The 72,089-nt window shown below is 43.1% G+C and overlaps 1 protein-coding gene across 1 annotated transcript; it reads left to right on the top strand.

The window, feature by feature from the left end:
* The first annotated feature begins 24,159 nt into the window (after positions 1–24,159).
* On the top strand, positions 24,160–61,846 carry LOC147436523 (double-stranded DNA-binding family protein). The gene is made up of 7 exons (XM_086489397.1): positions 24,160–24,278; positions 24,737–24,808; positions 24,889–24,938; positions 60,006–60,070; positions 60,650–60,741; positions 60,811–60,882; positions 61,502–61,846. Exons 1-7 carry the CDS (start codon positions 24,276–24,278, stop codon positions 61,538–61,540), a joined length of 393 nt encoding a protein of 130 aa, XP_086345523.1. The 5' UTR covers positions 24,160–24,275; the 3' UTR covers positions 61,541–61,846.
* The last annotated feature ends 10,243 nt before the right edge of the window (positions 61,847–72,089 follow it).

Below are 72,089 nucleotides of genomic sequence, written 5' to 3'. Positions count from 1 at the left end.
CTAACCAACCAACATAATAGGTGTGACATGTGTATAGGTCAGTTAGAGTCTCCGTTTGTAGTTCATACTCCCAGTTCTCATTTAGAAACGCTCCATCTAGGATTGAGGTGCTAGGGGTGTCCTTTGAGCTAGATGCAATGTGGCTCTCTATGGGTTGGCCCTTAGTGGTTGCTAAGTCAGGAGCACTCGATTGCTCGACTAGCATGGTTGGTGACATAAGGACCTTTGCCTTAAGTTCTCTCCATTGCTCCGACTTGCGTAAGCTCTCGATTTCTTTTTCCCTCGCAGCAAGGATATACCGCTCAACCTCTTGCACTTCCGCAAGGCTTCTACCATCAGGTAATATAACCTCAGAGGGGAATAGCTCTGAAGAGTCAGGGGGTGCAATGAATGGAGTATTCACGTGCACACTCTCCAAGAGCATGGGATCTATGTTGGTCATGAATGGCGAATTTACTTCCCCACCCCCCTCATTTACATCGTTAGCTCCATGTTCGGAAGCGAGTGGCTGTACTAAAGGTTTTCTTCAAGCGGCTAAGCACGCTTGGCCCGGACCGTGGGCCCATGGCATGCATGTCTTGGCTTGAGCTATCAGGATTAGGCATTGGGTAACCCTCCATGATGTCATAGTCAGAGGAAGAGTCACTAGACGCAATATGCAGGTCCTGAGTGGTACTACCTTGGGTTCCTGTCGAGGGCCCGGAACCTAAGGTAGGTGGGTATTGAGAACCCGCGTAAGTCGAAGTGCTCGCTAGTTGCTCGGCCTCTAGCACACGATTAGAGCACAGATGCATGTGCCTTTGGCATCCTACAAGCGTCGGTGAATACCCTCGAAGGTTAACCGCTTGATTTTTTTGGACGTTTTGCATCCCATTTTCATTCGTTTTTTAATGTTTTTCAAAGTCTTTTTAGGATCGATTTTTGGATTAGAGCGTGTGATAGCTCGAAACGAGCGTATCGCTTAGGGGGGTCGTGGTGTGCTTTACAGCGCAGCGTTCAGCTACCCGAAGCTCTGTTGGTCCTCAAAAGGGTCGATTTTTACTTAGGCGTGAGGCTAAAATAAGTAATTCTAAAGGGTGACTGAGGCCTTAGCCAGAGCCTGAGCGTGGGCTTGGGTTTGGGCTTGGGCTTGGGCCTAGGGAATATTCTTGATCCCGGTCCTACCTTTAAACATGTTTTTTTTTTATAAGATCGCCGCGATCGCGTCGTGCGCGCGAGTACACACACACACACACACACCTAACCTACATACTTGCAACTAACATAGCTATTGTTACATACTAACACACTACAACAACTAATTAACTAACAAATCTACTTATTGTACCTTACAAATCTAACATTATAGATCTAATACCTTAAAGCTAACACCTTATCAACAAAAAATCGTACCTTACAACAAAAAAGGTAACACCTTATCAACAGAAAACGGTACACTGAAGCAAAAACAAAGGTCACAAATCCTTCTCAACAAGCCACACACCTTCTTTCTCTACCTTTCCTACATTTCCTAATGCACCACAAAGAAGCATAAAGTGCTATTTGAGCTTAGTGTAGGGCATTTCCCCGGCAACAGCGCCAAAAATGTACACATCTGTCGCACATGTCAAAGCAAGGGACTTGCCGTACACTATGTGCGAGCCACAAATGGTTGCAAGCACACAACCAGACTAATGCTCAAGAGAGCAAGGGTGTGTCACTCACCGCCCTACGCTCACCTTCATGGAGGATTCCTCGCCGCGAAGAAGAGGGAGCTACCGCCATGCCGCGCTCAATCGAATCACTGTTGCCATGCCATCTCAATTCTCTCTCTTTCTCTCTCTCTCTCTCTCTCTCTCTCTCTCTCGCACACACACACACACACACACACACACACACACACACACACACAAGGAGATGAAGAAAAGGATGGAGATGGAGCAAGAGCACTCTTCAATTGCACAACTGAGAGAATGAGTGATTTTTAGGTTTAGGTGACTTTTATATGAGCTCGCCCATTCACACTTGGGTGCCCATGCTTAGCCAACTAACCCTTAAATGTTCCAGTTAGAGTGCGCCTCTCATCAGCAATCACTCTTACCCTTTTCGTATTGGACCGACAAGCCCGGCCCATGACTACTAGAAGTGGACACTGGTGGTTAACAATGACACAGATGCTCCTACATTGAAAGCCTTTGGGCTTAGTGAGCCTATAAAGGACTAGAAAAGAGGAATGAAATTTCCTTTATAGGAGTTCACTCAAACCCCAACCTCTTCTATGTTTGACCCTCTAACAAAAGCAAAGCTCACTGCTTCTATGTCTAATTAACTATCCTTCAATAAGCTTCCTCAAGGATGGCCACAAGAAGCATATGCATCTAGATTTCAATATTGATCAAACACTAGCTGATGATGTCTCTATGATCAAAGAAGTGAAAACCTCTTCACTTGGGTGACTCTGACAACCCCCAACCCGTTCTTTTGGCCACATGGATGTGGGATCACTCGGTGCTGCTAGATGAGGTTTCTACAGCACCTAGGCGAATGCCAAGTAGACAATCATATTTGTCATGGCGTATGTCCTAGAAGAGAAGATTCACCTCTTTTGAATTGACTAAAGAGTCAAGCATTGATGATTTTGATAGAGATTGGATGGTAAACCTTTTAGTAAGACCAGTGATTGTAGAGCTCAATGATCCTCCTATCTAGAACCTGCGTGGGGAGTTTCTTGCAAGGGCCATAGAGAGCATGTTTCTTCCAAATCCTGGGATAGGTTAGCTTAAGCTTCATCCACCACATCCATTGTCAACATATATATTTCCCTTCTTGAGGATAGTTGTGTAGATTTATATGTGATCTCTATAGAAACAAGGCCAGACCTAACAATTTTGGCACTATTGCCTTACTATATGAGGATTTGGAATTTGATAGCTCCACTATCTAGCTTTCTCCTATGGAAGAATTGACACTATTGCAAATTAGAAGCTCTACAGAATTCAAGCTGTAGGAAGAATATTAAGATATTGCTGCTAACATCTGGTGTGCCTTTTCACAATTTGGAAAGTTTGTGGATAAGTACAAAGCAAGTCAAAATATCTCACCTACAAAAGAAAACAACCACAATACTTGCAAGCTCATCTTTAGCAACTATTTTGACTAGTGGATAAGTGAGCTCAATGGCTTGCAGTGTCCAATGTGTGGGTGGAAGTTTGACAACAAAGGCTTTTTATCCCCTAGTTAACCTTACCCTATCGCCCCTTGGTCTCCTCTCCCTTTCCCCTACCGTCCCTCTTTTCACCCCTATCCTACTTATCACCCCTATTGTAGGACAAGGGAGGGAAAGACTCTAACTAATCCCTCTTCTTGCCCCTTTCCTACCTATCATGCCTACAGTAGGACGAGGGAGGGCAAGGCCCTAAACTACTCATGCATGTCAAGGGGTCTCTTGTAGGAGGGCCAAGGGCCTATAAAAGGAGTAGGACCCTAAGCCTTTAACTGGTATCCATGTACGGTTATGAACCAAGTTTGGATCCGTGTGAGTGCCACGTGCACGATCATAGTTTTTAGGCTGTTTTTCATAAAACTTGTCGTGGAGGTGTACTCACAATCTTGAGATATTTTCCATTAGATGTCCTGAAGTATAATCCCCCTTTTTGAAGTTTTTCGTGCCCTCAAAAGTGCATTTTGAGCTGCCTAAAGGAAAGTACTTTGCGGATGCCCCAAGATCTACCAGGTGTGTTTCTGCTTATGACAAGAGCTTCTTTCACAGCTCTACATGTCCGACATCCTTTGGTTTTCATGTAGTGTGTGTTTTTCTTGAGGCAAAACAAGCATAAGAATGCTTTCTTGTTTTCATAAGGCATGCGTGTGTATGTTCTTCTCTCATAGAGAGTTTTTGCAAAGCTACATGCCCACACATTGCATGCACATAGTTTGTTCACATTTTTCTAAGCTTTATGGAAACTTGGAATAAGGTGCTAGATTTGTGTCCGTTTTCATTTACACCTTTTTATGTATGCATGTTATGCTCATTGTGTGCATGGAAACAATGTTTTCTACACATCGCTATCTATATGATTCATCCAGTCAAAGTTGAAGCAATTAAAGTTTCCATGTTGCATTGATCAAGCTTTATGATGCTAATTGTAATGGCAATGGCCTATGAACTTTGAGAATAGCGGAATTAAGAGAATTACAGAGAACATTTTTTTTGAGATTACTTTGAGAACATAGATGGTGAACTTAATTGATGGTAGCAACATAAACATAATTCTTAATTAACTTGGCATGAACAATACTTTTGCAAGAGAGAGAGTATTGAAGAACATGACAATAATTGAGGATCGGATTTACTGGGAGCCGGTCCCCCCTCCAAAAGTCGTTTGTATTATAGATCCTACCATCAAGAGAGACTTGGTACAATACAATCTTTGTGTTCCTTGTGACCTAGGTGATGCAATGAAGATGGAAAGCTTCATGCGTCACGAGCATAACATAAACTTTGAAAAAAGCATTAACTATCCCAAGCCTCAGTGCCAAGGCCTTAAACACCTTCGAAGGTGAAGAGAGGTAGCGGGGAATGAGGGTAGGAAGAGGAAGAAGAACCATTCATGGGAGAAAGAAATAGTTTCTCACTTATCATCACTCTTCTTGCTTAGCAAAGCATAATAGCATAGTAATGAAGATGAAGAAGATGGCAAGATTAAGAATTGAAGCATGGATCTTGGTTGGATTTGCATTCTATAGCCAAGAGTGTTGGTATAAGCTCTCCACTTCTCAACAAGCTTGGAGAAGGAGATGGAGCTCTTGCACTTTCCACTTCACACAATGAGAGAGAGTGTGTGTGTTAGACAGTATACCCCCTCTCTCTCTCTCTCTCTCTCTCTCTCTCTCTCTTATTATTTAATTATATCATTTGGACGCCTGTCCTCTTTTTCCTCTTTGAGAGCAAGAGCTTAATTATTTATTTTTATGCATCTAAATTCTCATTGGACTCCTTTAAATCCTATCCAATAGGATTCAAGCACATCATGAGAGCCACATGTGGAGGATCTTGACATGTTTCTTTTATGTTTCTTAAGATATCATGTTTGAATTGAACATTTCAAGCACCTAGTCAATTAAGCATGGAAACCGTTTATGCCTCTTAAGAGACCATTTTTTATTTGAACATTTCAAGCACCTTATTGATTTAAGCATGAGAAGCACCTCAAGCTTGGGCAAGGTTCCCACAAACACCTTAGCACCTCATGCTTGGGTAGGATTCCCACCTCAAGGTCAGCCCTAGCTTGCCTAAGGTCAACGGACTTTTTAACATTGACTTCTGGAGGTCTTTAACGAAGCTAACCCTAAGGGTCTTTTAAGCTCCATTAGATGCACGTTGCTCTTTGATAGACTACCTCCTTTTGGACCCCTATTGAGATGTAACCATCTCTCCTCTTGGTCCCTTGCTGAGGTAAATATAGAAGCACTTATTGCACATTGCTCTTGTTGATAGACCGTCTCCTTTTGGACCCCTATTGAGATACAACCATTTCTCCTTTTGGTCCCCTGTTGAGATAGGTCTAGAAGCACATATCTATATCTTAACTCTTGTTCCCCTTTTATCTTCCCATATTAAATGATCAATTTAATATGAGAAAATCATTTCGTAAAGTTAGATATTATATTTTATGACATTAATGGTATGTACATTTAGTTCATTGATGATAAAGGCCTATCAAGGCATTTGTTTAGTTCTTATGCAAACCACCCAAAATGATCATAACGCAATCACACAACGGTAATTAAGGGGAAGCTCTTCCAAGGATTGGCCACTCGAAATGGGAAGATTTTCTAATCGGAGTAAGCTTTCCAATCGGGCATGATTCCTATTATGCATATTCTATGATTCTATGGCCAAGGAGCCAATTAGAACCCATTATGTCATCAAGGTCCTATAATGAATATCATGTGCATCTGCTCTCAGCATTGGCCAATCTTGAGTGCATTTTTGTCATTGCAATTATGAAATGCATTAATTGTGGGTACTTTTTATGCTTTTACTACTCCATACGACTCGACAAGGTTGATTATTTGTCAATGATGGACAATTTCAATTTTATTTTTGAGACTATGTATCATGCATGGCATGTGAATGTCTACAGAAGCATCAAATGGCTATGAGCGTAGAAACTTGGCAAAGTTTTTAACATGTCATTATGTGTAGCAAGGCTTCAATTTTATGCATATCGCATGGTAGCTTCCAAAGTTTGAGATATGATATCAGCATATGAACTTGGGGGGACTTTGCAATGTATCTGAATGATCTCTCACTAGGGCCAACAGGAACCAAGCGAAGAGGGATTACATGGTACATATGACAACTCTCAATCTATCAAATTCCATGGCTATTAGCCAAACTTAAGTGAGGACAAAAAAATCTGATCAAAATTCACTCTCAACCGATCATGTGCCTTCGGATTTTGAGACAAGTGACCATAGATGGTAGATGGTTAGACAATTTTAAGTACGTCTTATATTTTTGTGTTTTTAACCTTTAATTTGGAAGGATCTCTTGTTGTGAAAATGAAAGTGCTTTGAAGAACATAACGAGAAGCAAGGCTTCTACCCCATGACAACGTACTACTCATTAACTCAGGAGCAAAGGGCAATGGCACACAAGTTTGGGGAATTGGCATTATTGTATGACAAGGTCAACTTGTGCTTGAACGTCAAATTTAGTTTTGGATATTGCAAGGCACTTAAACGTATTGGCTCAAACCATTGATTCCATCATTGTTGCCAAGTGCTTATCACTCTATTTTTCCAAGTTGCATGCGCGGTGTGCCAGTAAGGTGGAGTTAATTCCACTCAATCAATGTTTATGCTTTCGCTATAACACCAGATACTTTGTCAAGGACAACATTATTATCTAATGGTCAAGGTGGATGAAATTCAACATGGTCTCCACATGAATTCAAATCCCACCCTTCTTTAAGATGAGGTAAGATCTTGTTTGTTTCGAGTGATGGTTTATTGATAATTCTTCCATTTAAACTGTTGCAACGGTTAATCATAATAACCTTCTACTCAATAGAAATTGAGGATGGTATATTTGCTTTTGTTCATTGCATATGATTGAAGCACTCTATATCATTGGCTATATGCACAAGGTGCATGCAATACATGTGCTAATTTTTCTTCTGTATGATAGGCACAGCCTGGTTATCAAGGAACTAGTTCGTGTGCTACATGACTCTTCTACAAGAGCCTCAAGGCAGGTAATTTCTTGTTTAAATTACACTACGCAAAACATATCTTCAACAAAACCAAAGAATACACAATATGACTACCTTCTTTGGGTCTTGCAAATCTTTCTCTTGTTTCGATGGGGAAATATGATTGTTTCAAAGATTCAACTGTGAATATGATTCCAACTTGAGAGGATCTCTTATTTTGTCTATAGCAATGGGTGTGTCTATAGAAGCACAACCATCAATCATAGGCAAAGAACCACCAATGGAAGAATTGTCTGTAAAATATTGGGTTTTGTCTGACCGCTACCAAAAAAGTATTCATGCATTTAGTGGAAGAAGATTGCTATCTCCATTGGCTATGCTATCAAGGTCAAGTGACCCTTACGTGTCCAATTGCTCATCACCTTTGGTTGATATTCAGAGATTACCTGGTTGGTTCAATAAGTTTTGGTTTGCAATTTATTGCAATGGTCATGTGAGGTTCCTTTATCATCTCCAACGCTATGATGTGGCTAGAAGGGCATTGTTTGTATCCCCCGCTACAATTGACTATATCTCAGAAGGCATATGATCATGTTACAAAGGCAGCAATGGAGCATGCTCACAAGCCTTGCAAACTTGTTTCTTTGCAAATGGCATCATTAGTACAAGGAACATCTTGTGCAATCTCTTTCTATAAGGGCTTCAATCCAACAATAGTACCTATAATTGCAGTTCATTCAGTTCTTACCATAAATGTGTAGAATGGTTGGAAAAATTAGGTGCTAGAGGTTCACTCACTGGGATGATCAGTGATCGTATGGAACCTGTATCAGGGCTACAATGTCACCACTCACTAGACATGCAGTTATAGTTGGCCTTGGGATCACACAGGGTGGACTCTCACCTGGGAAGTGACATGTGGTAGACACAGGGAGTGGTAGTCTAGAGGACATGATGGCTACCTCACTGCCACCACAATTTGGAGATAGGTGTAGCTGGACTATCATAGATATTTTGTGTTAGCCGTTGGCTGACCTTTAGGGTTGCATATATGCTTAGTTGGTTATGGTATGCTTTCTAGATGTTCTATGAGTCTAGAGTCTTGAGTCACGTGTTCAGTCTAGCACCACACATTTGCACTTGACAATTAGAGCCTTGACACCCCCCATTGTACGTGTGAGTCCTCGGCTTGGAGCTAAGTGTGCTGCTAGCCAGAGTCTATACTAGGTTCATGAGTTAGTCGAGTTCCATTGAGTTTGGAGTTTATTGTTGTGTCTTTGAGTTTGCTTGGTTCCATTGCTCTATTCTGTTGGAGTGAGGTTTCTTGCACATTGCAATGAGGAGAACCCACAATGGATAGCATGACATACTTTCCTTGCTACAACACCAAGCATGAAGACTTTGCTGAGAAGAAGCTGAGATGCTTCTCCTTGGTGATTCAGAAGTCTCCTTAGAGAAATTTCTCCCTCTTCTTTGTCAATCCTTTTGTGAATCAAAAACGTAATCTTCCTGATTAGCTTGAGCCTTTGGGCTAGTCATAGGTTCTTTGTAACATAGAAATCAAACTATAAGAATCTATTCATGCATAGATGACTACTGTTTATTTTAATTATTCCATGCTTCTTGCAATCAACGTGCAAGGTATCTAAATATTGCATGCATTACTTTTGCAAAAATATCATCCTCATTAATAAAAAAACATAACAAGGTCAATTTTTGGTGCTCATGTCTTGAATATTAGACATCATGAATTCCCCTTGTGATTCAAAAAGAGTCCTCATGGCACCCACAAACGTGGCTTAAGTTCTATTAATTAATCAAAATAGAGAGGAGAGTGATATCATTGCCCACTTTAAATCAACAATTCCTTTTAGGTTTAATAGTGGTAGTCTACTATTAACAATATAGTTCCCACAGTGTTCAATGATATTCTTGGTAGGTTAATACATCTTTGTCTTCTTTAAATTGGTTAATTAACATGATCAACCTTTCATGGTTTTCCCTTGAGCCGACCTCTCTTCAAGAAGAAAGAAAGACAAGAAGTGTTGCTAACAATGTAATAAATTATAACTTGCAAATAATAAATCTCGTAACTATTGCACTAATGAATTATGATAATTAATTGTTATAGACATTCAAATCAAGCAAAAAAAAAAAAAGACATAGTGTAGAGGGTCAGATTTTCTGAGGCAGACCCCCCCCCCAAAGGGATTTTCCATTATGAGGAGAAATTACAAGTACATGCCAATAAGTACTAATCTATTGAGATCCTTGCTAACTACGAAGGCTTAGAACTTCACAAACCACATAATTAGTATCTTTATTTTCCCATATGGCACATACAATACTAGCCTCCCTCTCAAAGGCATCCAATTACATGAATCGTGTAGCCATGCAAAGAGGGAGAGAGGTTAGATGTGGAAGATAAGTACATAATCATGAGTATGAAACTTAAACAACAAAATTTTAGAATTAACAAAATCCCCCCCATGTCGTGATAGATTATTGCTAAATAATTGTAAGAACATACGAGAGAGAGAGAGAGAGAGAGAGAGAGAAAGAGAGAGAGAGAGATTTCCAATGAGTCTAAGCATTCTCTAAGAGCTCGTGTATGCTCTTCACACACACACACACACACACACACACACTCCAACAAGAGAAATGGTGCCCTTAGAAAGAAATGGTATCTGCTAAAATTAGTAGAGACCATGCACGCCAAGGGAGACTCCTTGCTTTTTGGCACTTTTCCTAGTTGTATGGGTTGATCTCCCATTTTTAGGCTACATACAAGCTATAGATCATAAGCACATTGGGCACTTATCATGAGCTCCCCCTTCCCCATGCAATTCTTATACTGCTCTCTAAACATCAAAATCAAGGTTCGAGAGTCATTTTGATCTAGTTTTGATCCTAGAAAATTATGATGGGATTCTTGAATGACTTCCCATATCATAATGGATTTTTTTGGAGCTTTTGACACCTTATGCCCAGTCCCCCATTTCACAGAGGCTTCTTGCACATTAAAAATGTTGTTTCAAAGTCATTTTTAGATCATTTTGTTCCCAAAAATCCATCGAAATTCCTAAACCAAAACCTAGTAGCTTGGGAATGTTATAAGGCTCTTTTAATGCTTTAGCCTAAGTCCCATTGTCCCAGCTTACTTCATTTCCCATTTTATGTCAAATACGAATATTTCTCCCTCTAAGCTAGAGTGAAAAATTTACTCGTCCAACCTTAGAGTTTTAGTTTGATTGTTCTAACACATTTTTAGGTGATCAAAATGCATTTTCATCACTTCAGAGTATTTAAGACTTACAAAACTTAAATTTAGTGACAATTGTGCTTTATGTTGACAATATGCTACTCACTTGACCAAGGACATATTCCTGATGTTAAGGCTGATATGCTGCTCACTTGACCACATGAGGTACATATTGTTGATGTTAAGGCTGATTAGAATGCCTCTTTTGAAATGTCAGATTTTGAAGCTTTTGCATCATCATGTGGGCACACAATTTAAGTAGGTTGATGGATTTCTTTGTGTTAGACAAAGTATATTGAAACATTGTTGCATACATTCGGCCCTTGAAGATTGCAAGCCTATTCCTACTTCTATAAAAACAGATTCCATGCTCACACAAAGCACATCGAGGTGTGGTATCACTATGTCAAGGAGAGACTCTTTGTTGCATAAGAGGCCATCTTGGCTTATCTAAGACAAGAGGGGACTGGACCATGCAACTCCCCACCCAGCCTCGCTATATATAGGCTCGTAGTCGTCCAAGCATAGCACCACTTGATAGCATGTCTATCATGGCCCTTGGCCTACGACCTGGTCTTACCCTAGGCATGGCATTATTGCCCCTTGGAGAAGCATTTTTGTCCTCGAAAATAGAAGTGGTGATATCGTAATAAGAACACTAATGTTTTCCAAAGTGGCATCCTTCATGGATCTAGGTGTCCATTTGACCGGAACACGGTTTAATAGGAGGTTCAATGAAATCACGGAGATAATCTTGATTTTCCATATTGTTGTCCCTTTGCAACCGTCTTGTATAACCAATCACCCTAGTGGATACACTCCATTTAGAACTCACTTGAGTGTGCTAAACGAGTTATTGTAACTAAGGTGTATCTAAAAGAGTACCTCTTTTCACTTTCCATGAAAGTAAGTGACTGAAGTAACTCATCAGCAAAGTGTAAGTCATTGACTTAATATCATTATTCATCAATAAACAACCCCACCATAACCGGTGTTCAAGATTGAGAACTTGATTTAAACATAAAGAGGCTAAATTTAGTCTCACAACATACTTTGATTCATGGTAAGAAAACTCCAACTAGAGAGATAACCTTTCCAACTGGATTGCTTGGTGCTAACGTACGCGCTTAGCATATTCTCTAGCACAAGATTAGCACTTGTAAAATACCTTTCCTCTCTAGATAACTGACAGTTTTGAGGCGTGTCTCCCCATCGTTTATAGACAATCCTACAAAATGACTGGTAAATAGGGATCACAAATCCTTGCATTATTGCTTATTAAAATCAATAATTTTAGGAACAACCATCTTGGTTAATTGTAGTGAGTTTATCTACAAGCACCCAAACCAAGCCATGACCTCTATTCGTGATTGATAGATCTAAAATTAATCTCATAGAGGTATTTCACATAGAGTGTGAAATGCTTTACAAGCTACTAATGTCATGAATGTGCTACCACTCCAAATCATTCATTGTTGAACACTAGTGCCCATAACACCTAGTGTGCATGCATTCTTCAAAAACAGATTCGAACCCGCATAACCATAACCATACTTACCAATGATTATGGCTCATGTATGTTCAAAGCCCACCAGAAAGAACTAAATAGTGTCCCCTACAATTACGTGAAAGCCGTGCTAACTTAGTTGGACCATATTAGAATGTGAGAATCCATCACATCTAGGTACCAAATGAACTAGTTCATTTGGTATGAACTAGTTCATTAAGAGAACATAACTTTTCTATGTGTATAAACAACCATCCATTAAAGTTGTTTAACAATACTTGTAACCAGTCTTACTAAGTATCCGACAATTTTTTGCCACTGAAATTTTCCTGATACAATGTGCTCAAAATGGTCTACTAAACGGATTTGACCAATACCTAGGGACTTTGACGTGATACATAATTCAAATGACGGACGCCAGTGTCAGTCCTAGAGACTCATATTCTCCACATGTGAAATGTGTCTCAGATAAGGATAACCAAAAAAAGAACATTCTACAAGTACGAGATGTACTTGTGTGTGGAGGTAACTATAAACACTCTGCGACATGAGTGAGAGAGACATCCTTGCTCCACACTAGCTTAAACCAAATTCCATGAGTTCCTAGACCATGTTACTCCTCTTGTGACAGCATGTGTCAAATAAAACTCTATCATGTAGGTCCTTAACTACATAATGCAGAAATGTAGATAGGACACTACATCCCAAAAGTTTGTGCTCCTACATGACCTTGTCATGTCTCTGAAGATTAAAGCGGATGAAAGCATTGAAGCTTATACATCCTACTTGGAAAAATCAATCAAAGCATATTTGAAAATGAAATAAATCCATATCAGAGCGTTCACTTACCCGTAATCATGCACATGACCAAATCTTCCACCTGCAAAGGCCAAGTAACACTAATTGAAAGATTAGTGAAAATCAAGTAGTATTGCACTAGTAACCGTGGGTGTTGCCTTTGCAATCCAAACCCCTTGGTTAGAATCATATTGTCAAACCCCTTAGTTAGACTCTATATGGAAAATGCTCAAAATAGCAGTAGTCAACGGTGACCAACATAGTCTACCGTGTCTGATAGTGATTGAATTTAGCTTTGGAAGCTGAGCTTGTCCACTATCCCTTGGCAGAGTGTGGACTTCCTTCCTTGAAAAAACAACTATGACGAGATCAAACTGTGAATTTCAACAACGATGAAGTGATTGTGTACTAGCTAGGTGATACCTCCAAAAATACCACTTCTAGAGACATAATCATTGCTAGAACTAAGCAACCGCTCTTTTGAAGTTGGAATTTCATTCGCAACTGAGTCTCAAAATAATCATATCTCTCCATGAATAGAAGAGAAAAATTCCTAACACCCCAAAGAAATTAGTCATACTATATTAGTCATACTATATTGTCTTGGGTTTGCAATAAGAGATTACATACTGGGAGGCTCTTTTAATCTATTCATGTCATCCATGAATTATTTGCTTAATAGCGAGGCCATGCCTACTTGCTATCCACTTAAAGCATCATCTATATTGTCAGCACCTTGTGCACTGAAATTGCCTCTTGTTGCAGTCATATACAATGATCACAAGCAAATATACCAACCTCAACTCTTTCTGAACAGAATAGCTGATGTTATATCGGAAGCGTAAATCATGCTTTAGTGGAACGAGTCCACAATACTGGAAATCCATGTATGCATATCAAAAAAATACTATGATAAGCCCTTGGCATTAATGACGGTTTCAATAGTTTGAGTCGATAGCATACGTGCATTGCACGATTTGTAATGGCATGGATACATCACAGTTTGTTGTTGTCAAACATAACTGTGAACTTATATCCTGGTATTTCTGATTTGTGAAACCTGTGTGCCATTATCCTTGATCCTAAGTCAATGGATAATACTTGGCACCAAATGGAAGCCGTGCTTCTCATTAAAACCTTCAAAGCACTTGCTTTGTACAACCAAAAACCTTCAAAGCACTTGCTTTGTGCTTCTCATTAAAACCTTCAAAGCACTTGCTTTGTACAACCAAAAAAGCATGTCTAATTTAAAGGTTAAACACAAAAAACAAGAAGAACTTGAAATTGGCTAACCTTGTTACCCCTTTGAGAGCAGTTGCCATCGTTTGGAGTTGTAGAGCCATATATGTTGAGAAATTTAGAGTTGTGGGTACCTTGGTGGATGCCCGTGTGGTTTGGTTTACACCGACCTCTAATAAAAAACAGGTAGTTCATATGCTAATAGCATATTCCAAACTTTAGAAGCTTACATGTAATATGCCCTTAAGTGAAGCCTTGCTTTGCATAAGTTCATTGACAAGGTGCTCATAGCTAACAAGTGCTCTTGTTGATAGACTAACGTCAAAGCAAAAGAGAATCGACCTCGTCGAATCGTGCAGTGTTAGACAAGGGGAACTAGAACCTAGGACTCCACCACCGAACCACCCACTATATAGCATAGCCCCTGGCCCTTTGCCCTAGTTGGACTCCCTTTCCACACTACCTAGCCCGGCCCTGCCTTTGTCTAGTCTGGCCTTGCCGGTGTCCTGGCATTACTCCCCCCTTAAGAAGAGTTTTCTTCCTCGAAAACAAAAGTAGGGAACTTCTTCTTAAGAACACTAATGTTTTCCCAAGTGGCACCTTCCTCCGATCGGTCTTTCCACTTGATTAAGTCTTGTTGACGTACATGATGACGTGTATGCAACTCATGATAATCGAGAACACGTTCAGGTTCATGCGGTAAGGTAGGAGGTTCAATGAAATCTACCAAAATCTATTGGTCAATGACATTGTCGTCCCCATGTAACCGCTTACGTAAACGACTTACATGAAACACCGGATGAATACGAGAATGTGAAGGTAGCAATAATTTGTAGTCACGATCACCTACTCGCTTGAGTATTTTGAAAGGCCCATAATATGGGGGAGATAATTTAGGTGTTGGCCCAGTTTTCAAACTTTCTGAATGTTCTGGCATACGTAAAAATACTTCCTCCCCTTCTTCGAAGGTAACTTGTCGACGTTTCTGATCAGCGTACTTCTTATAGCGATCCTGCGCTTGTCGGACATTCTCACGAGCAAGTTTCAGCATATCCATGTGGTCTTGGAGAAAATCCTTAACCTGTTGGAGTTTTTCGGTTGCCAACCCCACCGTAACCGGTGACCTAGGTTGAAACCCATACTTGAGCATGAAAGGACTAAAACCTGTTGTGACATGCTTAGCACTGTTGTAGGCAAACTCAAGAATAGGTAAGTATTCTTCCCAGTCTGACTGTTTTTTGCTGACGTATGCTCTTAGCATATCCTCTAGCACCTGGTTAACTCGTTCAGTCTGACCATCTGTTTCTGGATGATCAGATGTACTGAGGTTTAGTTGTGTACCCAATTGTTTAAACACAACTCTCCAAAAGTGAGTGTTAAACTTGGGATCACGGTCATCACTGACAATGTTACTTGGCAAACCATACAATTTGTATAGATTGTCCACAAATAACTTGGCTAGTTCTGGTGTCTTAACCGTTAATTTGGTTGGAATAAACTTACATATTTTAGTCAACCGGTCTACGACCACCCATACCGAGTCATGACCTAGTACAATGGTTGGTAAACCCACAATAAAGTCCATAGAGATGCTTTCCCGTTTTCCATTGGGGATCTCCAAAGGATGTAAGAGTCCTCCTGCTTTCAAGCGCTCCGCTTTGTTAACTTGACATTTTTGGCAATGTAAGAATAAGCTTGAACAAAGCCATGTATACCTGGCCAGTAAAACTGTCGTCGTACGAGAGCATAAGTTTTTCTAATCCTCGGGTGCCCTGCACTTGGACTATCATGACATTCATAAAGAATTTGGCACCGAATGTCTGTGTTCGTCAGTACACAAACTCTCCCCTTATGGAGTAGGTACCCATTGTCGATGGTGAAATGCTTCCATCACTGTAGTTCATCACTCGATAAAGGAGAACTAGGTGTGGAGGTTAACTGTACACTACCGTCATTGGAGTGAGAAGGATCCCTCTTTTGAACATGGATCCACACTTTGGAATATGCTTCATCATGCTCATATTTGCCTTTGAGAGAATCTAAAAGTTCACTACGAAGTTCTGTGAACAAGAGACAATTGATCTCTGGCATTCTACTTAGAGCGTCCGCCACTACATTGTACCGGCCTTTGTGATACCTTAGCTTGGCGTCATATTCCTAAAGAATCTTGGCCCACCTGACTTTTCAACCCTTCAAATCCGTTTGTTGTGTAAACCAGTTGATGCTTTCATGGTCAAACACAATCTCAAACTAAGCACCATACAGATAATGCCGCCATGTTTTTAAGGCAGACACTATTGCATAGAGTTCGCGTTCGTAAGCATAGTAGTTCTGTTGAGTTGCATCAATCTTCTTGCTTTTAAATGCAATCGGCCGTCCGTCTTGTAACAGGACTGCTCCAATAGCACGGTCACTGGCATTCGTTTCCAAAACGAATGGTTTCAAAGGATCTACAATAGCGAGTGTAGGAGCTATAGCTAATGCATCCTTGAGCGTATCAAAACTGAGTTGTTGAGCGGATCCCCACTGAAAAGCTTTGCCTTTGCCTTTTAGTTGATCCGTCATGGGAACAACAATATTAGCATAGTTTTTAATGAACCTTCGGTAAAAACCTGCAAATCCCAAAAAATCTGTAATTCTTCCAGATTTTTAGGAGAAGGCCATTTCTGGATGGTATCCACTTTGGATTGATCCATATATAGCCCATTAGCTGAAATAACATGCCCTAAATAATGAATTTCGTCTTTTAGAAAATCACATTTAGATTCCTTGGCATATAATTTGTTTGTGCGTAACAACTCAAACACCTGCCTGAGATGTTGTAAGTGTTCTTCTTCAGAAGCACTATAGACTAGGATGTCATCCAGGAAAACAATGACAAATTTGCCCAAATATGGCTTCAAGACACTATCCATAAGTGTCATGAACGTTGCGGGCGCATTGTTAACCCAAAGGGCATCACCAAGAACTCGTAGTGTCCAAACCGTGTTTGGAATGCAGTTTTGGGTATACCGGCAAGTCGAATACGGACTTGGTGATATCCCGACCACAAGTCTATTTTCATAAAAATGCGAGCATGAGTGAGTTTGTCAAATAACTCATCTACTCTGGGCAATGGGTATTTGTTCTTAACCGTAACGGTATTTAAGCCACGGTAATCTACGCACATGCACATACTACCGTCTTTTTTCTTCACTAATAGGATAGGCGAAACCCATGGTGAAGAACTGGGTTGTATAAACCCTCTGCTAAGGTAGTCAACAAGCTGACGTTTCACCTCAACAGCTTCCGAATAACTCATACAGTAGGGTGGTTTACTAACAGGTTTACAGCCTGCAACCACGTTAATGCTATGTTGCATTGATCGTGTCGGCGGTAATCCTGATGGCAAATCATTAGGAACAACATCTTGAAATTCCTTTAGTAATGTCTGTAATTGACTAGCAACGTTTGCTTGTTTAGAATTAGCCATTGGTGGAACAGATGAGAGAGAAGCATGCGGCGTTGAGGAATGTTCAACAGATTCAATGTTAGAAAGAAAATGAGACAATGAGTAACACAAGAAAACCTGATCTATTTCATTAGCAGAAACGAGCTGCATAAGCTCAGCAATACAAATCAGTGGTGATGAAGGTATATATTTTTCTCCTAACAACAACACATGTGCGCCATGGGATTCAAACATCAAGCTGTTGTGCTTATAGTACGCTTCAGTGATGGTCCTAGGCTATGCAACCACTCCCTACAAAGAACCACATCTGCCCTTTCCATGTTCATAACCTGAAAATCCAAGCATGTGGAGTACCCTTGTACTTCCAACGGAACAACTCGGCATTGAATATCCCAGATTTCGGTATCATGTGCATTCATCATTGCTACCTTGTAGCGGTGGGTACTCAGAGTTTGAGGCAATTTGAGTTTTTCCACTAATCCGTAATTGATGAAATTGTGAGTAGCATTGTCATCTACCAAGATGCGCACCTTGTGCCCTTGCAATATCCATGCATACGTACTAACTCATGTGGTCCAAAGGTTGGTTGCCACATGGAAACTGTGAGACAGCATTCATGTACCACCTCGGTGTGTGTTACTTCCACTGTAGAGAATCGTGAGGAAGACTCAAGAGGCAGCAGTTGCACTGTGTGCATTGCTTTCTCCTTGCCCTGAGCAGCAGATTTCCCCTTGGGACAATGCCATGACCTCTTCCTAAACATTGAAAACATCATTTTTCTTTCTTGGCTTTATCAAAGTCCTCAGGAGAGAGAGGACCCCTGGATCCCTTGTGTTTTTTAGATGCATCCAAAGTGGCAACTATAAATTTTCTTTTATTGTGCCCATACTGAGTGCCTGTATTACCATGTGTATTAGCAGGCACGTGACTATTATGTGTTTTCTTTTCATTTGGATCATCATGTATATGTGCTTTCACTATGGCTTCCTCAAGTGTTTTAGGGTCTTGGGTCTTGACATACTTCTTAAGCTCGGGTGTCAGACCTCGTATGAACCCCCATACTTGTTGAAAGGTATCTAAGCCTTCCAACTTGAGGATAACATCCCGATAGTGAGAGATATATTCAAGCAGTGATGGGTATTGGCGCATGGAACATGTGTCCCAAGCCATCCAATTCCGATCTGCCTCGTTTGTAGGCAAAAATTCTAAACATAGCTTCAAAAGCTGCCCAACTCTGTGGTATGATGTTCTTCTCCTTGAGAGACATCCACCATTTGTAGGCCTTGCCGTCCAGATTTAAGCTCGTTTGCAGAGCTCTGACTGCGTCCGGAGTACGCCGTAAGGCGTGAATTCCATCCCACTTGCTGAGAAAGATATTCACTACATCCTTATTGCGGTCTCGATCTTCTCCCTTAAAAATCGGTGGTTTTGTGTTTTTTAACAATTCATCCACCTCTTTTGCAGTGAGAGTATGCAACGTATCAGCATTTGGGCCTTGCCCTAGATTAGAAGGGCCTTGCCCTTGTGTAGAAACATGTGTTAAGTATGGAGCTTGATTTACCCCTTGTAATTTTATGTGGTAAAAATGCACATTTGTAAGGCCCCCATTATGAGGAGAAGCCATCATGCGTGAAGAAAAAGAACTTGTTGCCGGAATATTCCTTTTCGTCGGAATATTATGGCCGAACGGCGATCGAAAAGTGGTCGAAAAACAATCGGTCGGTTGGCCAGTAGCCGGTAGTCAATGGCCGGTGGCCGGTGGCCGAATTCAAAAGTGGACTTGTCTTCTCAAGGGCGGCCACACATGGGCGGATTGGAGGGTCTGATTTGGACTTATCTACACAAGGGCGGCTACACATGGTTGCCTCTCATGAGAGAGGGCAGCCCTTTTGGCCTATAAAAGGAGGCCATTTCTACACATAATGGATGGTGTGAAGTTGATGCAACAAGGTGAGTGTGAGGTGGTGAGAGTGAAGGAAGGCGGGAGCTCTATTAAGGGTATAATCCCTTTGTAAACTACTTCTTGTTTTGAAGTACTAAAGCCATTGAGTGGCTGCTTTCCTGTGGACGTAGCCCACATTGGGTGAACCACGTATAACGTGTGTCCTCTCTCTCTCTCTCTCTCTACTCTATAATCTCTTGTGTGTGAAATCTATCTCTCTCCATTAAGTAATCTACTCAAATATCTATTTAGCTATATCTTATTTCCTAACAACGTGCTCATGCATGTGCGTGTCAGCAGGACTCTTGGACTCTTGTTGCATTAATTGAATTACTAATGTGGATAGTTTAGTAACATTTTCATTTAAAGCTTTAAAATTTTCATCCATGACTGTCACGCGTGTCTGAAGTGCACGAAATTCTAGAATATTGAGCAATTCATAAGTATCATCACCTGCCGTAGCATCGCGGGTACTCTCCTTGAGAGGGTCCGGCCACAGGCCATCCTTGGTAGGATCAGACGTACTTTACTCAAAATCAAATGTCATATTGATATTCGAATCCATGGTGACACAGTGCGGTGCAAGGAGTAGTCTGAAAAAATACCTGAGATTGAGAGCACTCGCAAAGTGTAATTAGCCTTGCTAATTCCGTCAAAATCGATAGTATCCCGGTGGAAATTGATTCGAATTGTCCGCAGTATATGAAATTCCACAAGTTCTTGATAGCCGAATCAATTAGACTTGAAAGCGTTAATTGATTTTACCAAATAATTGTACTTGAACTCCCGTCGGAATGGTGTTCTCGGCCTTGCCGAATCCGCACGTGGAGTAAGGGGGTGGGGTACCCCATTGTGGGTACCGCCCCTTATGGTTAAAATTTGGATGTGGCCACTAACCCCCAAGGGGGTTGGGCGCCCGTAAGTGGGAAAAAAAATGTTACACAGTCGACTATGGCCGCTCAGAGCAGCGCGCGAGTAAGCAAAACGCCATGGCCGCCTCTGTGTTGAGGTAGGGGCTCCGGCCCAGTGACGTAAAACACTCCCCCGCCCGGCGCACAGCCATAGAGCCCGCAAGCGGCGTTTTTTATGCAAGTCCGCCTCAACGGCTCCTCCTTGCAAGGGGGGTTGCCCACGGCCTGCTTCCTTGTCGTCCTCCTCGCAGGAGAGGTGTTCCACACCCCCTTCACCCCGACATGCAAAAAAGCATGCACAATTGTGTGGCTCCCCTCCTCCATGGCTGTGCCTTTCCCAAAAAAGGAACCTTGCTCTTGATACCAATGTTAGACAAGGGGAACTAGAACCTAGGAGTCCACCACCCAACCACCCACTATATAGCATAGCCCCTGGCCCTTTGCCCTAGTTGGACTCCCTTTCCACACTGCCTAGCCCGGCCTATGCCCTACCCTTGTCTAGTCCGGCCTTGCCGGTGTCCTGACATGTAGCTTATTGAGAATGAGGAGATTAGCTAATATCAAAATAGATAGCTCAGGCAAATTGGCTATCAAATTTCTTATGAAATGCCAAACTCTGCTAGATCAAAGCAACGTTTGCTTGTCAAACTGGCATTGTAAAAAATTATGCAAAAATAAGAAGTTCAAAATTTGAAACTTAAACATGAAACTTAAACATACATACTGATTTTCTATAATTATCACCCTCTTGGCATAAAAAATGGTAGCATCGTGTGGCATGATTGTCAATGCTGGAATTGACTCATGGCTGTGGATGGCAATGTGCTTTGAATGTTTTCATGTACTTATTTTGCTCGCACAATGGAAAATTGTAATGCTTTGGAGTGACCATGCACCCAAGGCATATACATAGGTAGGGAGCCGTCCTCCTGCAAGCTTTACTTTTCCCCTCTGCTTGAAAATGCACAAAGAGGACATATGAAAATAAATATTGACCAAGGAGATCTATGGCCCAATAAATATTGATTAAAGAGATCTATTGCCTTAAATGTTTTACAAATCGAAAGATAACAATACATCTTGACATGTAGAAACCTAATTTTGCAAATGTCAAACCTACTGCAGATGCACATGTGCAATTGTAAAAGGAACGATCATTCCTACTCGCAAATCCATGCAGATAAATGGAAATTTCTAAAGCTAGTCATAGCCTTGTTGTAACGAGAAGCAAACTAAGTGTATGTGTATCCCTTGGATGATACTCATTGCAGAAACAATTTGAAATTGAAATTGAAACTAGAAAATGAGCACCTTGAAGCTTGTCAGATGCACCAATACCTTGTATGTAGGGTCTTCACCCTCCTTGGGAATGACACCTATAGAACTTGGGCTCTAGGGACCCTTGGCCTGGCTCGTAATGTTCCCTAAATTAAGCCGGAATACAATACCCATTGCATTCCTTGTTGGAGAGCTTGCTCGCATTAAACGACATTGTTCGTCTAAGTGGCATGTATAGGAGCTTAAACAATTGCCTTTATAGGCCATCAAAAACACAAAGCCTTGCTTGATTGTGATGTGCAAACCTATCTTTGATCTTTGCTAATAGTGTATTTAGCAAAAATTTAGTGCTTATGGTAATTTCTACAAGCCTTGCTTGTGCTTGCACTAATGAAATTGCACAATTATGGAAAAAAAACTTCCATGGTAGCACACACACGCGTTGCGTGCCATAGTTATTGAGCACATTCTCAATAAGCGTGAAAATCATTTGCATACCTCATGATGTACTCATGCCGAATTGCCTTGCCGCCCATCTGGTTTGTGTGACTGTGGCAAAATCCTAATTTTTCCTTTGCAAGCCCCATGGCTTACCGTTGACCATAGCTTCAAGTTTCGCCCTCCTTGAAAGCTCGACCATGCATGGTGGTGCTTTCAAAACACGATTGCAAGCCGATCACACCACAAGTAGTGCGGAGATCTAGGCTGTGACTTCACATGATCTCGGAGTTTTATACACCATGTCAAAATTGCAAAGATTCATACCTTTGCTACTTTGGTTGTGGATGCTTTGCTTGCTTTCATTTGCTTCGAAGAAACCTCGTATGGACAATATTCAACTTGCAAGCGGGATTTTGCATGGGGGCGGTCCCTTGGAATGACCATAGGGCACCCTTGGGCGCCCAATGGGAACTTATGAGCAAAACAAAAAAGACCTTATCTATGGCGGCTCGCTGCAGATGGTTGCACAAGAGAAAAAACACTCATAGAGGCCCGCCTACTGCTTGAAACAAGACACTCCATAAGCATCTTCTCCTCAAGAGGGGACGTCGATCCCATTTGGAAATAGCCCCACGGCTTTTTGCAAAGGACGACCCTACCCTCTTCTTCTTGTAGAAGGACTTTCCCACGGTCCTTTTGTCTTTCGTCGGCCCCGTCTTGTTCGAATCAAGGGGCCATGCCCACACAACGTGTTGGGAAAAAGAGCTGCTCCTCCGTGAGCTTGCTCTTGGCCACCCAGATCATGCGGCTTGCCTTGGCAGCTTGAACACGAGAGAGAGAGAGAGAGAGAGAGAGAGAGAGAGAGAGAGAGAGAGAGAGAGAGAGAGAGAGAGAGAGAGAGAGAGAGAGAGAGAGAGAGAGAGAGAGAGAGAGAGAGAGAGAGAGAGAGAGAGAGAGAGATGCATAGCCATGCAAACAAGGCCACCGCCTCTGTCTACTTTCCCCTCCTTCATAGCTCCCCTCTCCCGTGAGCTCTGATACCAATGTAAGGCCAGAGGGGACTGTACCATGCAAGTCTCCACCCAACCTCGCTATATATAGGCTTGTAGCTATCCAAACATAGCACTCCTTGATTGCATGTCCGTCCTAGCCCTTGGCATGCTGCCCGGTCTTACCCTAGGCATGACAGCTTATGTGCCCACACTAGACAACCTTGTTGATCTTTTCACAAAGGCTTTACCTCATGTGAATCTCAAAGCTTTTCGCAAGGCTTTGGGCTTACTCCCCCTTGTGGATTGATCATATAGGGTCTGACACTTTCCTATACATGACTGCCAACTCGTGTTCACTACATCACTCATAAGGGGGATTTGTTACCATGTTATGGTAGTGATGTGTGTGAACACAATTAGGACTGCTGAGGCGCTTATTCCCTTGTTAAGAGGTTTCTTCCCCTTGGATTGTTTATACGCCCATCCCTCCTCCTTCATCTTCCCCATCTTCGTGTGCATTCTTGCAGTCATATCAAACTTGCCCTTGGATTGTTTATACGCCCATCCCTCCTCCTTCATCTTCCCCATCTTCGTGTGCATTCTTGCAGTCATATCAAACTTGGAGAGATCAATGTAAATGGATTGTAGATGACTCCACTGATCTACCACAATACGACATGACAAAAAATTGGCATCTACAACCCCCCATATATCCTCTAGAGGCACTTTTGGAAGGGCCTTTGATAAATAATTGCACACCCCATACTCCCATGACCAATTTCCACCTTCCCTTGCGAAGAACAAGGAGGTGATTGCGTCATTTTCAATTGGGGGGTGTCTCAACCACTCACCACATGTGCAAAGCGCCTTTTCAACCAATCGTAAGCCACTCTGTAAACAAAGAGCAAGACAACAATGAATTGTAACGGTGTGTAGAAGGGTGTATGGGATGCCATATGTTACAATATGATCCTCAAAATACATGCCCTCCTATTAAGAGGCCCTTTAAGGGTTTTAAGGGGGCAGCCCTCTATGCTTTAAACATGCCCCATTCTCGGGATCAACGGTAGTGATCTTCGCCGAAAAGTGACGCCGATTTTTTAAGTGTAGATCCCCTCTAAAAAATGAGGGTGTCGATTAGCCATGCGCAGGGCCGTAACTTACACAAGCAGTATATAAGAGCATAAGTGTGCTCTAAATCTTCTTGAATTAAAAATTACCGTAGCATACTCTGGTGAAGCTTGACAAAACGACTATGGTAAGTGAGAATCTTCTGCGTGCCTGGCGCACAACACACACACACACACACACACACACACACACACACACACACACACACAGAGAGAGAGAGAGAGAGAGAGAGAGAGAGAGAGAGAGAGAGAGAGAGAGAGAGATTTGAAGTTTTGGATTCAGTTGATTCATGTCAGCATTTGAAGATGTCTAGATGTTTTAGATCAAGATTTCAGGCTCAGAGCTATGAAGATGGTTAAGTTTCAAGTATTTGGGTCTTTCAGGGCCACCGTTTGTGTGTTCAAAGGGTGACATGTTAATGCATGAAGCGTCCGCTAAACTTGGCTACCTTTTTCTTAGGTGTTTGAACCCATGTCTTGTTTTTGTTTTTTTTGTTGTGGTGGTATATTGTCTCGGATAATGTTTTGGTTTGATCTGCATTCTATGTACTCCGGTATTTGATTACAAGCAATAATTTTCCTCTAGGATGACCCAGAGCTTGAGGCCATCAGACAACGGCGAATTCGGGAGCTCATGGGTCAAGGTGGTGGAGGAGGGGTATGTTGTCCCTAGAATATTGCACTTCTATCCTCAGAATGGACAGCATTCAAGCAAGTTGAATCTTGTACTTTTGTTAGGGAAATGGTCAAAATCGAGAGCAGCAGCAGGCGCAAGAAGAGCAAAATAGGTAATCTTACATCAATTTTAGAGGCTAAGTTTTATGTGGTCTACTTCTTGGTCATTCAGATTATTAAGAAAATCATGCGTTTAATGGCGAAAGTGTGTCTTTCCTCTACCGCAACTATGATTGTGTATCATTGTGTGCAAGGGATGTGTTTGGAGGTGCTTGCATCTTGTTGGGCAGTCTATTGTAACAGCCAGTGTCTGGTTAAGAGTTTGTCATCTGTCATCTCCACCAATGCTATTTTTTGGTATCTTTTAGGAGCATCTTTAGGGCATGAAGGCTATTTTGTGGGTGTGTCTGGCTGAAGTTCACTTAACCGCCATGTTAGAGGCCATGGTGGCTGGGTGAGGGTTTGTAAGATGATTTTTATTCATCTGGAATGTGTTCTAAGGTGCTAGGCGTTTGATCGGCACCTCGGGGAGGGGTGGGGGGGGGGGGGGGGGGGTGTTAGTTTTAACTTTTACACCACTTTGCTGCGTCACCTAGGATAGGGCATACTTGAACTGGCTAGTGTTGGGGCACCCGGGTTGGCCACCCACATGCATCTCATGTTAAGATGCATGTGGTCCTGCCCGGGCTGTGTTGGCTGGCTAGACCTATTTTGTTCTTGAGCCCATTATTGGTGGGTGCCTTGTTTAGGGCTTTATTTTTTTGATGTTGTGGCGGCTCTTTTGCGATTTGCTGATCTGCATCCTGACAGCCATATAAGCAGCCTAGGGCACCCTCACTCCCTCAGGTGTTGTATCTGTGGTGCTCCCCTTAGGAGGGCACACCTTGGTCATGTCGCTGGGCTGAATGGTTGGGCTGCACCTCTTCGCTGGTGTTTTTACGCAAACAAGCCAGCAGTGCATGGTATTTTTCCACGCTATCAACCAACAGATTTTACGCACTTCAATTGTAAGGAAATGGGTTCTACGGGCAAGGCCGCCGGCACGGCCGGATAGTGTGTATGCTAGGGGAAGGGTATAAGATAGCATGGTTGGGTGGAAACTAGCACACGTATTACCACCGCCCTTTCACTGGTATCCGAGCTTTTGGGGAAGGGGAAAAGCGGGTTGCATGTGCATGCGACTTCTGCAGACAGTGACGTCTCTGCTGTGCAGCAAAAAGAAGACATGCACAGTTTCCTATGCGCAGCGGGCGTAGACAGATAGCGACAACAGCCGTCCCACTTACGCCCGCCACAGCGCATGACCAAGGCGGACGACCAAGGCAAACTCGACCGGCAACTCGACAGCACCGAGGCTCTGAAGGCTTCCGTTGGCTGCGCGCGTAGGAAGACCTGCTTAACCCTTGCATGAAGGAGGGTTGAACCCAACCCATGAGGGTAAGAGGCCAACACTTTACCATCAAGCTATTGACCCTTGTTGTATATAACAAGAAAAGATAGCATACTTGTGTTGAAAAGAAAACTAGAAGGAAAGGGAAAGCTTCAAACTTCAAGGAAGTAGTTTTACTCTTCCTTTTCACTTCTTGGAGGAAGGTAAGTTTTCCTCCAAAAATTCTTTTTTTCTCAAGGAGGTAGCTTCAAAGTGAACAAAAGCCTTCACAAAAACGACGAGTTTTTGTGAAGTATTAACAAAGGTGTTCTTACGACGAACACACATGAAGCGCTACAATTCTCGCAAGGCGAGGTTCGCATGCAACGCAAATTGCAGAGCATACAAAACACAAAGACTTCAATTTCACAAGGTACAAGTTGACGTTTTTTTCTCTGTTTACATTAGTGTGTGTTTATCATGGCCAGTGAGGATATCCTACCTACATATACTTTTGATTTTAAGCACGTAGATTAAAATCAGGGCACCACGGGTGCTGTTGACACTAATACGTATGACTATGATGATCTAGGAGATCATGGCCTTGTAGATATGGCCGCTTTCAAGACTTTAAAAAATCACCAAAGCGTACTTGAACGCAACCTCTCTGCACTCAATGCAAATGTTACTAATCTTACGGAGTTACTTGTGAAATTTATGAATTCAAAGACGGCTCAAGGAGCCACAAGTGGCACGGTTCAAGGGAACCAAGCTCGCACGACTCAAGGAGTCCAAGAGACAAGTGCTTCAGAAGATGCAGAAGGTAGCAATGCATTACTTAAGATTATCACCATTCTGGAGTTTCACGGGGAAGATGTTGGGTTAAAGGCCCAAATGGCCGTCCCTTTGTGTATAGTTTTAAAGGTTATTAACCTTTGGCCGAGTCCAATGTGAACTCGGCCACTAACTTTAAATTGGTCATAAAGGGAATGTGTGAGCCAATTTGCTCACTTTATTATTCCCCTCAACTATCGTGTAGCGCTCTCTCTCTCTCTGTCATCTTCGTTCCCTAGCGCCCCCTTCTCTGTAAGCAGTCGCCCCCTTCCAAGGCACAAGCCCTACACTTTTCCTCGTGCTCCTTCACTTGCACACACCGCTTCGCGCTCATCAATTGGTATGAGAGCCAAATTAGGGATTGCTCCCAAACCTGCAAACACTGATTTTTAGCCAAGAAGGTCAACTTTCATGCAAGATTTTGCAATTTCATCGCCAAAGGACTCGTCCCCGGACACTAGACAGCTCCCGGCAAGTCAAATTGACCTAAAACATGCTGAAATTAGGTCAAAATTAGCAAATTACAGGTTATGACTGCAAAATACAGGTTTTGCAAATCATGTATTAAGGTGTGGGAACATCTTTGCTAGATCCCCACTACCCGAAAACACTGAAATTGTCGAAAAACAGGTCCCAAAACAGGTGTTTTCAGCAAATTTCAGGTTTTTGCAAGTGTATTCTTGAAGCGTCTACATTGGGGAAAGTGCAAATTGATGCCATCTACGCACATTTGACAAGTTTTGGCTATGTATGACCATTTGTGGCTCAATTTTGTGCAATTTGATGCTACAAATTGGGGCTTTTGCTCATATATGCTTCTAAAGGCTGTGCATTAGTCTTATGTATGTTCTGTGAGGCTAAAAACAACTAAAATTGTTGTTTTTATCCACTCGCAGAAATTTCCTGCGCATAAATTTTAGATTTTTTTTTTGGTGCGTTAATCGATCCATTTTGCCCCAAATTGCTCTTGTGACCATTTGGAGCTGTAGTGCACACTTCTGTGAGGTTATACTCCGGTTTTTGTGCATTTTGCCCAAAATTCAGCGTATTAGCCTCTTATTCGTGCAACTATGGCCTCATCTTCTTCGGATGTGAAGAATCTCTTCGAGATTAGGAGGTTCGATGGAACAGGTTTCGACCTTTGGAAAGACAAGATCCAGGGAATCCTATTTCTTAAGGATTGTGAAGGGGTACTTGAACAGGTAAAGCCACAGAATATGACGGATGAAGCATGGGTTAGCCTGAACAGGAAGGCAGTTACATACATTAAAATAGCCACGACCGATGAGACAGTCATTGATTTGAAAGGTCTCACAAGTGCTTTTGATGTGTGGGAGAAGTTAAAGGCGATGTATGAGAATACAACGCCCGTCAACCAAGTGCATTTGATGCGAAAACTTGTTGGCATGCAACTAGATGAGTACAAGAGCGCTGCAGAGCACTTATCGTTGTTCGCAGGTACTTTGTCGCAATTTTACAGGATTCAGGTTTGCCTCCTTTTGATGATAAGCTGAAAGCTGTCTTCTTGCTTATGACCTTACCTGATTCATGGGAAACATTGGTGGTTTCATTGTCAAATAACCCCAATTTGACCTTTGATGGTGTTAGGGGTTCTATCTTGAATGAGGAAATTAGGAGGAAAGCAAGTGGAGAGGGAGGCAGCTCTGCCAACATGGTTAGAGGCAGGACAGAGAAGAAGAATGTCTATGCACAAAGGAGTAAGAGTAAGAGTAAGGAAAGGGGAAATGCCAACAAAGGCAAGGGTGATGTGACTTGCTATCAGTGTGGCCAGAGTTACCCGGAACGCGGAACGGGAACGGCGACGGGCCTCCCTGCGGAACGGGGGAACGGGAATGGGCCCGGAACGGGAACGGCGCGGAACGGCAGGCTAAAAAAACACCCAAATATTATTTTTTTTAGCGTTATGTGTTTGAATACAAGTAGTATTAGAGTCCTTTGACTCTAATACCCACAAAAAACACGATTCGAAGACCATTTAACCTTATTATGACTTGATTGGGATGTGAGGCGCCCAGAGTACATAGCCAGATGTTGTTAGAGTACATAGCCAGATGAACAACAATGAGCAAACACAATGCCCATAGTACATACACAATGCTCTCAAATAATTGCAAGAGTAGTAGTCAGAGATAACACTTGGGAATTAATTATGGCTAACATAGTAACAAGCCTCAAGGGCCGCTAGCGGCCAAGGTGCTACAAAAAAACCAAAGGGGGGCAAAGTTCAAACCAGACTTCAGTGACCACAATACCAAAAGACTGAAGGTGACAAATACCATAAAGATGCTAGTAGCTACAAATGGCAAAGAGGGCAAGGCTCAAGCAGCCATACAAAAAGGTGGATAAATGGCAAAGACTCAAGACTCAAGGGCCACTAGCCTGAGAGGCCTCCCAATCCGTAGTAGCCGGCTGTAAATCATGCACATCCTCCCATTCCTCATCATCGAGGTCTAGGTCCGGCTCGATCTCAGCCACAGATGAAGTACCTGGTGTTGGTGGATGTGCATCTCCACCCGCCTGAGAAGCCTCTTGCTCCATCTCCCACTGTGTAAAAGGATCTGTCTGTTTGTCTGTACTCTTGCAAAGCATTTTCAAATTTGCGCTGACGAAGACAAGATCATTAGCCTTCTCCACTCCAAGCCGATTCCTCTTCTTGGAAGCAATGTGGCTAAAGGTACTCCACAATTGCTCCAAGCATGAGGTACTAACTGACTGGCTGAGAATACGGATCGCCAATCTCTGAAGCTCAGGGCCATCATAGCCATAGTCCTCCCACCAAAGCACTGAACCTATTTTCCTGCGATCAATCTGAGCATCTGGACTGCCAAATGACCCTCGCATCTCTCTGTACTGTCTCAGCTGATCTCTGACAATGCGTCACCCATCTCTGTCTAGAATCATCTTGTTTAAGATCTCTGTAAATTGGTTCATGACTTCCCTATCTGTCTCTTGCCCTGCACCTTGGAACTCTGGATCCACCATGTACGCTGCCCCGTGTAAAGGAGAGGCATATGAATTCCACCTCGAGCTGCAAAGCGCATGGATCTCCTCATATCGCTCTGCGTTCGGCTCAAGCTGTGCAAGTTGCTCAATCATGCGGTCCATTGCCTCATAAATCTTGCCAATGCAAGGATCCATGCCATCCAGAACTCGAAGCAAATGAACCACCGGTTTTACCTGTGCATCTAGACTCTTGAGCTCCTTCCAGAACTCAAGATCCTCTGCCTTATCCTTGCACAAAATCCCTGCAACTGTCTTTGCATAGGGGGAGGTGGTGAACTCATCACTGATGAAGACCTGTCGGACCGCATTTTGACATTCAGACAGCCTGCGTACAAGAAGAAAGTTGAATGCGAAGCGGGTATCTGAATACTTTAGAAGCACTTTGCCGCCCGACCTCTTGAGGTACTCACTCCGAACCAAGTTGTGATTGTTGATGAAAGTAACCATCTTCACTGCATCAGCAATGACTGGAGCAATCGAGTCTAGCTTGCCGATGTCTTTCAGAAGGTTGTTCAAGCAGTGTGCCATGCAAAAGCACACTGTCACATGCGGATAGTGGCCCTCTATGATAGCTGCTGCTGCCCTGTTTGATGCCTCCCCATCTGTGACAAAGGCCACCACGTGTTGCTCACCGATGGTTTCTATGGCCGCTGTCCACTCTGCAGAGAGGACATCGGCGGACTTGCCACTCTCAGTGGCATCATGAGAGTGCACAAAGTACATCTCTCCACTGGAGTATGTGACGAGACCATGGATAGATCTCTTCCTTGTATTGCTCCACCCGTCAGCAATGAGGGAAACGCCATGTTTTGCCCAAAGACGCTGAATGTTGAGGGTTGCTTGATCCACGATAGCCTTCTCTCGATCGAGCAAGGTGGTTCGGAGAGCCTCTGAAGATGGCGGCACATAGCTGGTGCCATACTCTCCTATCCGTTGCACCATGACTTTCCAATACTCCGACCTATTTCGATCAAACATAGAAGAGGTTAGTATCAAAAAAGTGGAAACGACGATAACGGAAGAAATGAGAGAGAAGATTGATGAATCATAAAACAATGTACATACCTCGCTGCGACAAATGGGATATGGTCGTGATAGAAGAATCGGGCCACGGCCGCATCCACCTCTTCTTTCTTCTTTGGGTCCCAAGAGGTGGTAAGGGTCTTTTGGCGACGAATTGGACCTTTTGAAGATGCACCAACACCTACACCGGGTAGAGAGGAAGAAGGGAAAATGAGGGTCTTTGGATCAATACCTTTGCGTGCCGGCTTGGCTTTATGGTTGAATTGCCGATCCTTTTCCTCGAGCTCCTTCCTCTTCTCGATGGTTACGTTGGCACAAAATTTCACCTCATGTCCCGGCACTCGAAGAAAGTGTGCCCTCACTTTGTCATGCCCCCCTTTCCGCGTGTAAGAGCATATCTTGCATCCCCATGCACGAGAACCTCCCGCCGTCGACAAGGTGCCCTCCGAGGTCACTTCATCCCACCACGACCATTCCTTCGCCTTTTGAGTGTTGCCCGCATGAACGAAGGGGGTTGAACGAGAAGAAGAGGCCATGGATGATGGATTATCCGTGAAAGAGAGAGCTTGATCTTGAACTTTGAGAGAGAGAGAGAGGGATTGAGAGAGAGAGGCTTGCCGCTTGATTCCGTGAGAGCTTGAGCCTTGAGCCTTGAAAGTTGAGGGTTAGAACTTAGAAGTTAGCCCAAGGTTGAGAGCTTGAGCCTTGAGGCATGCCGCGGCGCCACACTATGGCTTGAGAGTTGAGAGCAAGCTAGGGAGAATGAGCTTGGCTTGAGAGTTGAGAGCAAGGCTCAAGCAAGGGAGAATGGGCGTTGAGGCTTGATGAGTGTGTGAAGAATGGGGGAGGAGGGGGGCATTATATACTTTTTTGACTGCTGAAAATGGCCGTTGGCTGCCTAACAGTCATTTTTTTCAATTTCAAAAACTACCGTTTATGGCCGTTCCGGCCGTTCCGTCCCGTTCCAGCCCATTCTGGTCGTCCCGTTCCGGTGACAGTTTCCAGCCGGAACGCTTTCGTTCCGACGCGTTCCAGAAAATCCCAGCCGGCCGGAACGCCGTTCCGGCGTTCCAAGGCCCGAAATGTCCGTTCCCTGGTAACACTGAGTGTGGTAGGAAAGGTCACAAAAAACCCGATTGTTGCAGGTACTACAAAGCCGAGTTAGAACGGAAAAAGAATGGCGGAGACAAAAAGAAAGAGAAGAAGGAAGTCAAGACAGATGCACATGATAGCTCAAAGGACAAAGAAAAGGCCAATGTGGCTTCTAGTGTTGTGATTGAGGAGGTGTCAGATGTAGAGGACACCTTGTGTGCCACTTTGTCAGATGATGCTTATGACCTTGATACCTCTCTTAATGTTCATACACAGGACATGCAGATCACCAAGAGTGATCTTATCGATGCTTTGTTGACTGTCAATGATGCATTATCCCAGACTTGGATAGTTCATTTCGGTGCTTCATTTCATGTGACTCCTATCAAGGAGTGTTTCTCTACTTTTGATGCAGGCAAGCATGGCCATGTAAACCTTGGAAACAATCATGCATGTTCCATTGAGGGTATTGGCACTGTGCATCTCTCCATACACAAATGAGCTTGTCTTGCATGATGTTAGATATGTGCCGGTGTCACGTGACACATCCAACCCTACGTGTCCGTGTACAAGCTACAGCATGAGCAAGGGTTCAGTCAGTCCAGTCAGTTTAGATTTAGAAGTGATTTGGCACTTTTGTGAGTCTATTTGTAGGCTGTGCATGCCCAGTCACTTAGCATAGATGCATATCCTCTGGTTGCACACAACATGATCATCAGTATTCCCATTAGAATCCATTAGAATCAGTTAGGGGATTTTTCTAGTGCAGTTAGCCTATTTTCCCTATTTTTGACATTTTTAACTTATTAATTTAAGTGGCTTTCCAACAAAAGTAGGTAGGGTAATTTGGGTAAGAAAATATATAAATAAACCAAAGTTAGCACTCAATGGCAGAAGAGGCAACATGAGCCAAGCTCAGCAGGCAACTTCTCACAAGAACCTTGGTGGACTTTCCCCTCCAAGCAAGATCCCAAGCCTTGGCGTTTTCTCCAAGCACTAGCCCTAGCGTTTTCTACATCAGCCTATCCCTCCCATTTTCCACAGCAGCACCATCGCCAGCAATCCCAAGCTCTTGGCGTTTTTGCATCAGATTGCATCGCCAACAGAACCTTGCACCTAGCGTTTTTGCAAGGCATCAGCTGGCGCTTTTGGAACACAACAGCTGGCGTTTCTGACATCAGCAATCTTGCGTTTTCAGGCGCAGCCACAGTGATTCAGCAACAGATCAAGACCAGCCAGATACCCCTCAAGTGTAGCAGATTCAGCCCCGTAAAGACCATCAGTTTTCAGCCTTAAGAACCTTAGTTTTCAGCCCTAAACCTGCAGATTTTCAGCGTCAAAGACCCAGCGAAAACAGCCCCAAAATCAGCGTTTTTGGACTAGTCGCAGATTTCAGCCTATAGCGTTTTTGGACAGCAGTAGAAAGATTGCAGATTTCAGCCCTTAGGTCGTCGTCGTCATCACCGTCATCATCGTCAACATGGCCTAGACTTGCATCAGTCTCATGCATTCCATTTGTAGTAGTTTGTGCAATCATAAGTAGACCACTCTCGCCGATGAGAGTGGGGCCTTCGGAGGAGGGTTTTACAACATCTCTGGTGTCGTATCTCTCTTCTCTCTATCTCTCAGTCTCATACACTTGCACGCACAGTGTCCATTCACTTTGTTTGTGATCATAGCATTCTCTCACTAAGAACGGAAGGCTCTACCTTCCATAAGAACAAAAGGAACCTTGAGCACAGTTCGGAGCACTCATCTTGAGCAAAGCGCAAATATTCATTCCGTTGCACCTAACATTGGTATCAGAGCTTTGGTAGTGTTCTGTATAACTCAAGGAAAGAACCACAAGAATCATAATTTTTTTTTTTGCTTGTTGCGGTCGCACGAATCCAAGCTTGCTTGGGCGTGTCGATTCCTAATCGTGTTTTTGAAGAGTGACAGGAATCCCAAGAAAGAAGGGCTTGTTCAACGGTCAGCCTCTCTTTGTCTCTTTTCACTTATTGAGAGCGGACTGTGCACTTAGCGGCCGGCCAATCGACGTGAGGTGGGAAAAAACAACCTTGGAGTGAGCGCAAGGCCGCCAAGGGGTGTGCCCGCGGAAAGGAGTAGAACTCGGGTGAAGAGAAGATCCTTCTCAAACACGGTTTGCAAGCGAAAGAAAACCTCAAGACCCTCAATAACCCAAGAACTCAAGACCCCCAAGAACCCAAGTTCCTCGTGAACTTAAGAACTCAAGACCACAAGAACCCACAAGAACCCAAGACTTCTGTGGATGGTCATCACTCGAAGCGGAATGGTTACTTCGCTTGGAGGTGATGAGCATGAGAGAGGCGAAGAAGATTTTTTTCCACCAGGAGGTTTTTCCGACGCTCCCCCTTCCTCATCTACGACAAGGATTGCACTAACTCCTATGAAGGGGTTGCCGCAGTTGTTTATGGACAGGAAGTTTGACTACGAAGAAAGAAGGGCAGCCATAGATCGTGAATTTGATGCAAGAATGGAAGCCATAGAGCGTTAGTACGACTTGGAAGACAAAGCAAGACAAGCAGAATTTGATCGCGAGAACAAAGCCATCCAAGAACAGAGAGACCGACAAAACAAAGAGTTCTGGCGACTCTATTCTCAAGTTCAGGCAGAGATGCAAGAGATTTGGGGAAAGGAGACTCTCTCAGTCTCTTCTTCTCCAAAGCATGACACACAGGATTTGCATGATTATGAGAAGCATGATGATTTGAATGACAATGATTTGCATGATGATGATTTGATTGACAATGATCAACATGATGATTTGGATGATAAAGACAAGCATGATGATTTGCATGATCAAGATGTGATTTCTCACAAGCATGATGATTTGCATGATAATCAAGATGTGATTTCTCACCAACATGATGAGTTGTATAGAGATGATGTGGTTATTCGTCGCAAGGATGATGTGTTAGTGGATGCTTTTTCTAGCGAAGCTGGCCTCGTTGTAGATTCGATCAATCACGGAGAACTGATCTTGGCTTTCGAGTCGAGGTCCAAAGAACCCCCATAGGATGATTCGATCATTCAGGAAGAAGCGATCTTGGCTCTCGAGTCTAGATCCAAGGAACCATTACAGGAAGTATTATGTGTTCGCATGATTGATACGCACGCATTGTTCGAGTGTTTCATTCGTAATCGTTTCCTGTATTTTAGTCAGCATCTTTATGTGCATTGTGATCCCTTTTCCTAGGCATGACATATTGTACGTTGAGCACGTTTCGCTCATGAATGAGCACGAATGTATGCGGATTGTTCATGAAAAGCTGAAAAGTATGTATGTAAGGAAGTCACATTCCATGTCTCTTCCTTGGCATGACACATTCGTAGAACGAGCACATGAAAATATGAGCACCAAGCATGGGCATTTCCGTTGTGAATTGCCACAGTTGATTGCTCTAGATCAAAAGAGAAAGATTCGGTCGCATTGTTTGCATGTGTTTGATGAACGGTGGTCACTCTGTCTCTATGTTCATCTACATTGCATACACAGTCTTTAGCGAAGACAAGATTTTTTCCACTCACTTTACATGGAATGGGTATGTTCATGGTTTTGTGTTGGAAATGGTTTCATGAATTTTCAGCCATGGAGATTCTTGAAGAAGAAAGAAGCAGGACTCTAGACGAAGTTGAAGCATTGAAGATGACTTTGTGTCGCTTTCGGCGCGGCCCAAAGAAGCAGGCATTGTACACCTTTATGAAGTTCAAGTACCGTATGACCCACACATCAGAGTGGGCCGGCGAAGAGTCCCTTCCAGGATTCCGGATGCTATTGGCGATCTCCCTCGACGCCATACAGCTCGGTACCAGTACCTCACTTTGAAAAGGAGGGGATGTCACGTGACACATCCAACCCTATGTGCCCGTGTACAAGCTACAACATGAGCAAGGGTTTAGTCAGTCCAGTCAGTTTAGATTTAGAAGTGATTTGGCACTTTTGTGAGTTTATTCGTAGACCGTGCATGCCCAGTCACTTAGCATAGATGCATATCCTCTGGTTGCACACAGCATGATCATCAGTATTCCCATCAGAATCCATTAGAATCAGTTATGGGATTTTTCTAGTGCATTTAGCCTATTTTTCCTATTTTTGACATTTTTCACTTATTAATTTAAGTGACTTTCCAACAAAATTAGGTAGGGCAATTTGGGTAAGAAAATATATAAGCAAACCAAAGTTAGTACTCAATGGCAGAAGAGGCAACAGGAGCCAAGCTCAGCAGGCAACTTCTCAGAAGAACCTTGGTGGACTTTCTCCTCCAAGCAAGATCACAAGCCTTGGCGTTTTCTCCAAGCACCAGTCCTAGCGTTTTCTACATCAGCCTATCCCTGGCGTTTTCCACAGCAGCACCATCGCCAGCAATCCCAAGCTCTTGGCGTTTTTGCATCAGATTGCATCGCCAACAGAACCCTGCACCTAGCGTTTTTGCAAGGCATCAACTGGCGTTTTTGGAACACAACAGCTGGCGCTTCTGACATCAGCAAGCTTGCGTTTTTAGCCGCAGCCACAGCGATTCAGCAGCAGATCAAGACTAGCCAGATACCCCTCAAGTGTAGCAGATTCAGCCCCGTAAAGACCATCAGTTTTCAGCCTTAAGAACCTCAGTTTTCAGCCCTAAACCTGCAGATTTTCAGCGTCAAAGACCCACCGAAAACAGCCCCAAAATCAGTTTTTTTGGACTAGTCGCGGATTTCAGCCTATAGCGTTTTTGGACAGCAATAGAAAGATTGGAGATTTCAGCCCTTAGGTCGTCGTCATCATCACCGTCGTCATCGTCGACATAGCCTAGACTTGCATCAGTCTCATGCATTCCATTTGAACCAGTTTGTGCAATCATAAATAGAACACTCTCGTCGATGAGAGTGGGGCCTTCGGAGGAGGGTTTACAACGTCTTTGGTGTCGTATCTCTCTTCTCTCTATCTCTCAGTCTCATACACTTGCACGCACAGTGTCCATTCACTTTGTTTGTGATCATAGCATTCTCTCACTAAGAACGGAAGGCTCTACCTTCCATAAGAACAAAAGGAACCTTGAGCACAGTTCGGAGCACTCATCTTGAGCAAAGCGCAAATATTCATTCCGCTGCACCTAACATTGGTATCAGAGCTTTGGTAGTGTTTTGTATAACTCAAGGAAAGAACCACAAGAATCATAATTTTTTTTTTTGCTTGTTGTGGTCGCACGAATCCAAGCTTGCTTGGGCGTGTCGATTCCTAATCGTGTTTTTGAAGAGTGACAGGAATCCCAAGAAAGAAGGGCTTTGTCCAGCCTCTCCTTGTGTCTCTTTTCACTCATTGAGAGCGGACTGTGCACTTAGTGGCCGGTCAATCGACGTGAGGTGGAAAAAAGCAACCTTGGTGTGAGCGCAAGGCCGCCAAGGGGTGCGCCCGCAGAAAGGAGTAGAACTCGGGTGAAGAGAAGATCCTTCTTAAACACGGTTTGCAAGCGAAAGAAAACCTCAAGACCCTCAATAACCCAAGAACTCAAGACCCCCAAGAACCCAAGTTCCTCGTGAACTTAAGAACCGAAGGCCACAAGAACCCACAAGAACCAAAGACTTCTGTGGATGGTCATCACTCGAAGCGGAATGGTTACTTCGCTTGGAGGTGATGAGCATGAGAGAGGCGAAGAAGATTTTTTCCCATCGGAAGGTTTTTCCGACCCTCCCCCTCCTCATCTACGACAAGGATTGCACTAACTCCTATGGAGGGGTTGCCGCAGTTGTTTATGGACAGGAAGTTCGACTACGAAGAAAGAAGGGCAGCCATAGATCGTGAATTCGATGCAAGAATGTAAGCCTTAGAGCGTCAGTACGACTTGGAAGACAAAGCAAGACAAGCAGAATTTGATCGCGAGAACAAAGCCATCCAAGAAGAGAGTGACCGACAAAACAAAGAGTTCTGGCGACTCTATTCTCAAGTTCATGCACAGATGCAAGAGATTTGGGGAAAGAGACTCTCTCAGTCTCTTCTTCTCCAAAGCATGACACACGATTTGCATGATTATGAGAAGCATGATGATTTGAATGACAATGATTTGCATGATGATGATTTGATTGACAATGATCAGCATGATGATTTGGATGATAAAGTCAAGCATGATGATTTGCATGATCAAGATGTGATTTCTCACAAGCATGATGATTTGCATGATAATCAAGATGTGATTTCTCACCAGCATGATGAGTTGCATAAAGATGATGTGATTATTCGCAAGGATGATGTGTTAGTGGATGCTTTTTCTAGCGAAGCTAACCTCGTTGTAGATTCGATCAATCACGGAGAATTGATCTTGGCTTTCAAGTCGAGGTCCAAAGAACCCCCACAGGACGATTCAATCATTCAGGAAGAAGCGATCTTGGCTCTCGAGTCTAGTTCCAAGGAACCATTACAGTAAGTATTATGTGTTCGCATGATTGATACGCACGCATTGTTCGAGTGTTTCATTCGTGATCGTTTCCTGTATTTTAGTCAGTATCTTTATGTGATCCCTTTTCCTAGGCATGACATATTGTACGTTGAGCACGTTTCGCTCATGAATGAGAACGAATGTATGCAGATTGTTCATGAAAAGCTGAAAAGTATGTATGTAAGGAAGTCACATTTCATGTCTCTTCCTTGGCATGACACATTCGCAAAACGAGCACATGAAAATATGAGCACCAAGCATGGGCATTTCCGTTGTGAATTTCCACAGTTGATTGCTCTAGATCAAAAGAGAGAGATTCGGTCTCATTGTTTGCATGTGTTTGATGAACGGGTTGTCACTCTGTCTCTATGTTCATCTACATTGCATACACAGTCTTTAGCGAAGATAATATTTTTTCCACTCACTTTACATGGAATGGGTATGTTCATGGTTTTGTGTTGGAAATGGTTTCAAGAATTTTCAGTTGGAGATTCTTGAAGAAGAAAGAAGCAGGACTCTAGACGAAGTTGAAGCATTGAAGATGACTTTGTGTCGCTTTCGGCGCGGCCCAAAGAAGCAGGCATTGCAGACCTTTATGAAGTTCAAGTACTGCACGACCTACACATCAAAGTGGGCCGGCGAAGAGTCTCTTCCAGGATTCCGGATGCTATTGGCGATCTCCCTCGACGCCATACAGCTCGGTACAAGTACCTCACTTTGAAAAGGAGGGGATGTCACGTGACACATCCAACCCTATGTGTCCGTGTACAAGCTACAGCATGAGCAAGGGTTCAATCAGTCCAGTCAATTTAGATTTAGAAGTGATTTGGCACTTTTGTGAGTCTATTCGTAGACCGTGCATGCCCAGTCACTTAGCATAGATGCATATCCTCTGGTTGCACACAGCATGATCATCAGTATTCCCATCAGAATCCATTAGAATCAGTTAGGGGATTTTTCTAGTGCATTTAGCCTATTTTTCCTATTTTTGACATTTTTCACTTATTAATTAAAGTGACTTTCCAACAAAAATAGGTAGGGCAATTTTTGTAAGAAAATATATAAGCAAACTAAAGTTAGCACTCAATGGCAGAAGAGGCAATAGGAGCCAAGCTTAGCAGGCAACTTCTCAGAAGAACCTTGGTGGACTTTCTCCTCCATGCAAGATCGCAAGCCTTGGCGTTTTCTCCAAGCACCAGCCCTAGCGTTTCTACATCAGCCTATCCCTCGCGTTTTCCACAGCAGCACCATTGCCAGCAATCCCAAGCTCTTGGCGTTTTTGCATCAGATTGCATTGCCAACAGAACCCTGCACCTAGCGTTTTTGCAAGGCATCAGCTGGCGTTTTTGGAACACAACAGCTGGCGTTTCTGACATCAGCAATCTTGCGTTTTCAGGCGCAGCCACAGTGATTCAGCAGCAGATCAAGACCAGCCAGATACCCCTCAAGTGTAGCAGATTCAGCCCCGTAAAGACCATCAGTTTTCAGCCTTAAGAACCTCAGTTTTCAGCCCTAAACCTGCAGATTTTCAGCGTCAAAGACCCACCGAAAACAGCCCCAAAATCAGTTTTTTTGGACTAGTCGCGGATTTCAGCCTATAGCGTTTTTGGACAGCAGTAGAAAGATTGGAGATTTCAGCCCTTAGGTCGTCGTCATCATCACCGTCGTCATCGTCGACATAGCCTAGACTTGCATCAGTCTCATGCATTCCATTTGAACCAGTTTGTGCAATCATAAATAGAACACTCTCGTCGATGAGAGTGGGGCCTTCGGAGGAGGGATTTACAACGTCTCTGGTGTCATATCTCTCTTCTCTCTATCTCTCAGTCTCATACACTTGCATGCAGAGTGTCCATTCACTTTGTTTGTGATCATAACATTCTCTCACTAAGAACGGAAGGCTCTACCTTCCATAAGAACAAAAGGAACCTTGAGCACAGTTCGGAGCACTCATCTTGAGCAAAGCGCATTCATTCCGCTGCACCTAACAGCCGGGAATCAAGAAGAGTCTGCTTTTTGTTGGTCAGATAGATATGCATGGTTACAGCATCTTGTTTGAGAGAGGATCATGGAAAATGACTAAAGGCTCAAGGTTGATTGTAAAAGGCACAAAGAAAGAGACAATTTACTGCATGCATGGAAAGGCCGTGTTGCACAAGTTTCTTGCATTGGTTGAAATGAACTCTCACATGGAGTTGTGGCACAAGAGGCTTGGCCATATGAGCCAAAAGGGCCTTTCTAAGCTTTGTACTTTGAACAAGCTTGATGCTAAAGGCACAAAGCTTGACTTTTGTAATGAATGTCAATATGGCAAGCAAGTAAAGCGTTCTTATTACTCCGGTGTCTCTCGTAAATCTTATGTGGTTGATCTTGTACATTCTGATGTATGTAGCATGCCTACTAAGTCTATGGGAGGTGCATGCTATTTTGTCTCCTTTGTTGATGATCATTCTAGGAAAATTTGGGTTTATTTGCTTAAATCTAAGGATGAAGCCTTTGTTGCGTTTAAGAAATTTCATGCATTTGTGACCACCCAACACGTAGAAATGCTTGCGTACGGACAATGGGGGGGAGTTCACAAGTGCTGAATTTAACAAATTTTGTGAAAATTTGGGCATTAAGAGGGAGCTTACTGTGCCATACAGCCCCTCTTCTAATGGTGTGGCTGAAAGATTCAATAGGACACTTTGTGAGAGGGTGAGATGCATGCTATCCACAACTAATCTCTCTCATGGATTTTGGGGAGAAGCTTTGAAAACTACAGTCCATATATGCAATCGATCCCCTCACATGTCTTTGAAAGGTGACATCCCTGAAGAGGTTTGGTCTGGCAAGCCTGCTTCATATGATCACTTACGCATTTTTGGTTGCGAGGCTTTTGTGCATGTTAGACCTGAGTTGAGGAGTAAGCTAGATGCCAAGTCCATAAAAGGCCTTTTTATGGGATATGGTGAAGAAGGCGAAATGGGTTACAGGATTTGGTTACCTCAACTCAAAAGGGTTATATGCAGCTGGGATGTTGTTTTTAATGAGGCAAGGTTGCTTCAAAACAATTGTGCCTCAAAGCATGACCATAAAAGGGTCAAATTTCAGCATGACTAGCCACCTGTTAGGCCTATACTTGACCCTCAGGATGCACCACATATGGCTGAAAATGTAGATGATCCAGTGGTGTTTGAGCCATAAGATTGTGGGCAGCAAATTGAGGCTCTTGAAGGGCAATTGCAGCCACGAAACAATGCTGAAAATGGTGTTGAAATGATGTACAGCAGCCCATTGTTGATGATTTTATCATGCCACTTAATGTAAACCCATTGCCGAATAATGTGGATCATTGGGTGAGGCGGTCTACTCGTCCAAGACGGCCCGTGAGTAGATATGATTCCTCTTTGCATTACATTATGTTGTCAACAGTGTGACATGAAACGTTTCGTGGTTTCGGTCGTTTCGGGGTTTCGAGGTTTTGAAACGTTTCGTTTCATAGCGTTAAAAACATGAAACATGTTTCATAAACGACATTAAATTATATATTAATAAAATATGATAAATATGTATACAATGTAGCACACATGACTCTAGACTTTAATGTCCACAAGAGAGAGAGAGAGAGAGAGAGAGAGAGAGAGAGAGAGAGAGAGAGAGAGAGAGAAATGAAATGTTATATTAACGTCTTCAAAAGGCCAAAATGACCTATGAGACCAATCAGTTACAAAATAGTGAATCTAATACCATGTCTGGGTACAAAAGAACTAGAAAAGAACTAGAAGTGGAACAAAATACTACTACTACTACTACAATCTAAAACTACGTGGGTGTAGCAGCTGATACAATAGGTACCCGGTAAACTGGATGTAACAGTGTGTGAAACAAAGATGGAAGAAATGGTGAGGATCCATCCTCATCTGCACTCTGGATGTCGAAAGAGTATGGCTCGAATCTTCTGTTGTAGTCTCCGTCGATGCTGTGTAGCTCCTCTCCTCAGTCGCGGTCGTCTGTATCTCTGTAGCTCCAATGCTCGGTCGATGAGAGTGCCAGTAGTGGTCGAATGAGTGTGGGACGAGCTCTGCAGTGGTGGCTGCTCCTCTGGCTGTCCCATATCTAGTGAAAAGAAATCTGTAATGTGTCTCTGGGACTGCCTCTCTCTAGCTCTCCCCAGTAAAGTGTCTCTATACTTGTGTAACTCAAGTAGATATATATATATATATATATATATATATATATATATATATATATATATATATATATAGAGAGAGAGAGAGAGAGAGAGAGAGAGAGAGAGAGAGAGAGAGAGAGAGAGAGAGAGGTGCTCACTGCTTAGAAGCGACTTCAAGTGAGCACGATCAAAGAGATGTTCAGTATTGATGAAAGTTAAAACACAGCCACTAGTTTCATGAATCATAACTGATGCATCATTGATTCATTTAGCAAAGTACTTCTGTTGAGCAAAGTTCAAACTTAATTCAATGTCACAAACCATAAGTTTTAGGGACCACAATCATTTGTTTAACTGGAGCTAGACCTCAAACTTTAATGAAAAGCCAGTGCATAAAACCGAAGCCTAAAATCATAACGAGCAATGAAACCACATCAAAATGTGTCCAGACTCCATAATAGCAATCTTGACCAATGGAAACTTAGTTCTAATAAATAAGCCATGCAACATAGTAGCAATACGCACTTCGCTACGCGCAACGTTGGGTTTTTTCCAGAAAAAAAGCCCCAATTTTAAACGTTTCATAAAAATTGCATGTCTGTTTCATGCGTTTCGGCAAAACGTTTCATAGATTTCGGGGTTTCATCTGTATGAAACGCGTTTTTATGTCACACTGGTTGACGAATGAGGGAGAGCCTCTTACGTATAAAGAGGCACAGACATGTGAGCACGACGACAAGTGGGAGCTTGCTATGTAGGAAGAGATTAAAGCTTTGCATGCTAATCATACTTGGGATTTGGTGGAATTGCCCAAAGGAAGGAAAGCTATTCCTAACAAATGGGTGTATAAAATCAAGACTGTTGATGCAAAACCCAAGTATAAGGCAAGGCTAGTTGCAAAGGGATATGTTCAAACCAAGGGCATAGACTTTCAGGAAGTGTTTTCTCCTGTTGTGAAGATGACCACTTTGCATGTATTGTTTGCCATAGTGGCCGCTCTTGATTTGGAAATGGACCAAATGGATGTACATACCGCTTTCTTGCATGGTGATGTGGAGGAAGAGCTTTACATGAAGCAATCCAAGGGTTTTGTTATTCTTGGCAAGGAACATTTGGTATGTATGCTCAATAGAAGCTTGTATGGGTTGAAACAATCATGTAGACAATGGTACAAGAAGTTTGACCGCTTCATGCTCAAACATGGTTACAAAAGAAGCCATGCAGACCATTGCTTGTATACCAAACGTGATGAGGATGGCAGCCCTATCATTCTTGTGCTCTATGTGGATGATATGTTGATAGCTGCAAAGAAAAGAAGCACTGTTGATGCTCTTAAAGGGCAGCTGAAATCTGCATTTTCAATGAAAGACCTTGGGGCAACTGAACATATACTTGGAGTGCGTGTTAGAAGGCAAAGGGACCAGCGCATATTGTATTTGTCGCAAGAAAAGTACATTGAAAAGGTGCTGGACAGATTTAACATGGCTGAAGCAAAGCCTCTTGGCGTGCCATTACAGCCATATGTCAAAATCTCCAAGGATGATTGTCCTAAGTCAAAGGAAGAAGCCAATGACATGCAAAGTGTGCCTTACGCTTCAGCTTGTGGTTCACCTATGTATGCTACGGTTGCTACTAGGCCTGACATAGCCCATGCAGTGGGAGTTGTGAGCCGGTTTATGGCTAATCCAGGCAGGTTGCATTGGGATGCAGTGAAGTCCATTATGAGGTACTTGAAAGGGACTAAAAACAAATGCCTTTGCTATGGTAAAGGACCATTGGACCATTTCCAATAGATGCTCGTCCTCCGTCTTGGGCTGCGTTTCAAGCTTCTTTCTCCAAAGAGTTTTTGGACTCCAATGAAGAAGAAAAGAATTGTGTTAGCATGGGATGCATGCCGCATGTCTGGCCTCTCTCTCACACGGTACCTTTCGAAGTATCAGGAAATCATATTAAGGTCTAGATGAATTTCAAAAGATACGGGGTTTTAATAGGGGTCTTGACAAAGACTATCGTCTTGATGTCAAGACCCAACATCCAAAAACTTTGGAAGAAGCCATCAGTCATGCCCAAAGATATGATGATGACCAAGAGAGGAAAGGAAATGTTTCCTACTCTAGGAATAATTTTGCTAAGAGCAATGTTGTTAGGGTGCAGCGGAATGAATGTTGTATTTTCTTAAGATTAGTGATCCTTATTGCTCAAGGTTCCCTTTAGTTCTTAGGGAAAGAGAGAGCTTTCTGTCTTTAGAGTGCTGTGATCACGAACAAAGTGAGTGGATATTGTGCGTGCAAGTGAATGAGATTGAGAGAAGGAGAGAGAAGAGATACGACACCCGAGAGGTTGTAAAACCCTCCTCCGAAGGCCCCACTCTCGTCGGCGAGAGTGGTCTACTTTGATTGCACAAAGGTGAACAATGCGAATGTAATGGACTGATGCAATGGGACTATGCCCATGACGACGACGGTGATGACGACGACGACTTTAGGGCTGAAATCTGGGATCTTCTAATCGTTGAATTTCGGGACTGTTTCCGTGGCTGAAAATGACTGTTTTGGCTGCGTTTTTATGGCTGAAAATGGGGGATCATCTACAACCATCTAGGGGGTGATCTACTGTGGTGTCAGGCTGAAAACTGCGAGAATCCAACTGCTAAATTTTGCGTTTTTGCTACTGCTGAGCTGGCATTTATGACAAGGTTGAAAAAACGCTGAATCTGCAAGTGATGTTGGCGTTTTTGTCAAGGCTGAAAAACGCTGGCTGGGGATGTATCTGCTGAGGTTGGAAAACGCCAGGCAAGAGGACTTGTAGGCGATGGCTTGCTGGGAGGAAACGCTAAAGGGAAGGAGTGGATGGCGAGGGTCTACTGCTGAGGAGGGATACTGCTGAGAAGTTGCCTGTTGAGCGGGAAGCTCCTGCTGCCTCTTCTGCCAGAAAGTGCTAACTGGGGTTTGCTTATAAATTAACTTAGCAAAATTGCCCTACCTACTTTTGTTGGAAAGTCATTAAAAATAATAAGTGAAAATAACAAAAAATAGGAAAATAGGCTAAATGCACTAGAAAATTCCCCTAACTGATGCTAATGGATTCTGATGGGAATTCCGATGATCATGCTGTGTGCAACCGGAGGATATGCATCTATGCTAAGTGATTGGGCATGCACTGTCTATGAATAGACTCACAAAAGTGTCAAGATCATTGCTAATCTAGACTTGACTGAACTGACTGAACCCTGCTGTGGTATAGCTTGTCCACGGACACATAGGGTTGGGATGTGTCACGTGACATCCCCTCCTTTTCAAAGTGAGGTACTGGTACCGAACTGTATGGCATTGAGGGAGATCGCCAACAACATCCGGAATCTTGGAAGGGACTCTTCGTTGGCCCACTCTGATGTGTGGGTCGTGCGGTACTTGAACTTCATAAAGGTCTGCAACGCTTGTTTCTTTGGGCTGCGCTGAAAGCGACTCAAAGTCTTCTGTGGCTCCTTTGATGCTTCAACTTTGTCTAGAGTCCTGCTTCTTTCGTCTTCAAGAATCTCCATCGCTGAAAATTCCTGAAACCACTTCCAACACAAAACCATGAACATACCCATTCCAAGGAAAAAAATCTTGTCTTTTCTAAAGACTGTGTATGCAATGTAGATGAACGTAGAGACGGAGTGACAACCCGTTCATCAAACACATGCAAACAATGCGTTTGAATCTTTTCTGTTTGATCGAAATCAATCAATTGTGGCAAATCACAATGGAAATGCCCATGCTTGATGCTCATACTATCATGTGCTCTTTCGAAAACTGTGTCATGTCAAGGAAGAGACAATCGCACTCTTTCTCTCTCTCTCTCACATACACACACACACACACACAAGGAGGTGAAGAATCCGCATACATTCGTGCTCATACATGAGAGAAACGTACTCAACATACAATATGTCATGCCTAGGAAAAGGGATCACATAACGATGTTGACTAAAATATAGGAAACCGTCACGAATGAAACACTCGAACAATGCGTGCGTATCAATCATGCGAACACATAATACTTCCTGTGAGGGTTCTTTGGACCAAAGCTCGACAACCAAGATCGGTTCTTCGGGATCTATCGAATCTTCTTGTGGGGGATCTGTGGACCTCGACTCGAAAGCCAAGATCGAATCTTCGTGATTGATCGAATCTACAATAAGGTTAGCTTCGCCAGGAAAAGCATCCACTAACACATCATCCTTGTGAACAATCACATCATCTTCATGCAATTCATCATGCTTGTGAGGAATCACATCTTGATCATGCAAATCATCATGCTTGTCTTTGTCATCCAAATCATTATGCAAATCATTGGCATCCAAATCATCATGCAAATCATTGTCAATCAAATCATCATGCAAATCATTGTCAATCAAATCATCATCATGCTTCACACAATCATGCAAATCCTGTGTATCATGCTTTGGAGAAGAAGAGACTGAGACAGTCTCCTTTTCCCGAATCTCTTGCATCGGTGCCTGCACTTGAGAAAAGAGTCGCAACATCTCTTGCAATCGTGCTTTGTTCTCGCGATGAAATTCTGCTTGTCTTGCTTGGTTCTCTGCTTGTTTGCGTCCCATTTCTGCTTTGAATTCATGATCCAATTTGGCTTGTCGTTCTTTGGATTCCAAGCGTGCTTGCTCGTTCTCACGCGCTATGGCTGCCATTCTTTCTTGGTACTTACGCTCGATGGCTGCCATGTCGTCTTCGTAGGCTTTTCTTTCTGCTTCTCGTTCGGCATCTCTTGCTTTGTCTTCTAACTTCTTGTCCATCATTCTCTTGTCGAAAGCCTCCATAGGAGTTAGTGCAATCCTTGTCGTAGATGAAAAAGGGGGAGGGTCCGAAAAACCTCTTGGTGGGGAAAATTCTTCTTCGCCTCTCTCATGCTCATCACCTCCAAGCGAAGTATCCATTCCGCTTCGAGAGATGACCATTCTGAAGTCGTGGGTTCTTGTGGTCTTGGGTTCTTAAGTTCACGAGGAACTTGGGTTCTTGCGGGTCTTGGTTCTTGGGTTCTTGAGTTCTTGGGTTCTTGGGTTCTTGAGGATCTTGAGGTTATCTTTCGCTTGCAAATCGCGTTGGAAAAGGATCTTCTCTTCACCTGAGTTCTACCCTTTTCTGCGGGCGCACCCCTTGGCGGCCTTGCGCTCACACCAAGGTTGCTTTTTCCCACCTCATGTCGATTGGCCGGCGGCTAAGTGCACGGACCGCTCTCAATGACTGAAAAGAGACACAAGGGGAGGCTGGGCAAGCCCTTCTTTCTTGGGATTCGTGTAACTCTTCAACAAAACACGATTAGTAATCGACACGCCCAAGCGAACTTGGGTTCGTGTGACCGCAACAAGCAAAAAAAATTCTTGTGGTTCTTCCCTTGAGTAATGCAGAACACTTTCAAAGCTCCGATACCAATGTTAGGGTGCAGCGGAATGAATGTTGTATTTTCTCAAGATTAGTGATCCTTATTGCTCAAGGTTCCCTTTAGTTCTTAGGGAAAGAGAGAGCTTTCCGTCTTTAGAGTGCTGTGATCACGAACAAAGTGAGTGGATATTGTGCGTGCAAGTGAATGAGACTGAGAGAAGGAGAGAGAAGAGATATGACACTTGAGAGGTTGTAAAACCCTCCTCCGAAGGCCCCACTCTCGTCGGCGAGAGTGGTCTACTTTGATCGCACAAAGGTGTACAATGCGAATGCAATGGGACTATGCCGATGACGATGACGACGACTTTAGGGCTGAAATCTGGGATCTTCTAATCGTTGAATTTCGGGACTGTTTCGGTGGCTGAAAATGACTGTTGTGGCTGCGTTTTTATGGCTGAAAATGGGGGATCATCTACAACCATCTTGGGGGTGATCTACTGCGGTGTCATAGGCTGAAAACTGCGAGAATCCAACTGCTGAATTCTGCGTTTTTGCTACTGCTGACTTGGTGTTTTTGACAAGGCTGAAAAAACGCTGAATCTTCAAGTGATGCTGGCGTTTTTGTCAAGGCTGAAAAACGCTGGCTGGGATGTATCTGCTGAGGTTGGAAAACGCCAGGCAAGAGGACTTGTAGGCGATGGCTTGCTGGGAGGAAACGCCAAAGGGAAGGAGTGGATGGCGAGGGTCTACTGCTGAGGGGGGGTCCTGCTGAGAAGTTACCTGTTGAGCGGGAAGCTCCTGCTGCCTCTTCTACCAGAAAGTGCTAACTTGGGTTTGCTTATATATTAACTTAGCAAAATTACCCTACCTACTTTTGTTGGAAAGTCACTTAAAAATAGTAAGTGAAAATAACCAAAAATAGGAAAATTTCTCTAATTGATGCTAATGGATTCTGATGGAATTTCCGGTGATCATGCTGTGTGCAACGGGAGGATATGGGGCATGCACGGTCTACGAATAGACTCACAAAAGTGCCAGATCACTGCTACTCTAGACTTGACTGAACTGACTGAATCTTGCTGTGGTATAGCTTGTCCACGGACACATAGGGTTGGGATGTGTCACGTGACAAATGTGGCTAAGAGCCAATGGCGAGGTAGATCTCCCACACGTTCCAAGAGAAATAAGAGACAATTACCCCCAAAAGAGGCTAAGAAGCCTAAGCAATCACGAGATACTCCACGTGGGTCTCTCAGCACTGCTGATTTTGAGCGTGCAAAAAAACACAATTTGTGTTTTAGATGTCTTTCAAACCAACATAACATAACAAGAAAGATTGTCCTCTTTTGCAAGGCAAAGAAAAGGCCATGCACACGGTGCAACGCCTCACATTAGATTCATCTCCTAAATATTGTGTTGTTGAGGTTCTTTATATGGAAGAAAAGCACTAGTGTTGTGTGCCTGCTTCAATGTGGCAGCTGTCACCAGCGTGTGACTACTATCTATCCTTTTTGTTGATTTCTTTCTTATTATCTATTTACTTTCACTTTTTGGAAACACCCCTCGGGAAATCTAACTGCTCTGCATGGCATAGCTAGTGTGGAACTGTCCAGAGGGAGTCTAGGCCTGAGGGCAAGAGAGCACTAAGGTTGGACAAGGACTATGGTTAGCCAAGTGGGGTCATTGACTAGCCAAAGTGGAATCCTTTGCTACAGAGGCTACATTTCAGTTCTGGATGTGGCCGCAGTGTACAAAGAGGGTCGGATGACCTAGAAAGATACAATGGCAGCATCTCCTAAAATTTAGGGAACTGCTATTTTGGGACCTGAAAATGTGTTGGCGTCATTACCTCCGGAATGACAAGGGGAACATTTTCTTACTCTGCTGTGAAGTCAACTGGGAGATTTTTAGGCGGCAACCCCGAAACGGGAAAATGCTTATAAATGTGCCAAGTGGCACCTTCTGGTGCACTTGCCTCATGCAACAAGAAGTGGCGCTGAATTTAGGAGGGGGAGAGCCTCATTTTCAGATTTGTCACAGGTTAAGAGCTATGGAGTGCTTGCTTTCCCTCTTATGCACAGTGCGGTGCCAGGAGTGATGCCCTGCACGCTACGCACTGCCCTCTCTCTCCCCTTTGGCAGTATGTTATGCCCCTCTAGTGGGCTTTTCATTTGACCAATGTACAGTTGTGTGGGTTCATGCGCGATTGCCGAGGCAAGAGCCTCTTGCACAGGTACTGGATTAGCTAGCGGCTAATCCCCCCCCGCAAGTACAGGTGAATTCGGAGAGGTTTCACGCCAGAAATCTCGTCCGATTCAAAGGGCAAGTAGCCCTACAGGTGCGGGAGCTCGAGGACTTGCTACGGATGCGACCAGCACGCGAAACGGAGCCCGAAACAGTGAATTACAGCCTGCTGTGTATTTTTGCAGGTTTAGGGTTTTGGCCCTAAACGGACCCTAATACCCCCAGGAGGTTCGGGGACGCAAGGGGACCGTTGTCCAGGCGATCTGGCGCATTTTCAGGGCTGAAAACAGAGAATTCAGCGTGCTGCAGATTCTCGCCAGGTTTTGCAAAGTGCCCGTATGCGTCGGGAAAGTCGGCCAATGCGTGGGAATACTGACTGTGAAGGGTTCTAGTACAGTTATGCTGCCGAAATCAAGCTGGAACAGTGGAAATTCAGCCAAGGTTGTACGGGGCAGCTTGGAAAGAACCACAGCGTATATTCCCTCTTTTGAACAATAAAGAAATACCGAAAGGGGCGCCTAAGTTAGGGGCCAATCTGGTGTCGATCTTCTCATACAGGTGCATTCTAGCATCTGTATCCCATTCCCCTCTCTTGTGTCACTATAGCGCAGGTATAATAGATGACTAATAATGGGTGAAAGCTAAATCAAGGTTTGAAGTAAAGTCTACCGCCCTTTTTGGATTGAACAGGCCGTTTTCATGGTTCCATCGACGGGATTAAATCACTTTTTCCCATAGAAGTGAGCCTTGGTCAGTTTTGGGCTTGAAGACACAGGGGATCATAGACCAGACACAGGGAATTGCAATTATGGCTGACAGACCAGATGATGTGACTGAAGAGGTTTCCTCTTCACAGGGTCAACAGACACATGAAGTGGGTGAGTCCTCAAGACCACCACAGACAGATGACGATATATTCAGGACCCAGTTGGCTACTGCTGTGGCTATGTTCACACAAGTAATGCAGAACCCGAGGTTTTTAGCGTTTCTGCAACCTCCTGTTCCGTCTCAACAAGTTGGGTCACTGGATCATATTCAAAAGCCTGTTAAGGCTCGAGCACAGGTGATTCATACCCCACAGTCAATGGAAACACCTGTACATTTGACGGAGAACATGCAGTCTCCACAACCTATGCCTTAGGTGCAAGAACAGGTGGCTGAGATGCCAGTTTTTCAAGTTGTACCAATTCAGCCCGCCACCTTTCAGCAGCCTATAACTGGTTCTAATGGGTAGGGAAGCAACTTACAGGCTATGCAACAAGTCTTCCCACCACCTTCAGTGCACCCTGGCTATTTTGGAGGTGGATCGGTATTCCTGAGCATGGCTGGTCATGCACCTGGAAATCAGTTTTACACGCCAGGAACAGTGTTCGGGAGTGCTCAAACGATGATGCCTAACCCCATGTATGGTGTCATAGGCATGCTACCAGGTTTTCAAAGCACTCAGGGCCAATTTGGGATGCCACATGCAAATTTTGGTATGGCTGGATTTACAAATCAGCAACCAAATATGGCATTTCCAGGTCAAGTTAATAGCGGCCAAGGAACACAGATGAACCCTAATAGTGTTCCCATGTTTCAGTCACTTCCATATGACAATTTAACGCCGCTGGAGAGGCCAACTCCGTTCAAAGAAGGTGGCAAAGGTGTGTCATTCACGACCTTTACAGGGTTTGATGACAGGAAGAAGGCTCTCTCATTCCTCCAGCAGTTTGACAAGGCCTATGCAGGGGGAAACTTTACAGAGGCTTCAAAGGTCCGCAAGGCAGCCACTTTCTTTACAGGGAATGCGGGACAATGGTGGACAACTTTATTGCTTCAAGGGCAAGCTCCGTCCACATGGATTTACTTCAAGCAGATTTTTGCAGCAGCATGGTTATCTGATGATTTCGAAGCAGATGTAATGACAGAATGGCACCAGCTAAATGCTGCCACTTGCAGAAATCTGGATGATTACAATCGGAAGTTTTGGAAAGCTCTACTTCCAGTAACTTCCTATAGGTTTGTGCCATTGACAGAACAGATTGAAAAATACTGTTGTGGCCTACCCAAAGGATTGAGAAAATACTGCACGAAGACAAAAGTCACTACTTTGACGCAGCTCATCGAGGTAGCAAACACTGGGAATGGTTTGCTCAAGGGAGAAGATTGTGAATTTAACACTGGTGTCAAGGCAGGATCAGGCAAGAAAAATTCAGCCAAGAAGCACGTTCCCAATGAGGCTCCTAAAGGGACTCAGGAGTCAGCCAACGCAGGGAAAGATAAAACTATGGCTGAATCAGAAAAAGGACCAGCGAAGAAATGGAAAAGACGTTTTCCTCGCAAGTCAGAAGAGCAAAAGAAGGTCCTGAGGACAGAGAACAAATGCTTTATATGTGAGCAGCCTGCCACATTGCTTACAATTGTCCTACAAAGAAAAGGCCAGCTGATTCTGATGACAAGGAAGACAAGAAAGGAAAGAAGCCCATGGCTGGTCTAGTGCCAGATATGGTGGGTGACAAGCCAAATTCAGATGCAAGTGAACTTTGCAGAGCATGGGGAAAGGTCAGGGATCAAACAGTCCTTATCTTCTTTGATCCAGGTGCCAAAGCCAACTTCATTTCCCCAGAATTGGCTTCAAAGTTGGGAATCAGACCTGAAGAGATGGGGTATATAGCAGAGGCAGGTTTGGCATGTCCTGGCCATACAGAGGCTGTGACACCCATCATTGGAAAGTTGCGTCTACATATCCAGTCCTATGTAGATGCTGAAGAATTTTATATCATGCCACTGGACGGATGTGATGTGTTGTTAGGTATTCCTTGGTTATTTCGTATACAGGGAATCATGGATGCCTACAACAAAAAGATCACTGTACAGAGCAGGGGAAAGACTCACATTCTGGATGTAAAGCTTAAAGGGGAGTCTATTCCTACTGTATCAGCTTCTGCTATTACTTCTGTAATGAAAAAGCATCTTTTTGCGTACTTGGTTTTTGCACGTGAAGTGTCAGATTGTGATGAATCAAATTTATCTGTGCTAGATAAAGAAAGGTCAATGTTTTTACAACAGTATAGTGACTGTTTTTCCGATTCATTACCGTCTCAATTACCGCCAGAGAGACCCGAGGACCATGCGATAGATTTGGTGCCAGGCAGTAGCCCACCAAATAAGCCTCCGTACAGGGTTAGTGCGGCTCAGCAGAAAGAGATAATGGGCCAAGTACAGGAGTTGTTAGAAAAGGGGCTGATTCAGCCCAGTTCATCTCCATTCTGTTCTCCAGTGTTGTTGGTGCAGAAAAAGGATGGCTCATGGCGTATGTGCATCGACTACCGTGCACTGAACAAGAATACCATCAAGAATAGGTTCCCTATACCTAGAATTGATGATATTATGGACAAATTAGAAGGAGCAGCTATGTTTAGCAGGATAGATCTAAAGAGTGGGTACCATCAGATCCGCATTAGATCAGAGGATGTGCACAAGACTGCTTTTAGAACAACGTTTGGCCTTTACGAATTTTTAGTGATGCCCTTTGGTCTTACAAATGCTCCTGCTACGTTCAATAGGATGATGGACAAAATTTTCCGTCCACACCAGCAGTTTGTTGGTACATTCTTTGATGACATGATAGTCTACTCAAAGAATGAAGAGGAGCATAGGCATCACTTGGCCATTGTGTTCAAAGAGCTACGCAGTCATAGGTTGCTCATCAATGCAAAGAAAAGTGAGTTTTTTCTGGAAGAGATTCACTTTCTGGGACACATTGTCTCAAAGGATGGTGTCAGAATGGATCCTGCAAAAGTTGAAGCGATCAAGTCATGGCCAAATTTGAAGACGGTGCATGATGTCCGAAGCTTTTTGGGACTATGCTCCTATTACAGAAGGTTTATCCGAAATTTCGCTGAGATTGCTTCACCTTTACATGCTCTTCAAAAGAAGGCAGTCACCTTTAGATGGACACAGAAAGAGATTTCAGCTTTTAATCTCTTAAAGGAAAAGATGACTTCAGATCCAGTCATTGTGTTGCCAGATCTTAGGAAGTCATTTGTGGTCCAGTGTGATGCCTGCGGTAGTAGCATTGGTGCAGTGCTAATGCAAGATGGCAGGGTAGTAGCCTATGAGAGCAGAATTTTGCAAGGGCCAGAGATGACCATGCAGGTCTATGAGAAAGAGTTACTGGCTGTGATTCATGCGCTCTTAAGTTGGAAACACTACCTGCTAGGTGCAGACTTTGTTGTCCAAACGGACCATCAGACCTTGCGATACTTCTTGACACAGACAAAGTTATCTGAGAAGCATATGCGATGGGCAAATATCTTGTCCATGTTCCATTTTCAGATTGTGCATGTGGAAGGCAAGAAGAACGTTGTGGCTGATGCCTTGTCAAGGAAGCCACAAATTTCAACATTCCTTATCATCATGAACTTGATGATATGAGAGAACAGTATGAAAATGAAGAAGATTTTGCAAGGGTCTTTGAGCAGCTAATGCAAGGACAACGTCATGAACACTATCTTCTCAAAGATGGGTTCATGATGATGCATGGAAGATTGTGTGTCACAAAGCCATTGCGACACAAAGTTATGGAAGAAAGTCATGTCCCATCGTATGCAGGGCATCGTGGTATCGATGCTACAGTTAAAGCGGTTGAGACATTCTTCTACTGGCCTACATTGAGAAGAGATGTGGATGCCTTTGTGCGAGAATGCCTAATATGCCAAAAGGTCAAGTTTGACAAGCAAAAGGAACCAGGGTTATTGCAACCACTACCTATTCCAGATAAACCATGGGAAAGTATTGCTATGGATTTTATCTTTGATCTTCCGAGAACGCAGACAGGAAACGATGGTATTTGGACCATTATTTGCAGATTCAGCAAACAGACTCATTTTATTCCTGTCAGGAAGAAGATAAAACCAGATCAGATGGCACGCTTGTTTATGAGCAATATTTTCAAGTATCATGGCATGCCACAGTCGATTGTTAGCGACCGTGATCCACGCATGACAAGTTTGTTCTGGAGAGGCTTGTTTGAGAATACGGGCACCACGCTCAAATTCTCTTCGTCATTTCATCCTCAAACAGATGGGCAGTCAGAAGAGGCAAATTCTACTGTTCTAGATCTGCTGAAGTGCTATGTGTCAGAGCATAAAGGAAAGTGGGAGCAGTATTTGCCATTGGTGGAGTATGCATACAATAATACAGTGCATTCATCAACTGGCAAGGCACCCTTTGAGATAGTTGAAGGTGGCAAGAAAGTTCCTCCCATACTGCATACAAAGGACAAGATATTTGAAGCAGATAAGTATGTTCAGGACATGGATGAAATGTACAAGAAGGTCAAAGTGGCCTTAGAAAGGACTCATGCAAAGCAAAAGAAAGCAGCTGATCGTCACCGTCGTGAAGTGGTATATTCACTTGGTGATTGGGTGCTTTTACGCTTTGAAAAGGCAAGGTTAAAGAAGATGAAGGGCAAGGAAAGACTGTTTCCAAAGCTCAGCATGCGTTACTATGGGCCTTTTCAAGTGTGCGACATAATCAGTGATGTTGCATATAGGCTGAAATTGCCTGACAGTTGGAAGATTCACAATGCGTTTCATGTGAGTCTTCTCAGACCCTATGTGGGTGATGTGCCAGAAGATATGCCGGCTGAAGATCAGCCGGAAGTCGAGGAACTTGACGAGATCTTGGTCCCGGAACAGATTTTGGCACAGAAAGAAAGGAAAGTGAAAGGCAAGGTTGCTAGGCGTTACTTGGTAAAGTTCAGAAACTATCCACCAATGGATGCTAAGTGGATGGAAGAAGGTGAACTTACAGAGTCACCAACTGTGTTATCACTTTACCTGGAAGCCTTCGATTTGCAACCTACCTTGACCCCTTGAGTTTCAAAGCTACATGGATTGTCAGTGTGACAATGGCTTCTGAAACAAATGATGTACATGGTATTTAAAGTGAGCTCAAATCAAATACTTGTTACATGAATGTTAGAGCTGTACAGATTGTCAGTTTGGCAATTGCTCTTATGGAATGTCCAAAAGTTTGCTTAGTGCTATAGAAGTGAGCATTTCTTGTCAGTTTGTCAAGGATACAGTGATTGCTTCTATTGAAGAGTACATGTGTAACTGCATTCTTAAAGTGTCGGTTTGGGTATGCTCGAAAGTGTTACGGGATCCAACGTGTACTATAAGACAGTGGCAAAGTGTGCAGCTACCATTTTGTCATTGGAAAGTTAGTGACTCAAAGCAATGGCAGAGTGCGAAGCTACCACTATGTCATTGGGACAGGGTTCACACGCAGGCAATACATGAGTCGACGAGGTGTTGAATACACCAGGGTTGACAATGAGCATGTATGTGTCGTACATGTGTCAACAGGTGTTGAATACATCAGTGTTGACTAGGAGCATGAACGACATAGATGCAAACGAGGACGTTTGAGATTTCAAGAGGGGGGTATGTCACCAGCGTGTGACTACTATCTATCCTTTTTGTTGATTTCTTTCTTATTATCTATTTACTTTCACTTTTTGGAAACACCCCTCGGGAAATCTAACTGCCCTGCATTGCATAGCTAGTATGGAACTGTCCAGAGGGAGTCTAGCCCTGAGGGCAAGAGAGCACTAAGGTTGGACAAGGACTATGGTTAGCCAAGTGGGGTCATTGACTAGCCAAAGTGGAATCCTTTGCTACAGAGGCTACATTTCAGTTCTGGATGTGGCCGCAGTGTACAAAGAGGGTCGGATGACCTAGAAAGATACAATGGCAGCATCTCCTAAAATTTAGGGAACTGCTATTTTGGGACCTGAAAATGTGTTGGCGTCATTACCTCCGGAATGACAAGGGGAACATTTTCTTACTCTGCTGTGAAGTCAACTGGGAGATTTTTAGGCGGCAACCCCGAAACGGGAAAATGCTTATAAATGTGCCAAGTGGCACCTTCTGGTGCACTTGCCTCATGCAACAAGAAGTGGCGCTGAATTTAGGAGGGGGAGAGCCTCATTTTCAGATTTGTCACAGGTTAAGAGCTATGGAGTGCTTGCTTTCCCTCTTATGCACAGTGCGGTGCCAGGAGTGATGCCCTGCACGCTACGCACTGCCCTCTCTCTCCCCTTTGGCAGTATGTTATGCCCCCTCTAGTGGGCTTTTCATTTGACCAATGTACAGTTGTGTGGGTTCATGCGCGATTGCCGAGGCAAGAGCCTCTTGCACAGGTACTGGATTAGCTAGCGGCTAATCCCCCCCCGCAAGTACAGGTGAATTCGGAGAGGTTTCACGCCAAAAATCTCGTCCGATTCAAAGGGCAAGTAGCCCTACAGGTGCGGGAGCTCGAGGACTTGCTACGGATGCGACCAGCATGCGAAACGGAGCCCGAAACAGTGAATTACAGCCTGCTGTGTATTTTTGCAGGTTTAGGGTTTTGGCCCTAAACGGACCCTAATACCCCCAGGAGGTTCGGGGACGCAAGGGGACCGCTGTCCAGGCGATCTGGCGCATTTTCAGGGCTGAAAACAGAGAATTCAGCGTGCTGCAGATTCTCACCAGGTTTTGCAAAGTGCCCGTATGCGTCGGGAAAGTCGGCCAATGCGTGGGAATACTGACTGTGAAGGGTTCTAGTACAGTTATGTTGCCGAAATCAAGCTGGAACAGTGGAAATTCAGCCAAGGTTGTACGGGGCAGCTTGGAAAGAACCACAGCGTATATTCCCTCTTTTGAACAATAAAGAAATACCGAAAGGGGCGCCTACGTTAGGGGCCAATCTGGTGTTGATCTTCTCATACAGGTGCATTCTAGCATCTGTATCCCATTCCCCTCTCTTGTGTCACTATAGCGCAGGTATAATAGACGACTAATAATGGGTGAAACCTAAATCAAGGTTTGAAGTAAAGTCTACCGCCCTTTTTGGATTGAACAGGCCGGTTTCAGCAGCCCCCACCTTTGGCCCCCATGATTTGATTCGCATGCATGGCACTATTAACGGACAAGGCGTTTGTATTTTAGTGGATGATGGTGCAACTCATAACTTCTTGAACTATAAGCTAGTGAAGAAATTGAAGCTTACACAGACTCCCTGCTCCCACAAGTATGTGGTGGAGCAGATGTCTGGCAAAGAGATTTAATGAAAGCTATCCACCGCAACATAGCGAAGTTTGGAGTGGAGCAATTTGTGATCATCCCTATCAATGGCAAACAATTGGTCTCCACCACAGCTGAAGCCCCAATGAAATACTCCTCGTCAGACTTGAGAGCGGTAGCAACGCCCCAAATCTCTCTCTTAACCCGTGGATAACTTCGTTGACAAGTGTTAAGCACCTTCGCACCAAAGCAAATAGCATATCTATGACCATCTTCATCATTATGACCAATAGCCCATCCAATGCCTGTCGGAGTAGTGTCAACCGTCAAAATCACTGACCTTCCACATTTGTAATCAATTTTCCTCAAGGTAGGAGCTTTCAAAAGCATGTTCTTCAATTTTTTGATAGCCTTTGTATGAGCATCTTCCCATACAACCTTTTCCCTTTTCTTAGTAACTGGTAAAGTACTTCTGCAACATGAGCAAAGTGAGGCGGTCTTGCTTTATTTAAATGCCTTGTGTCACTATGGCCCCATCGGAGGACGGGTCCCATAAGTCGGTGGGAACTTGTCTTCTAAAATTAGGCCTTGTAGGTTGGTAAAACTTCTTCTGCTGCTTTTGCTTCTTCTTCTCTTAGGGTTTAGGCCCCTCGGTGGGCATGTGTAAGTTAAGTGGCTTGACACTTTAGCACTTTGTGGAAATGGCAAACAATGGGGCAGAGTTGGCATTAGGGCAGCTTCTTGTGCTGCCCCCCCCCCCCTCTCTCTCTCTCTCTCTCTCTCTCTCTCTCTCGCATGCGTGCGGGGGTGCTTGCGCTCACACAACAGAGAGCGCACAAATTTTGTAGCCTAGCTTTATATAAATCTTTGGAAATTTTACTTGAAAATGGCTCATCTAAATTATTGAGATTCCAAGTCAATAACATCTTTTCCGCTTTTTTCATGATGATTGAGGTTGTATTGGATTGTGCTTTTTTCATGACGACTGATGTTGCAAAGGAGAAGCTTTTGTATTGTATGCACCATTTTTGTCCATCTCATGCAACTGTTTGTGAGTAAGGCTGGGTCTGACGGAGCACCAGCACAAAAGGGGGCAGGGGTGCTCTGCTTGCGTGGTGTGGCTGCATTTGGTCAAAGAAAATGACCTCCCCCGGGGAAGATGATCTTGGGCACTCTTCACCAGCGCGAACAGCAGGTGGGAAAGTAGAACACTGCCTGTGTGCAGGTTTTTGTATCCAGCGTAACCAGGAGCTCTCCGTTGATTGGCTGTTGATCTGGCACAGATACACACACACTTTCAAGATGTGAACGAGGGGGGGGGGGGGGGTGGAAGATCCTGAGAAAGAGGCGGGTTTCCACCGCCCCCGTCTGAACCCAGCCCAAGCTCACAACAATTAAGTATCAATCAAGGCAGGGTGCACAGTAAGGGCCTACCAGGTGTTTGCACCGTACACTTACACAAGGTCAAGGCCACTTTCGCTGTGCCTTGTCCAGGCAAGACAACTGTTGTCAACTCATTGCCAATCGTTATTGCATTGAGTCGGCTAATCCTGTGTTTTTGGCTTGCAGAGAAGCTGAAGAGCGCAGGCAGATGATGCTAGCAAGAATCGTATCTGCAGAGGCTAGAGAACGTTGTAAGTATGCTTGCTTAATTGAATTCCAGTTCTCGGCTGCAAATGGTTCAAGAGTTATTTTGTGCCATCTTACATTGCAAAAGTTTCTGGAGACTCTTCTGAAGTTCCGACTGCCGACATGATAGGGTCTCTCTTTTACAGGTTCTGATAGTACAAGTGTACACTATACATTTATGCCAAACTTAGAATGTGGAAGGCCTTTCTTTTGAAATGAATCGGGTTCACTCTTGCAGTTTGCATTTTTATGGGTAACAAGGAGTTTCTTTTATAGAATTCATACATGACAAAGTCTACCAAAGATTTGTGGCATCATGTCTGTGATTTTGTGTGCGCATGCACACTTACATATCTTCTTTTCTGTCTATGGGAATATGTGCGTGGATGGTGGTTGATTTGTGGCATCATGTCTGTGATTGTGTGTGCGCATGCACACTTACATATCTTCTTTTCTGTCTATGGAAATATGTGCGTGGATGGTGGTTGATTGTAGCTAAAAACTACTCAACGCTGGAGGGTTTTTGTATTTTGGTTATTAGAGGGAAGATAATTTTTTTTACATGCTAGCTGTTGTTTTCTTAGTATCCAGAATTGCATTGGTGAAACCCGAAAAAGCTAGGGGTGTTGAGGATCTTCTGCTAAGGAGTGCTCAGATGGGTCAAATAACCGAAAAGGTACAGATTTGACATCTCTTTACTGGCCTAATAAAGGAAGATGTCATCTCAGCTATGATTGTTTGGCAGGTTTCGGAAGAAAGATTGATTGCTCTTTTGGAACAAATCAATGAGCAAACACAGAAGGCTCCCAAAGTTACGGTGAGTTAAGTTGTTTTGGACGTTTTATTAATTTTTTGCTTTGCTTTGCTTTGCTACAGTTAATTAATTCTAGTTAGAAGATGCTGTGAAAGTTGAGTCACATGAGCAATGCATGAATTATGTGCTCTTCTATGTACGATCCTTTTTGTATTGGGCAGGCATTTTGTGCTAGTCAGTTTCTTACGTCAGCTATAGCATCAGACCATGGAGCACACATGGCATGCACGGATAGGGTGCATAGAGCGCACCATGTATGCAGAGTTTAGGAGTGGTGTACATGCTAGGGCCAGTAGGATACAGGTTTGTGAGGAGGCCATAAATGACCACAGAGGTGTGCAACCTGGCACACCATGGCTTGGATCATGCTTGGCCCATGACCGGCCAAATGTGAACATATATGACATTCCTACGGTTGGGTGGAGAGTTCATGCTTAGTGCTCGTATGCTAGGGAGCTCACCACGAGGTCTGGCATACGACGCCTACTTGTCACAGTTGTCGATGTATGGTGACTTAACAAAGATTGCATGTAATCTGGAGTATTTTTGGGGATCACATGCATTATATGGCCTAGTTGTCATTCTTTATGGTTAATTGCCTCATGCTGCACTGAATATCCAGATTCAACGACGGAGGAGTGTGCTTGATGATGATGACTAAGATGTTCGCTCAACCATATACCATAGAATGATTTAATGTTCAAGGTTACACAAAGCAGTGCTTGGATGATAATATAGATGCCTTTTATACTTCAACAACCCAGTTTGATCTTGAGGTCTTGAACACATGTAACTCACTGGAGGCCATCAACTGATTGGAAGCATGTTTTGGCAGCAAATATTCTGTATTTTACATGATTTTTCCCACGAGCAAAAATTGGTTGTTTAGGATATGCTGGCATGTACAAATGCGGACTCATGCATGTATTATGCACGTAGGTATGTCTTATTGTTTGCTTTGCTGGTATTTGGGGTTTTGCTGGATCTTGTAGTCATTGTCCTTTCTTTATGACTGATGTTTTGTACTTATTTTTAGTCTCTCTCTCTCTCTCTCATCGGCTAGATCTTTAAGGTCTCTTGGTATAGTTTTCCGACGTTAAAACAATCTTCTTCTTCTTCTTCTTCTTCTTCTCTCTCTCTCTCTCTCTCTCTCTCTCTCTCTCTCTCAGGCACATACACACGCACACATAATACATGGCAGGGGTTGATGTTATATATTGAAAGTTATAGGAGACCCAGCCAAAATTTGCAAGGGAGGCCATGGGAAATGTAGCAGAATGTGAGGAATGACCTAAACAGGTTGATAGCATGTATTCCGCTGTCAAGAATAAGTGGCTATTTTGTATTGTCGTATGGAGTCTGAAACGAAGAAGGAAAGTCTTTGTGCGCGCGCTTGTGTGTGTGTGTGTGTGTGTGGATGGGTGTATGGAAGGATATATGTATGTGTATAGGTGTATATATGCATGTGGCCGGGCGCATGTGACTGTGTATGTCCAATTCTGTATGAAGAAAGCTATTTTACTGATTTCTGTACATGTGCAATTTTGTATGCAGAAAGCTATTTTACTGATTTATGAAATTAGGACCCTGTTCTACTAGTTCCCATGGTTGGATTTTCACATTTAAATGCGTGTTAAAAAAAGGAGCAGCATTCTCCATTTCAAGATTGGCTAATGGGTTGTGTATGTTAACGGAATCAAAGGCTTAGATTGATTTCACTATGTCGAGCTGAACTGTCGGTGAAGGGCACATCATCTATACGATGATGAAGAAAGTGCATGATAAAAGGCTTTACATGTGTGCAAGCATGTGCTTTTGAGTAAGTTCTGGTGAGGTATCGTGTTAACTCGTATAAATTAGTTTTCTTCTAGGATGACATATTGTTAGCCAACTTAAATTCCTAAAGATCTTTCATTTTGTCCATTCCAAAGCTTTGAGGGACCTCAAATTTCAATGAGATTGAAGCTTGCACCAGGTTTTTGTGTTTGATGACAATTGCTTAGTTCTTACAAGAGGTCCTTCACATGATATTCATATGTATCTTGTTGTAATGTAGCAATTTGTACATATGTGCATGGATTTAATCGATGTATGTGCTGAACTAATGCAACAAAATTCTCTCATACATGTTTCTATGTGTTTAAAAGTTACGAGTCTGATCTTTATGATGAACTTTCCTAGTCTATTCATATATTTTCTGTGGATGCACGTTTGTGCACGCTTGCTTTTGCTTTGAATGAGTAGGAAAAAGATAAAACAGATGTTCTCCTCTCTCAAGTCTGCTCCTTCATTCTTCATAAGTAATGCAATGCCTTCTAAGATAATCTTAAAGCAACTTGGACTTGGTTGGACTTGGTTCCAACTTCAACATAATTTGAAATTGTAGATGTGGTTAATGAAAATGAATGGAGCACTACTAATAGATTGGCAAGGCTAGTCCTTGAGTATTAACACACTCGAACGCACAAAGGATCCCGTTGACCCAATTATAAAGTGTTTCTGGTTGGATCCACAAGTATCACCACTAACCCAATGATGACATATTATTGGCTGAGGCGTTCTAGAATTTTTGGTCCATATGGATGATTAGGTGACATTTCTTGATCTCAATCTTTATGCCCATTGTGAGAGTTTGCAACTAAAGCCAGGAGTAGTTCATAAGGGTATGCGTAGCCTAGTGACTATCTATTAACAATATTTGTGGGCCTTAGCATGAACAATCAAATGAGGCAATCAAATTCACATTTGCCAGTCATGACGCCTCAATAGCATTACTATTGATTAAACTCGGTCGGGTAATTTCTGTGTGGGACTAACTTAAGATATCATTCAAATTTCAACCCAACGTAGTTTCTCCTCATTGCCTCATAATGAAAACTGGGCGATTTGTTCACACAAGCAAAATTTTTTATCATCGTCTCTCTTGTTTTGTGATTTAGGAAATCTCTGAATCCCTAATTGATTGCCCTTGTTTTAAGCCATGTCACATTGCAATGGGAATCTCAAAATTGTTATTTGTTCTTCAACCAATCAGCTCGGTTGTCCTTAAAATGTGCGACGGGCTATCAACCTACATGAAATGCTTACAATGAGCAACGATTTTTCTTTTTGAATTTGTTGAGGTTAAGTGAGAACAAACTATTTTTGAGCCTCTAGAATTGTTGTTTTTGAAGGAATGGTTTTACATTTGTTTAAAACCTTTATTATGTGGCCATGTATACATTTCGATTTTTTTTTCTAAAGGCAATGTCATTTTATATTCTCGACAACGATTGGGTCTCTCCAATCTCAGGAAAAAAAAGTCTTTTAAAACATATTAAGTACGTAAGTAAAGGGTGAGTTTAGGAAATGAAAAGACAGATGAAGGTGGAAAGTCAAAAGAGATATGAAGGTAAAAAGTCAAAGGATTTTTTGTGTCCATATAAAGAGGTGTTCTATTTCACATTGTATATTTGTGTTTCTTTTCTCATTTGTTTTTCCTTTAGCGTTTTCTTCTCTTTAAAGTGTCCTCTCTCTCTCTCTCTCTCTCTCTCTCTTCTCGTACATGCACGTAAAGTTGTATCCGTCCTTCTCGTGTTTAGTTGAAACTCTTGCAAATCTACGTGCTTCGTCATTGCCCGTTACTATGTGGTATAGATTAACGCATCATTTTTGTTGTTATTGAGGGAATCTTTGAAGTAGGAATACCTTACACTACGAGTAAGGTATATTGTAATTTGGCTTTGGATGTGGTCATCAAATGATCAATGGATGAAGGGTTTTCTACATTCTCACCTTTTAGTTTGAAATATTGAGGTGAATTTCAAAATCCATCAGTGGGATCACTACACTTAGGGGTTGAAATTCCATCAGTGGGATCACTATACTTAGGGGTTTTTTCAAGTATTGGATATGCATAAACTTACGTCTTAAAGTTTGCAATTCGTAACTCAAAATATTCATGAGCTTTCCATAATGATTTTAAGAAACTACATGGTTTGAATTAACTAGCTTACTTTTTATTCCTTCCTTAGTCCTTGAACTAGCAAGAAATGTAAGGCATGTCTTCCATGCAAGGATTGATCAAGGCTTGTGTGCAACAAGAGCATTTGTGAGAACGTTTGGCTTTGATGAAGACAACTTTTACCTACTATTTATATCATGGAAAGGTTGAGTGCGAGCAAGGCAAATAATGTTGAGAATGTACGAAGGATGTCTTTGAAAAGACCTAAGAAGTGGCACAAAAACTTTATTCAAAATGGATGGTTGTTGAAAATAGTTTCATAAGCACACTTGCAATGCAAGAAAGAAGCAATGCATATGCTCAATTAAGAATTCTTAGAACAGAGAAGAGGAGGAAAGAAGCTCTTCATTGTCTGAAAATGGACTACACACCCAGGCTTGTAAGCTATGGAAGATTGAGCTTGTTCCCAAAGAGAGGACACATATTGCTTAGACGTTAGGTCAAAACGCCCTTTTCACATTCTAAAACGCGATATTTATACGAAGGGCTTCAAACTAGTTGTTCAATGGGACAATAGTTAAAATAACTACTCTAAACATAAAACTTAGAGCTTAGGGGATATGAACTATACGAGCATGCGATATCATCACATCATTATATCATATGTGACATTGCCATTTGACATTTGGAAGATATTACAATAAGTATGTGCACTATTCCCATGGGGCTAATAGCACCTTTTGCCTCCGTATATGCAACTAGTAGCTCCAATGAGGGCAAAGACTCATATGATTAATCTACTCCTCACATAAAGTTTGGTGTGCGGAAGTGCGTGCGTGCAATGAGCATGTGCCATGCAAGAGAGCAAGGAGATCATGTGGGTGGAGCAAGTCTCTAGGAAGAGAAAGGCCTTTTATTTTCTTTGTACATAAGAATAAGGAAAGTGTACATTGGCCGATGACTGGCTTGAGGTGAGGCATATCACATTTACCCCAACAACCTCCCACTTAAAGGCGAGTGTATCGATAAGTCAACCTACTATAGGACTTGATAGAATATACATATAGATAGGTGAGAGATCATCTCAACCTATGCTCGCTAGCTGTCAGGCCAGGGGCCAGGGGCCAGGGGCCCTTTTGAATTGAGCTTGGGGGTGCGGTGCCTATATAAGGGACATAGGTTGGGTGGAGAGACAAGTTCCGGACTCCCTCTAATGTCTCAGTGGTATCAGAGCTAAATTAGGAAAAGGAAGTCGTGGAGCTATTTTTGAGAAGGGGCGTGCATGAACGTTCTCCATGTTTGGCTCCTGACAAAGAACAAGGCACAGTCATGGCCGCTTAGAGGGAGAAGGAGTGGCGAGTCGACCACCACCAAATCATTGGCAATTGAGCCCGTTGTGTTAGCGCTCGGGAGAGGACAAAATTATGACACAATAGCGCTCTCCCTCTCCCTCGTGGCTTGTAGCAAGCACGGTGAAGCCCTCTTCTTCTCCCAACGTTGTCCGCCATTGTTGACCTTTGCAGAGCTCGTTTTTCTCGCACTTGGGCACCCAAGGCAAGCCCACTTTTGGTGCTTTAAAAAAAAATTACATCTCAAGGGAGGGTACCCACGACATCCATCCCCACCTTCTCTCTTCGAGAGCTCGACAAGCTCCAATTAAAGGTAAGGGAGGAGCAAGTGGAGATGAAGCACACTTCCTAAATCTCTGCAAATACAAAAAATTCTAGAAAATTTTGAGAGTTCTAAAAGTACACATGTCTTCGATATTCTTCATTTGGCGACGCTTTCAACTGGCAAAACGACATCAATCACGGGTTGCGCCATACAAAGCCGAATTTCTAGCAAAACCTTTTTTGCCATCTACAAAGTGACAATTTCTAGTAATCGGGTTAGAAACAGTCTTTTTCGGTGGGCTTGCGCTTGAATGATGGTTTCTGAAGTTCAAGGCCGACATCGACGATTGACTACGACTTGATAGTATTGAATTAGCAAGGCTAATCGATTTCGTTCGTGGTTTTTCATAGCCGGTTCTCGTCCGATTTTGATAGGGGACTTTCCCTCTAAGGTACATGTTTTCTTGGCTAGCACAACATGTTACACCATGTATTCAAATATTGACATGCAACATACGTTTGATTTTGAAAATCCTGTACCAGTTCCGCCCGCTGGTGCCCTGTGGTCGTCTCTCCCATGGAGGATGTCCATGCGGCAAGGGGTTGGATGTTAACATCGAATTGCTTGATATTCAATATTTTAGAGCATTGTAAACACACATGACTATTTTAGAGTTTAATTTTCCACAGTTGAATGGGAATGTCTCTAAGATGTTTGATATGCTTGTGCAATTCATGCAACAATCGGCCAAGGGCCAAATTAATGAGCAGACTAGGGTTTTTTTGTGACACCTATGTACTTTCCTGGAGCAACCCTAGTCTGCAGGAGTAAGGCTCCAATCTAGTCGGCGGGTTGAACCTTCTCTCTCAAAAGGAGGTGGATGAATGGTTAAAGAACACCAAGCCACCGATTTTTAGAGGAGAGGAAAGGAAGTGCAACAAAGATACTGTGAATATTTATCTTAGCAAATGGGATAGCATCATGATCTTAGACGCACTCCAGATGCAATCAAGGTACTACTAACGAGTATGACAGTAGAAGGTTGCACTATCGTGATGTGATGCTCAAACTGGGGACTTCAGATTCCTTTTAGCAAGTGTGTGGGTTCATCCATGGTTTGACACCATAGCTTAAGAAGCATGTTAAAATCTAGGACTCCAAAACACTTGAGGAGGCTATAATGTAAGCATATATACATGACAATCTTGATGAGAAAGCATTCCTTAACACTCATGTGTCTGAAACCACACATGAAAATACACAAACACAATATGGACATAACAAGAGAAAATTTACAGTAGCTGCATCTAATGCTTCCAAGAAGCCTAAGGGGCCATCTATCTAGTGGAGTGTTTGAGAAGGATAAGGAGAAAAAGTTGTGTTTTACATGCTTAGGGAGTAGACAAGACAAAAAGGATTGTAAAGCATGACTCTTGGTTGGATTTGCATTCCATAGCCAAGAGTGTTGGTGTAGGCTTCACTCTCACAAGCTTGGAGAAGGAGGTGGTGTTCCTCAACTTTCACCAAGTGAGAATGGGCTTGCAAATGAGTGTGTGTGTGGAGTATATCCCCCAAGCACCCGCCCTCCTTTCTTTGGGCGAGTGGTGACCTTTCTGCATGCTGCAAGCTCATTGGACCCCTCTCCCCCTAGCCAATCATATGTAGCATGCAGTCAAGTACATGGGTAGTCTTTTGACAAGTGTCCTCCTTACCCCTTAGAGAGAGAGAGCTTGAAAATATCTAGATATTTGTTAGATGGAAGTAGAAGCTCATTGGACCCCTCTTTAGCCCAACCAATAGCATTCAAGCACACCATGTGGTTAAGCTTAGTGAGAGTCTGATGTACTCTTTTAGAATTCCCCTAACTTTGAGATTTTTATGCATAGGAAGTTTCTCAATTAACTTCCTCATTAAGTGGGTAGGTTCTCTTTTTGATTCAAGCATCTTACCTCCCATGCATAGGAAGCTTCTCAAGCAACTTCCTCATTAAATGTGACAATTACCTCAAGTACCTTAGTCATCAAGCATGACAAGCACCTCAAGTACCTCAAGTACCTTAGTCATCAAGCATGACAAGCACCTTAGGTGGAGTTCCCACCTCAAGCACAACCCTAGCTTGCTTAAGTTTAGGTCGGGCTACCACCTCAAGCACAGCCCTAGCCTGCTTAAGTTTAGGTCGGGTTCCAACCTCAAGCACATCCCTAGCTTGCTTAAGGTTCCCACCTCAAGAACAACCCTAGCTTGCTTGAGTTTAGGTCCGGTTCCCACCTCAAGCTCAGCCCTAGTTTGCATAAGGTCAAAGAACTTCTAACACTAACCATTGGAGGTCTTTAATGAAGCTAACCCTAAGGTCTTTTAAGCTTCATTAGTTAACCTTGCTCTTTGACAGACTATCTCTCATTTGGGCCCCTTTACCATTGGCCCCGTGTTGAGATAGATCCGTAAGCACATGTCTATATTCTAACCCTTTTTCCCATTTATTCTCCCATATTAAATGATCGGTTTAATATGAGAAAATCATTTGGGTTGGTTAGATATTAAATATTTAATGACAAGTTCTGAAAGCTCCATCAAATGAAGTTTTTTTAAGTTTATTTATTTTCAGTTTTTTTTTATAAAAAAGATAAGCATAATAAGGCTTGTTTTTATGTTAGAAGCCTATCACAGTGAAGTGGATTCCAAACCATACAAACATCTCCTAAAGCAACCCAAGTAGCAAGGAGAGCTACTAAAAGCCAAGCCATACTCCATACCTTGAAGTTTTTTTTAAAAGTTTAAACTATGTTTAAAGTGATCCATAATAATATCCAAGGCAAACATATGAGCAACATCCTTTTGAGTATATGCAAAAAATACCTGAAATGTATATCCCATCCTTTCTAAAAAAACCATGAACGACCAAAGTGTGTAGCCTAGAAACCCAAAAGATGCAGAACCTTCCAATACCCATAGGGTGAATTTCTTATTTTTTGAACATAATGTAAAAGCAAAAAAACAGTAAATCGGCCCAAGTTAGGAATCAGACGCGAAGAGTAGTAACCCAATGCCTTTTAGGCAGTTTTCCTTACCAAGGTGAAGCCAAAATAACCCTATTTCCGTCATTTTTTACATAAAGAAATCAACCACCAAATCGCAGATACCAGAACCTCATAGTGTTAAGCCCTCATCGAAAAATGATATGGAACATGAAATTACCAACAAAAAGTATGACGTGCAACCAAAAGGCCTTTCATTTAGACAGTACCCGCTATATTGCCATAGCCACTGACTTATGTTAAGATGCGCCATTATGGCCATTTATTATAAGCCAGGTACCGACATCGTACAATAATCAATTCGGCTGAACCAACAATAAGATGTTGTGCGGAGGGTAGAGCACCACACCCCCCCTCTTTTTCTCAATCATAAAAAAATACAGACCCGGCACAGAGCCATAGTTAATCAATCAGGGCACCAAACCCCACCATCCTGCAACAACAGAGATTAGTAAGCAAGAGAAGAAAATAACCCAAATTGTACTGGTTATCAGGGCAAAAAAAGGCACCCTTAATCATCCATATGCAATGACCATCGGTCATAGAGTCATAGAGTGGAAAAAAACCATAAGCAGTAATTTTAATGCAACATTTGGTAATCAAACAATGCTGAAAAACCCCCCTTGCCTGGTTTTATAAAAAAAGCAGGAGGAGACCACCAATAATATCAACAAAACATCCTTCTTACAGAGTGTTAACCCATGCGGAAAGAGACCTAAGTATGCAATAAGTAAAGCAAGAAGTAGTAGTGACCGACCTGAGTAACTTGAGTAGAGAGCTCCATGCTTTGTAACAGAAACGCAGTAGCAAGTTTCAAGCAATCAAGCAGAGCACAACCAAAACTAAGTGAGGGGCAAAGATGCGCCCTCACATTTAAATAGAGCAGGGAGGGAGGTTGCCATAACTCCAAATCGCGCAGATATCCAAGCGTTTAGGGGGATCTCTAGCAGAGCAAATGAAGCCGCCTACTCGGTGCCATGAGAAGGTAGCCAGAGTATTCATGGCAGGGTTTCACCCAAGGTAAAAAATACTCAAGTGTTGCGACGGGCTAAACCCGGTAGTATTACCCATAGGAGGTGGTTAACAAAACCTAGGAGGTAAGTGAGCTCGGGCACTCCCTCAAGTGAGATGGAGTGTGTGTAGTCCTTTCTAGCCACTACCTTAACATGCTTTTTTTAAAAAAATTCTCATAGAGGAGACATAAAAATATTTTGAAGCTCTCTTTTCATAAGAGAAAAAAAATAAAAAACTAGTAAAGCTGCCTGTGTGTGTGTGTGTAATTATAAAAAAAGACCAATCCCAATAGGTCCCGATCCAAGGGCTAGGTTTATGTGTGGTCCATTTTTTAGAAAAAGCTAAGGGTACTAAAGTAGCACTGTGTGTGTGTGTGTGTGTGTGTGTGTGTGTGTGTGTGTGAGAGAGAGAGAGAGAGAGAGAGAGAGAGAGAGAGAGAGAGAGAATATATTCTGATTTGATTAGTTTATTGCAATGTGTGCTACGGTGCCCCAGTTGTACTACATATTATAACAAGCCTCGAGGGAGAGAAACTTCCACTTTAAGAGGACAAGACAATAGACAGAGAAGAGAATGAATGTTCACCAAGGAACAAGTGAACAGGGCGCCTAGCTAGTTCGTGCGACAGGACCATGCAACACTCTTCTTCTCATCACGACTACTACACCAAGACTTGCACAGTATATTTGCATGAAGAGTAGACTGTTGGCATCTGAGAAGAAGACACGCTTTGTTTATAGCCCTCCTTCAGACACCGAGCTTGGTCATGAACAACGCATGCCTTGCAGCATCACCATATTGCATCACCGTCAGGATTGCACTATGTGGGGAGAGAGGTAAAGAGTTATTTTAGTGACTGAGCAATGCGAAGCCGCGAGATCCATCATCCGACCAATTGGTGAGACATGCGTGCACGCACACACACACACAGTATAGAGAAGGGGGGTTGCAATCATCGAAAGATGGACCCATGTCATTATGCAGTGGATTGTGCAAAGGTTAACGCTGCGAGCATTGAAATTTGGGTAAACCAAAAACCACTCATAAATTCATAACATAATAAACTCAAAGGATTAACCCATCGTGTCTCTATTTATCCACAAATAGTATACTTGTATATTGATTTATTTTGTAATTCACAATTTTTTGAATTTTTCATTAGCAAAAAGGACAGGCCAAAAATCATTGTAATGAATGTCTCCAAAGCTTTATTTTTATAAATCTTTACAACTAGCAACCAACCAATCAAAAAATGTACAACAACCTCTCCTTTTTCATCAAGGAAAAAAAGGGAACACATCACTATTACCTTAGCCCGTTGGGTAGGCCAAAAATGTTTTGACATCCCTCTTTAAGAGAGAGAGAGAGAGAGAGAGAGAGGTACACAAATGTCAACACCATCTCACAAAGACCTAAAAAAAAATTAAGTTTATTATCATTACTTGTTGCCATGTAGCACTAGTCGGTAAGCTTTATCCAAGACCGTCCAAGGACCTAAAAAAAAATTAAGTTTATTATCATTACTTGTTGCCATGTAGCACTAGTCGGTAAGCTTTATCCAAGACCGTCCAAGGATGCACTCAAAATCCAACCCCTTGTAATGA

This window comes from Adiantum capillus-veneris, chromosome 18 (assembly GCF_014529385.1).
Source record: "Adiantum capillus-veneris isolate H3 chromosome 18, ASM1452938v2, whole genome shotgun sequence".
In the NCBI taxonomy this organism is placed as follows: domain Eukaryota; kingdom Viridiplantae; phylum Streptophyta; class Polypodiopsida; order Polypodiales; family Pteridaceae; genus Adiantum; species Adiantum capillus-veneris.
This window is presented reverse-complemented; position numbering and strand designations above follow the sequence as displayed.

Bases quoted from the DNA above. Each gene is read 5' to 3' on its own strand.
- LOC147436523 (XM_086489397.1), top strand. The intron at 24,809-24,888 runs GTATGTTGTCCC...TACTTTTGTTAG, and splicing joins GTCAAGGTGGTGGAGGAGGG to GGAAATGGTCAAAATCGAGA. The intron at 60,071-60,649 runs GTAAGTATGCTT...TTGTTTTCTTAG, and splicing joins TGCAGAGGCTAGAGAACGTT to TATCCAGAATTGCATTGGTG.